The 71,226-nt window shown below is 51.3% G+C and overlaps 1 protein-coding gene across 1 annotated transcript; it reads left to right on the forward strand.

Annotated features, from left to right (window-relative positions):
* Nucleotides 1-16,235: 16,235 nt before the first annotated feature.
* On the forward strand, nt 16,236-54,126 carry VWA5B1 (von Willebrand factor A domain containing 5B1; the record flags this gene model as incomplete). The annotated part of the gene is made up of 21 exons (XM_079728447.1): nt 16,236-16,374; nt 18,223-18,375; nt 19,675-19,894; nt 23,402-23,547; nt 24,443-24,574; nt 25,208-25,332; nt 28,925-29,101; nt 33,187-33,297; nt 35,187-35,389; nt 35,856-35,970; nt 37,414-37,599; nt 39,507-39,690; nt 40,552-40,742; nt 42,348-42,549; nt 42,982-43,296; nt 44,865-45,002; nt 48,359-48,490; nt 50,693-50,767; nt 51,399-51,468; nt 51,988-52,105; nt 53,632-54,126. The coding sequence occupies 21 exons, from the start codon at nt 16,236-16,238 to the stop codon at nt 54,124-54,126; spliced, it is 3,627 nt and encodes a 1,208-aa protein (XP_079584573.1).
* Between the last annotated feature and the right edge of the window lie 17,100 nt (nt 54,127-71,226).

The raw sequence follows: 71,226 nt of genomic DNA on the forward strand, positions 1-71,226 counted from the left end.
CATGCGGGTGGGGGAACCTGGCACCCGCGCGCAGCGGTGGCGTCTGCGAACACGTCAAGCCGGGGCTGGAAGTCCCGTCATAACATCTCCCGCAGCAGCGCCAACAGTCCCAGCCGGGAGCACCCTCCGCAGCGCCCACCCAGCAGAGGCGCAGACCGGGGCTCGGCGGGGCCTGGGGGGAGGGGCCGAATCTCCCCCTTCCCCACCTCCGCTCCTAGAGCCGCAGGCACCTTCCTGTCTCTGTTCCTACCGCCCTGTCTTCCTTTCTTTTTTGAAGAAGAAGACTTAAGAGCAGGCAGAGCGCCCTTCCTCTCCTCCTCTGCTGGCATAGAAGCCTGTTCCCTGCGTTCGCCTGACCTGGGATCTGGGCAGAGGCTCAGAGGGCCCTGGATAAATCCGACCTTCCTGCTCAGGGGTGGAGGGCAGAGGGCACCAAGTCTCCCTCCGTTAGCTGGAATTGGGGGGGGGGGGGGTGCTTGGGGACAGGGGACCTGAGCGCCTGGGGGTGTGGTGACCATGGGATGTGTGCGCCAGAAGAGTACCGGCACTGTGTCCCTGGAGGGTGTGAAGAGTGGGGAGTGAGCCTCAGGAGTTGGTAAGGGGGGGCCATGGTGCATGGGTAAATGTGCTGACGTGTGTAGGGGTACATGGATGGGATGTCCTGTGTCTGCTGGTGTGCCAGGATCGAAGAGTGTGGGCCATGCGTGTGTGTGCGTGCACACACATGTACACATGCCGGCAGTTGTGGATGGAACTTGACCCAGAGGTTGGCGGCCAGGGTCCCCGAGGCCTGACATGTTGGCCGCATGCAGTACCTGTCACCCAGCCTTGGTTAGCATCCCTCCCCAGGGACAGCGCTCCTGCCGTTTCCAGTCCAGCTCCCCACCCCAGGTGATGATCCAGGGCCCCAGGTGAGGTGGGCACTGTGCCCTGATGCGTGGCCTGCAGACCCCACTGCTTTTCTGACGTGAGACGGGCCAAGGGTCCTGGGCTGGGAGGGGGCACTGGGGTGCTGAGCATCCTCTCCAGCCTTAGGTAACTTGGGGTCTGTAGCAGACCAGCCCCAAATCCGGGCTAGTTAAAGCTCTAAGGGACTCCAGTCATTGGCCACTCGTTTGCTACCTGGTGAATGGGCTGCTAGTAAAGTGGTCCTGGGCCCAGAGGGAAGAACAGCTTCTCCCTCACTGAGCTGGGCTCATTCGCTGGCTGCCTCTCTTTACCAAACATATGATGCTGATTGCGGTTCTGGGGGAGGCTGCTCCACGGGGAAAATGGACACTCCTGGGGGAATGGGGACAGCGGAAGAGGCACCCAGGTGCTCCAGGTCAGCTGTTCCTTCAGGACCCTCGCCTTGGGCCCCTGCTCAGATTCAAATTGTGCTCTCTACTGGGTGAGTGGGTCTCTCTTAGCATGCCCTGGCCCATTCCCTCCAACTACATAACCAGTGGCCAAGCAGACTTAGGTTTCTTGTGGTCTCATAGATGTTCCCAGTCCAGCCAGACTGGGAAGGGGGCTTGGGCCATGCCAAGCAGAGCATCACCATAAACAAGAAGTCAACAGGCTTCCCTTGAGGCATGGGGAACAGTCCAGTGGGATCAGTGGACAAACTATGGCTCCAGGTCACCAGGAGTGCACAACTCTTTTCATCCCATTAAGCTCCTTTAAGAGCATGTGCCCATGGGGCACTGCCTGGTGAAAATCCAGCTGGAACCCTTCCCTAACCTGTGCTCTCTGGGTCAGCAGAACGGCTGACCCATGAAACCCTCTGGAAGAGGGGGCTGGGGCTAGGGGTGTTCAGTGTGGAGCTGAGAAGGCTTCCTGGAGGAGGTGATGTTACAGTGGGGACCCGGAGGAAGCAGTGGAGGGATGTGGATACATGGATGGATAAAAGGAGCAGAGAAGCTTTCCTACTTGGCCAGAGGTGTGAGTACAGGCAGGGGTGGGAGGGGCAGGAGGTCTTGGCCAGCTGGTATCAAGTAAGTCAGTTGGCATGAACTAAACAACTTAAGGTGGAAAGAGGGAAAGGAATAAAAATCACTCATCACTGGGTGCCCACTTTATGCCAGGCTCTGTGCTGGGCATTGCAGTCTCAAGTGGGGAGAGCAAGATTAAGCAATTACCCAACATGATATAAAAGAGCTCCCATGCTCGGTGCTTTGTGACCGCCTGGAGGGGTGGGATGGGGAGGGTGGGAGGGAGGGAGATGCATGAGGGAAGGGATGTGGGAACGGATGTATATGTATATGTATGACTGATTCACTTTGTTATAAAGCAGAAACTAATAAAAAAAAAAAAGAAGGGAAGAGAGAAGAAACAAACAAAAAAAAGGAAGTGAAAGAGGGGCCACGAATACTAGATAATAAAGGAATATTACATATTAAAAAAAAAAAAAAAAAAGAGCTCCCATGACAAGAGCTCTTTGATCTGAGGTCTCTTCAAGCCAGCCACGAGGAGAAGGCCTAGGGGCCTTACAAGAACCCGAAGCCCAGAGGTGAGGGCCAGGTGGAGAGAGGCAGTGGGGAGTCATCCACTCCCACCCTAGAGCAGGGCAGGGGTCAGCAACTTTGGGAGGGACCAGAGAGCAGAGAAGACCTGAGATTGGACCTTGAGGAATTTTTGCCTCCAATGACCAGTCACGTGCCTCACTTTAGCCCTGGCCCTGAGGGATGAGCCTCCAAAAGAAACAGAGAAGAGGCAGCTGGAGGGAGGGGACCAGTACTAAGTGTCCTCCCTGCCTTGTGAAGTCCCCTTATCAGGTACCTTCCCTATGGTATTTTATTTCATCTCCACTTTACAGATGATGAAACTGAGTCCTGGAGAGCTCAAAGAGCTTAGTTTGAGGTCACATAGCAAATGACAGAGTCATTTCACCAGAAATGAAGAGAGAGATGTGGGCAGGTCCAGCAGACAGTTTCTGAGTATGTGCTACATCCTGGGTGCCCTGAGAGGAAGTGACATGAGAGGGGCCTCATGCCATCCTTTAGAAGAGATGTTAAGACCACCCCACAGATGGTGATGATCATAGCAGGATGGGACTGAGTGAGGCTGTGTCCTAGGGGGCTCAGAGGAGGGAGCCCCAGATAAAGGGATCAGGAAAGGCTTCAGGGAAGAGGTGGGACTTGACAGGACCAGGAGGATAAGTAGGTTTAGAAACACGTAGATGGCACAAGGGTGCTCTGGGCTGAGGGGAGAGCGTAGCCAGGGCATGGAATAGCGGAAGGGAGGGCAAGTATTCTGTTTTTTCAGGAACATAGGGTAAGAGCGGAGGAGTGATATGGGACCAGGTTTCAGAGGTGGATTGGGGGTGACCATCAGGGAGGCTGGATCTGACATGCGGTTGGCCTTCCGTTAAGGCTGTGGACAGTGTGGAGCAGAGAGCACAGTGATCAGGTCTGAACCTCAGGGGGACAAATGGACAAAGCTGAGGAGCTGAAATTTCACTGCTCGAATCCTCACCGGGATCTAGGGGGATCCCAGTCCCTAGTTTGAAAACCCTTTGCTGGATTCTTCTCCCTCTTCCTACAACCACACTAGGGATCTAACTGTTGGACCCAGGACACTGGTTAAGTGGTGCTTTCAGTGAGTGTCACCCTGGAGATAGTGAAAGACACAGGTCAGCATGGGCAGCAGGAGGGGATGCTCCCAGCACAGCCGCGAAGGGGGCCACGGGTGAGGGATGGGTCTACCTGCTTTGCTTGCACAGACCTCACGCTGGAATCTGAGTAATCACCATCTGAGACCCCACAAATGTGAGGCTGTAAGTTAAAAAAAAAGTCACCATATTAGAAGAACGTTAATGAACCGACCACTTAAAAATCGTCCCTATGTGAACAGCTCTCCTTACTCAGTGCCAGCGCCAATCCCTGCCCATCACTTAACATCCATGTCCATCAGGTCCTCTTTGGTAGTTGGATGGGGTCAGCAGTTGACCATACGACGCCAATGGACTGCATGGTGAAACTGCCATCCTGTGACAGTTGTGGATTTTAATGACACCAATCAAAGGGGACAATGGAGGACGCTTCTAATCCCACACAAAATCATAGACAAACGAGCACCCGGCAGAGGTAGGCCAGTTAGTAACACAAGGAGAGAAAACTGGCCACAATGAGTTCATGATAGGAAACTTTAATCATTATGCTGTGACAGTGAAATATGAAATGAAAAAACGTCATGTCATGCTAGCATATAATGTTCAAAAATATTACCAACCCCAACCCAATCAATACTTGCTTTGTTCTTTGTTCATTGAAAATTTGAGCGTCTGGTTGTACTTACAATCTTACTTTCATAATGTTAGTTTTTATCTTCATATTTTTAGTTTCATTTCTTACAATAAAATCCCAGTTGAAAACTTTTTTCCCCTCACCATTTCCTATGAACTTTTCTACCCTTTTTTTTTTTTTTTTTTGCAATACGCGGGCCTCTCACTGCTGTGGCCTCTCCCGTTGCGGAGCACAGGCTCCGGACGTGCAGGCTCAGCGGCCACGGCCCGGGGGCCCAGCCACTCCACGGCATGTGGGATCCTCCCGGACCGGGGCACGAACCCGTGTCCCCTGCATTGGCAGGCGGACTCTCAACCACTGCACCACCAGGGAAGCCCTCTACCCTGTCTTAAGTGGATTCACTTGGCCCCTTTCTGGTCCAGTTGTTGTGGAAATATGGAGACCTTATGTGGTCAGTGTTTAATATTTGTAAAGTTTATGAATGAATGAATGAACGAGTGAGTGAATGCCATGCACTTAGCTTTTCAAGTCTCTTTTGCTTCTGCATTGCCCGCCTTACCTTAGGTCATTCCTTCATTTACTCAACATTTAATGAGCTCCTGTTGATGGCCAGGCACTAGGCATACAACTGTCTACAAAATATACAAAAATCTCTGCCTTCATGGAGCTTATATTCTAGTGGACTCACTGGCAAATCTCCCCTTCCCCCACCTCTTACTCCCTTCCCAATAGTGCGGCTACTGTCCCTGGGACCATATTTGCTCAGAGACCCATGTATGGATCGACTCGATAAGTTAGATGAGGTGATGCTATGGTAACAAGCAGCAGTGTTTTCATTCTTGGGTGTGCCGCACATCCTGGGGTCATGCACGTTGTCACAGAACTCAGTCACTTTTCGGTCCAGGATAACAGAGGCTCCTCGTGGACACATGTCTCCATGATCACCGTGGCAGGGAACAAGACATGGCCACTTACACACTGGCTTTTACAGCTTCCACATGGAAGTGACCCACTTCACTTCCACTCAGTTCATTGGCGGAAGCAAGACACACAGCCACGCCTTCAGAAGGGCAGGGAAGTTCAGCCTTCCATCTGCCCAGAGGAGGAGAACCAGAAAGGTCTGCCCAACAGCACGAAGATCACACTCTGGCTTCTCCAAGAGAGGGGCGGCGTAGCCTTTAGGAGGATGTTAGCGGGAAATTGGGGGAAGAGGAAAGGTTATCTTGGGTTGGACCCCTTTGAGCATCTTAGCTCCCAGTCCTGGCCGCTAGCTCTGATCAGCAGATATGATTACCTTGTGGCCAGCAGAGCTTGCTTCTGCCGCTCTCAAGCCCCAGTTTAGCAAAGCAGTAGGTTGGTTTTCACAGGGTCTTAGCTTGTGCTGCTGTAACAAAAATACCATAGACTGAGTGGCTTAAACAATTTACTTCTCATAGTTCTGGAGGCTGGTTGTCCGAGATCAGGATGCCAGCAGGTCAGGTTCTTGGGGAAGGATTTCTTCCTGCTTTACAGACAGCTGGGCACTTTCTTGCTGGGTGCTAACAGGGTGGGGAAAGAGAGTTCTGGTTTATTCCTCTTGTATAATCCCATCATGGGGGATCCACCCTCATGACCTCATCTAAATCTAATGATGGAAGGCCTCACCTCCAAACACCATCACACTGGGGATTAGGGCCTCAAAATATGAACTTAAAGGGGACACATTCAGTCCATAGTATAGAGGAAGCTCTGCTACAGGAGTTCCAATTCTGTTCTGTTACTTTCCCTCTGAGCTTCAGTTGCCTGATCTGTAAAATGGGGATAATAATCTTTATTTTGTTCCTACTTAGAGAGCTCCAATTAATTCATGGATGTGAACGTGCTTTGATTATAAATCGCTTCATACGAAGCATGAATTCTCTTTATTATTACTTTTAAGGCTTGGTGGTGGATTTGAGAGGGTGAGCTGGTCAGCGGTCAGAACCCCCTCACTACTTTTAATTCTATCATTTCAATTCTTTGAAACTTGAAGCGTTTTCGAAGATATCCCCTTTCTACAAGATTCCTCACAAGCCTGTTGGGAGGTCCAGCCTTGACCAGCTTTGTCCCTCGTCCCATCTTCACCAACACAGGACAAAGCTGCCCACTCACCTTCAATAGTCAGCCCCGTTTCATTCACACAGCTTTAGCTTGGCCCCTAGCTGAGTCAGACACACTGTCCAGACTCGAGAAGCCCTTACTCCAGGCCAGGCACTGTGCTTGGCACTTCACACACATGGCTTCGTTTTGTCATAATGACACTAGGAGGTAGGCCTCTAATGTGTCCATTTTACAAATCAGAAAACTGAGGCTCAGAGAAGTGAAGTCACTTGTCCATGTTACTCAGAGATGCAAGTCAGAGGCTGGCTTCAAACCTAACTCTGCTGGGACTCCAGAGCCTGAGCTCTTGACCCTCAGGCTGGGGGACTCCTGCTTACTTGCCTCTGGTTGGTTTCATCTCTGTTGCTGACAATCCCACTTTGTACCTTGGATGGGCTTTTCTCTTGTTTCTGTGGATTTGGCTAAGGCAGCACCATAAATGCAGAGACACCAGAACAAGACTGCCACGGTTCAAGTCCCAGACCTATCACTTACTAGCTTTGTGACTTTGGGCAAGTTTCTTTTTTTTTTTTTTTTTTTTTTATGAAGATGTTGGGGGTAGGAGTTTATTAATTAATTTATTTATTTTTGCTGTCTTGCGTCTTCGTTTCTGTGCGAGGGCTTTATCCAGTTGCGGCGAGTGGGGGGCCACTCTTCATCGCGGTGCGCGGGCCTCACTATGGCGGCCTCTCTTGTTGCGGAGCACAGGCTCCAGATGCGCAGGCTCAGTAGTTGTGGCTCACGGGCCTAGTTGCTCCGCGGCATGTGAGATCCTCCCCGACCAGGGCTCGAACCCGTGTTCCCTGCATTAGCAGGCAGATTCTCAACCACTGCGCCACCAGGGAAGCCCCTGGGCAAGTTTCTTAACCTCTCTTAGGTTCACCCAGATCATCTGTTAAAAAAAAAAAAAAAACTTATAGGTTTAGGAGGAATCAGTGTGATAATCGACATAAATTACTTAGCACAGTGTCTGACTCAGTGACAGCTTGTTACAAGTGTCAGGAACCTCTAAATTCTCTCTCCTTAAATCTGGTTGGCAGTGGGGAACTCTCTGTCTCAGACCCATCTTCTTCAGCTGTCTCCCTGCTCCCTGTTAACTGTCAGCTGGCTCTTTACCACCAACAAAAAAAGAGACACTGCAGACCTCTTCCGAGGTTCTCCTGCAGTAAGTTGCCCCTTGAGATCCATTTGGAGGCCTCTGTGTGCATCCACTATGGTCCATTTGCCTCTTGGTTCAGAGATTTCCAGTGGGAGTCGCCTCAAATGTGCTGACTCTGCAGGAGAAGAGCCATGGGGCGGATCCATCGTCTGTGCTCAAAGCACGGGGAAGGATGTGCCCCATCCCCACTCCCATCCCCACCTCCACTCCTGGAAGGAACACCAGAAGAGCAGGAGCCAGTGGGATGTGGAACCTGGGAGTTTTGCCCCAATCCATGCAGAGGGAACACAGACCCTGCGTAAGAGCAAGCAAGTCCCCAGCGACACTGACTGGGCCTTGGCACATGGACCTGGCTGGCAGGCAGCAGGGGGACTCCGTTAACAACCCAGGTTTTGGAACCAGACTGCTTGGGTTCAAATCCTGACTGTACTATGACTTGCTGTGTGACCTTGAGATTTACTTAACCTCTCTGAGCTTTGGTTTCCTCTACTGTAAAGTGAAGATGATCTGCTTCATAGGGTCTTTATGGGGATTAAATGAGGTAATCCTCCCAGGCGCTCCAGAAACACTGGAGTGCTACCTCTGGGCATGGACTCAACTGTCAGACATGTGGCCTCCTTCAAATGGGGAACCAGTGACCAGCTTCAGTCGCCTTAGAACAGCCGCGAGTACTTGATCCCTTCCGGAATGGACTGTGGACTGTCAATTTGGGAAAGGGGTACAGGATTAAATCTCTAGCCCCACGTCTTCATGCTGTTAGATGAAGACCCCAAGACCCAGGTGGAGTTGGGAGGTGACTTCTTATTTCACTGTGCAAAAAAATATGGAGGGGGTGATAAAGCCTTATGGTTAAGACATCAATCTCTGAAGCTAGAGTCCAAATCCCAGCTCTACCCACCTCTCAGGCCTCAGTTTCCTCATCTGAAAAATGGGGATGCTAATCATGCCTACTTCACAGGGTTGTCCCGAGGGGTTACCTGAGCGAATAATGAAAAGCATTTAGAATAACACCTGGTAGGTGTTCATTGTTCAATATATGTTAGTTGTTATTCTTTTTAAAGAACTGTTTCAGCCACCGCTCTGTGTGCTGGGGAATATAACAAGGAACCAGATGGCTTTGGTCCCTACCCCCGGGGCATCCACCCTCAGGGTGTTGGACAAAGACACTAAGCCAGCAACCACCAGTCTTTCTGTCCCACCGGCTGTGCTGTGTGCCAGGCCTGAGAGGTGGGTACAGGCTGTATGTGTGACAGCAGGGTCCAGTCTGGGGCCCACGTGGAGTGGGTGGCAGAGCTGGCACTCAGGCCTGGGGGCCTTGACCTCCTGTCCAGTGGCCTCAGCCTACATAGCGTCTCTGTGCCATCTGAGGGGACAGCGTGTGTGTGGGTGCAGCCTTGAAGCTCAGCATAAACCAGCCTGGGACCTCAGAGGGAGGCTAAGGCAATGAGGCAATTCTTCAGCCAATACCTAGGCTGGGCGCCCTGGGAAAGGGGGTCCCTGGGGTGGCTGGATGGCAGATCTGGGGGCTATGGGTGGCCATGGCCACCAAGGGGAAAGGCCAAAAAACACAGGTGCCCAGACGTAGTCTAAGCTGGTGGGAAAGTAAGACTAGGAGGAAATCCCAAAGAGAAAAGGACATACATTGGGACAAGCACTGTATATGTAATATCTCACTTGTAATCCTCACAATAACCCTGGGGAATAAACTATCATTTTACATGCCCATTATACAGAGGGTGAAACTGAGTTTCAAAGACGTTACCAATGAGAAAGTGTTGGATCCAGAGGAGGAAAGGCAGGTTCCGGGAGCAGGAATTAGCTTCCCTGTCTGTCATTTCACCACTTAGAGATGTTTGGGGAGGGCACACCACAAGGATGCCTAGGTACAGTTCCCTACGGCAGGGAGCAGCTCCAGAAGGGAAAGGTTTACAGGGTGGGTTCTAAAATAGCCTTCCCTCCACACCATCATCCCATGAGCTCCTCAGCAGACAGGGAACAATGGCCTGGAGATACATGGATGAGGCCGAAGCCACATGGAGAATCCATTTAGTGCCTTTTGATGGGGCCGCAAGGATGCTGGCAGGTGAGCCAGGGGTGCTCATCTTGCACATGTGCCCCTGGAAGGATGGGTATAAACTGAATTTACGGAAATGACCTGGGGATGAAAGGAGATGGGGAACTTCAGCTCCAAGGGCAGAATCAGAGGAGTTACTGAGACGGGCACTTGGGCAGAGACCCAAGCACCTTCCCAGCTGGGTGGTCTGCACAGGGGTCAACCCAACCCCGGGAGTGACCCTCACAGGGACGGCCAATGGAGGAGGGCAGAGGGGAGAAGACCCCAGCCCTATCAGGACTCGCCCGCTTCCCGCCCAGTTTCCTAGGAGGCAGGTGCTGTTACCGTCCCATTTTACAGATGTGGAAGCTAAGGCACAAAGAAGTTAATAACTTGCTCAAGGTTACATAGTATGTACGTGGCAGAGCACAGCCGAGTAATTGGCCCAAGGCTACCAGGAAGTGGTTGTCCAGAGAATCTATCCTCAGGCAGTACTCTAGATCCTGGGACCTAGCTGCTACCCACAAGCAAGTTTCTCCCTTACTAAATCCCTTTCTGAAAAGCAAATATCCCCTGGCAGGGGAGGCATGAGGTCCTTGACCCCAGGACTTCAGTGCAGGAGTTCTATACTGCTGCCAGGAAGACTGAAGCCAGGCAGGACCCAGCACCCTTTTCCTTGCTCTTTCTCTGCACATCCTACCCTCATTGCATCTAAATCAAGTCACACTGCACCTGCTGCAGGCACCTGTCACCCAGCCTCTGTGCTCAGCCTGGAACACTGCACCCCAGGCTGTTCCAGAACAAACTGGGGCCTGAGCCACAGGCTTCCCCAGAGGCATCTCTGGAGCCTGGAGGATGGACGGGGGCTGGCAGGGTTCATGGTGCAATCGGGATCACAGCCCCACCTTGAGAGGCATCAGAGCAGGGGAAGCCCAGGGTCCCTGAGGCTCACAGCCCTAGTTCACCAGTGTCCTGGTCCTCCTTCCCCCTCCCCCTCCCTCCCTCCCTTCTTTCCCTTTGTCCTGTGCTCAGCACGGACCAGGAAGCAGCTGGGGAAGGGAAAGTGCAGGCTTTGGAGGAAGGCTGCTTCCTATCCCAGCCAGCCTGACCTCTCACCAGTTATGTGACCCTGGCTTCCAGATGTCCCCCTCAGTTTCCCTACCTGTAACGTGAGGGAGTGTGAGCATTAGCAATGACTGCAAAACACTAGACCCTGGTAGGTGCCTCCATTTCGAATCCTTCCTCTGAACTGAGCCCTGGCAGGGAGCTGGGGCACAGGCAAAGGAGGAGGGGCACCCCCTGTCCTTACCTCACTCACAGCCCTGCAGAGGAGACAAGCCATCCCAGATGGGCAGTTACGGAGCTTTGTGATGTGTGATGTGGCAGACAAGAGGTTGTGGAGGTCCCGAGGAGGGCGTGTCTGACGGGCTGGGGTATCAGGGAAGGCTCTGTGGAGGAGGTGACAGTGGAACTGGGTCTTAAGCAGTGAATAGGACTTTGAAAGGCAGAGAAGGCCACAATCATTACAGGAAAAGGCTCCAGTGTGGGAAAGGCATAGTGAGGTCAATGTGTTTGGAGCAAAGTGAACATGTACGACATGGCAGGAGGTGACACGGAACGGTGATAGGGAACCGATGGGGAAGAACCTTGAATGCCATGCTAGGAGTTTAACCTGCCCTGTTGGACAAAAACAATGGGAACCATTAAGCTCAGGGGAAGGGGAGGCTGCTGTGTGTGTGTGTGTCTGTGTGTGTGTCTGTGCATGCATGTGCCTACACATGGGGTGACAGAGGGGACGGGAAGGGAAACAGCCTGGTGGTTGAAGGACCAGGTATGAGTGGGTAGAGGTGGCCCAGGAGAGAGCAAAGTAGCAGCCCCAACGGGGATGGAGAGCAGAGGAGGATTTTGGGAGAGCGTTCGGGCAGAAATGTCAAGGCCTGGGGAGAAGCTTAATGCAGGAAGCAATGTAGCCTCATGGTTAAGGACATGGGCTCTGTGGTCCTCCTGCTTGAGTTAACTCCCAGCCCCATCACTTACTGTCTGGCTGGCCTTGGATAAGTTACCTCACCTCTCTGAGCTTTGGCGTTTTCATCTGTAGTACATGGATAGTAAGAGTACCTACCTCTGAGGGGTGCTACCCAATTTTATATGTAAAGACTTGGAATGATGTTTAATCTATTTGACAAGTATTTATTGAGCATCTACTATACCCCAGTATTATTCTATGGGTGGCAGATATAGCCGAGAAACAAACTAAAAATTCTTGCCTTCACTGGGGATTATACTCTATCTAGAGAGTTGGAGAGACACATTAAACAAGATACATAAGCAGAATATACAGTCTATCAGATGGTGGTAACTGCTAAGGAAAAAACAGGAAAAGAGAGCTAGGAAGTGTTGAGAGGTTGCAATTTTTTTTTTTTTTTTTTTTTTTTCGGTACGTGGGCCTCTCACTGCTGTGGCCTCTCCCATTGCGGAGCACATGGGCCCAGCCGCTCCGCAGCATGTGGGATCTTCCTGGACCGGGGCACAAACCCGTGTCCCCTGCATCAGCAGGTGGACTCCCAACCACTGAGCCACCAGGGAAGCCCCAGGAGGCTGCAATTTTAAGAGCGACCTAAGTGCCTGAGTGACTCAGGTTTTGGAGATGGAGCAATCATGAATGGCATCTCAAGTTCAAGGAATGAGTGGAAATTGGACGCTGAGCTGGAGGGTAGCAGAGGTTACTGAGATGCGGGGGTTTGGGGATCACAGCTCACTGAGTTGGGTGCACCCTTCCCATGGATGCTGAAGTCACCCCAGGTGATGGCAGGGCTTGGGGAGCAGGGAAGCCAGGAGTCAGGTGCCAAGTGTTTGCTAAAAGGAGGGTGTGGTCGGGACCTTGAAGATGGCAAGCAACAAAGCGGGGGGTGGGGTGTAGCTAAAAGACATCAGCCTCCCAACCTGAGGGGTGCAAGGAATAGCAGCCCCTCCTGGAAGAGGGGGAAACAAGTCCTCAGGCAAGGACACAGAGAGCCTCTCAGGCAGCCTTCTGGCTGCCGAGTGGTGGTTGCAGAAGGCATAGTGGGAGGTTAGAAGAGAAGGAAGAGGGCCAGGGGCTGGCTCAGGGGCGCAGAACCACAGAGCATCCCCTGTGGATGGATGGTCTGTTCTAAGATGGGTGGGACCTCCGTGCTGGCAGGGAGGGTGCATCTGGGCTGCTGACTGATAAATACCGGGATGAAAACCTAAATGATGGATTTAACTCTGACATCTTCCCTGGGGAGGTGCCCTCAGCTAGAAAAATGGGAAACCCAGAAATGGCCAGCTTTGCACTGTGATTATATGTATTGATCCATTCATTCATTCCACAATATTTATTCACCACCTGCTAATAATGCAAGCACTCCTCAAGGCACTTGGGATATATCTTGAGAAAAACAGGTCCCAAATCCTTGCCCTTGTGGAGGGGAGACAGGTGATAAGCAATAAACATAATAAAAGCTTTATACAGAGTATGTTAGTAATATGTGCCCGGGGAAAAATAAAAAAGCAGGATGAGTGAGTGGAAGTGAAGCTGGGGGAACTGGTTGCAAGTTGAAATACAGTATTAAGGATAGGCTGCCCCGAGAAGGTGCCATTTGAGCAAGGACTTGAAGGAGTGAGGGTGAGAGCCACGTGGATAGTGAGGGGAAAAGAGTTCCAGGAAGTGGGAGCAGCCAGTGCAAAAGCTCTATGGCATACGAGCCAGAGCAGAGTCACCAATGGGGAGATCAGAAAGGAAAGGGCACGGGGCCCAGATCAGGGGGTCTTGAGGGACGAGGGGAGCTGGCGAGGGTTTGAACTCTAGAACCACGTGACTGGATCCACGTCTTCAAAGGATCACTCTGGCTGCTCCATTGGGAATAAATTGTAGGGGGACAAGAGGGTGGCAGCAGTGGAGGTGACAGGAAGGGGTCAGGTTTTGAATCTGTTGGCTTTTGCAGCTTCATTTAATATCTGTCACCTCCATTAGTTTATATGTCACTTCTGCCTTGTTCGCCTGTCTCCCAGTGCCTAGGTGACCGGTAAAGGTTAGTGTCCCTGGGAGGCTGCCGGCATTCATTCATTCATTTCACGTTACAAATATTTATTGAGCTCCTACTATGTGCCAGGCACTGTGCTGGGTACTTTGTACACATTATTCCACTTAATCTTCACAGTGCTGATGAGATGGGGGCTATTGGCCCCTCCACTCACCTGGTTTTATAAAGGAGGGGACGAATACCCAGGGATTACAGTGGCTCACTCACTTCTTAGAAATCCTCTTTCCTGCCCGCCCCCTCACTCTCCCCTTGGCTGCCCTAAGGTCTAGCGGCCCCTTCCATCCCTTCTCCCAGCGCATTCACTCCCCTTTCTCTTGTCTCTCACCTCACCAGCCCAGATTCTGCATCCCAAAAGTCAAGGACCTGGGAAAAGACAGGTGGTCTGGCCGATCAGGAAGGAGGTGAGGCGGGTAAACGCCTAGTGAAATATTGACCCTGACACGCTAAGATCATCCCTTGTCACCACCTCAGCCCCGCTCACACCACACTGTTCCTGAGGCCAAGCCTGGCTTCTCACACTGTCTTGGGGATGATGCTGGTGGCTTCCTCCCTGTTAAGATTCTCCTAGGAGTTTCCTGTGGCCTGATGCCCACTGGAGGCCCAGATTGGGATGGTTGGAGGGAGGATGCTCAGCAGTACTTGCTCTGGTCCCCGTCTCTCGCAGGGATGCCCCTGGGCTCCTCCAGGAGAAAGTCCCACACACGCACCCTGGGTACCAGTATGTCCTCGGGGCGCCCCAAACTCATGTGCAAAACCAAACGCATCTGAGGCCTCGATGTCCTCACCTGCAAAACAATACACTTTATAAGGTTGTGAGAATTAAATGAGATCATATGTGTGCCTGGCACAGTTTCAGTTTTCAACAAATTCCACCTGCTGTTACCATTATCTTCCCCCACTCCCCAACTCCTCTGCCTCTGGATTGTAAGTTCCTTAAGGACAGAGTTGTATCTTATCTTTGTATGCCTAGCGGCTCATTCAGGGCCTGGATCGCACTAAGTGCTTATCAATGCTGGATGAATTGGTGGAGACTGCATGAATTAGGCCTTGCAGAATTTCAAGTTTACTCTTCCCAAGAGGGCTGACATTGTTAAAGAGTCAGTGCTTGGCTTCCCTTGTGGCGCAGTGGTTGAAAGTCCACCTGCCGATGCAGGGGACACGGGTTCGTGCCCCGGTCCGGGAAGATCCCACATGCCGCGGAGCAGCTGGGCCCGTGAGCCATGGCCGCTGAGCCTGCGCGTCCGGAGCCTGTGCTCCGCAACGGGAGAGGCCACAACAGTGAGAGGCCCGTGAACCACCCCCACCAAAAAAAAAAAAAAAGTAATCTCACGGGAACAAGATGCATCCCTACAAACCAATGAAAATGCTCAGAGGGAGAGAAGCTCGGCTCTGTAAGAGGCAGAGAAAGGATGCTGGGCATGCGTGGACCGGCTTCCTGGCAAAGGGGGGTCCTGAGTTGACAGTGAAGGACAATAGGAGGTCACTAGTTTACAGTGGGTCATGGGGTGAGGCTTCCAGGTAGAGTATGGCAAATACAAAGGTGGAGAGAGCACAGGACACATCTGAGGGATGACATGGAAGCTGGGAGACACACAAAGTGTGGTTGGGAACATGATGACCGATCAGCTAGAGGGGCAGGCGGGGCCAGATCACACAGGGCCCTAGGCCAAAATTTTAAAAGGGTTTTGGTCTCTATTCTAGGAGAAATAGGAAACCATTGGTGGGTGAGAGAGGGTGGCGGGGGTGATGGAAATCTGTCCAACTTGTGTATTGGTCTGTTCATTCTGGCCACTGGGTAGAGAATGGATTCCGGGGTTGAGCGGGGAGGAATATCTTCAAGAGGCCAGTTAGGAGCTGCGGTCCAGGTGGAGATGGTGATGGCTGGGACAGGGATGCTGGTGACAGAGGAGGAAAGGCATGGAAGGATGCCAGGGTCTTCCCAGAGATAAATCATGATCTTTGGCAATAGCTTAGGTGAGGGGGTGGGAAAAAGAGGTGCCGAGAATGGCCCCCAGACTTTTGGTCTGCACTCCTGGAGGGATGGTGGCTCTTTTCACTTTAGTATCTTTGGAGGGGTGGGTGTTTCTCACTTCCCTTACACCCCAAGTGTTGACTGTAGTGGGTAGATTCACTGAAGTCAGCGAAGGAGGGGCTTGCTGAGCTATTCCAATCATCTCATTCTGCAGAGAAAGCATCTAAGGCTCAGAGATCACAGGACTGACAAAGGGATGGGATCAGAGCCCCTGGACTCCCATCCGGAGCTAGGAGAGCACTGGCCATGGAGGAGCTCAGGGTGGACACGAGCCTGCCTGGGCTCTAACCCTGCCTGTGCTCCCACCCACTGAGTGAATCCGGGCAGGACACGTGTCTCTAGGCCTCAGTCTCTCTACTGTGAAATGGAAAGAAATGGAATGACCACTCCTTCTCTTCTGAGGGGTGGTCAAGAGTCACCGTGGGTCACTGAGTGAGAAGTAGTTGGGGGAAGTGAAGAGAACAATTCTTTGACTTCCTGTGGGGGCTGAAGTGGGAGAACTGAGTTGGGGAGGGAGGGGGGTCTCTCCCCACCTCCTGCCTTCCTGTCTCTTGCAGGCCCTGAAGGCTGAGTAGCCACAAAGATGCCTGGTCTGCTGAACCAGATCACAGGGGCAGCCCTGCCCCTCACCTCATCCGACATCACCTCCTTTGTCAGTGGTTACGCCCTGGGTCTCACCGCCTCCCTCACCTATGGCAACCTGGAAGCCCAGCCCTTCCAGGGTAAGGATCCCTGTTGGCGCTTCCCTGGGACCACCTGCTCCTCCAAGCAGAATCCCCATCCTGACATGTATTAGCTGATTGACACCGGACAAGTCATGTCACCTCTCTGAGTCTCAGTTTCCTCATCTGCGAAATAGAAATACCACTCTGCCCTGCAGGTCTTAAAGCTGGTAGCAAGTCATGTCAGGATTCGAACCCAGGTTGGGGCTCGGCCCCAGCCCACTGTCCCAGCCTTATTTATGTTCACAAGACATGCCCACCTGTGTCAGATAGTCAGTCCTCCACTTTCCCCAGTGAGCCTCACAGTAGGAGAGGCGTCCAGACTCAGTGGAAGCCAGGAGCTCCCAACTCCCAGTCGTAGGTGTGGCTCTCGTCCCCGTGGCCTTGGGGAAGCCACTGTCCTTCTCGACATCAGGGTGCTCCTGCACCTGTTTGGACGCCAGGGTTTGCAGGAGGAACAGATGAGGTAGTACATGAGGAAGGACAGCGTGGAAGGGAAAACAGTCTGCAAATATGAGTCATCAGCGCAAGGCAGTCAGGAGTGTGGACCGGCGTTCCCCTGCAAGAGACGCTTGTAAATTACACTCCTTTCCTTGCACGTAAGGAAGGGAGTTATGGGAAGGCTGGCCAGGAGGGTTCTGCGTAAAGGCTCATTATGGTTATAGCATCCCTTCTCATCCACAGTGATGGGGGCCTCCTAACCCCCAAACTTCATGTCTTGGGGCACCACCCTCCAGCCTGACCTGAGCTTCTGAAACTCTTTCAATTCCCAACAGAAACCTGCAAGGGAAAGTCTCCTTCCTGCGGAAATCTCCTGGGCAGAGCAAACTACACTTTTCCTCTGCTTAAGGAAACCTATAGAGGGTGGCTTAAAGTGAGGCCCACGAGGAACCCAGGGACTAAATTACTGAACAGCTCTGGGACAGTCCTTTGGCTTTCCATGTGCAGAAAGAACAGTCCCCCCATTTTATAGATGCGGAAACCGAGGGATGGGGAGCTGGGATTTGTGGAAAGTTCACTATGGGCCCAGCACTGTGCTGCACTCATGTTAGTGGGCAGATAAAATGAGATACGACCTTGATCCTCTGAGTGTGGTACCCCAGCCATCGGCATCACCCAGAGCTGGTTAGAAATGCAGAATCTCAGGCCCTGTCCCAGAACCACTAAATCAGAATCTGCATTTTAACCAGACCCCCAGGTGATTCATGTGCTCTTCAAGTTCGAGAAGCACTGAGATATAAAGACGTAGGGCACGCACTATGGGGGATATAGTTTAATAAGTGGTGGCTGTTTTTTCCATTTTCATAACGACCCTGAGTTTGACCCTATTATTCCCATTTTACAGATGGGACTGTGAGGCGTAGAGATGCTAAATGTTTTTATCCATGGTCACAAGACTGGGGAAGGGGGCAGGGCCCGGACAAGAACCATAGCCCTATTCCTCCAAAGCCCCAGCTCCTGGGTGCCATGCATGGGACCACCACACAGAGGTGTCTTATTAGTTCCACACAGCAGGTCACAAAAAAATCCAGATTTCCACTCTCTCTTGAAAAATCAGAAGCCCTGGTCACACCGGCCTCACAGGCCAGCAGAGTAAGAGTTGGCTGGGACAGGGGAGCAGCCGTCCCTTTCCAGCTGCCCTGCAGCTGACACAGAGCCTGCTGCTGTGCATCTCCTGCCCAGCCCCCAGAACCAGGAGGCCCCGGCCCAAGTTCTCTCTGGAGTCCTCCAAGTGGCAGTGAGTACCATCCACTCGAATGGCAGACCAAAGGCTCCAGTTCCTTCTCCGGGGTGGGGCATGCAGCGTGGGTCTGGGGCACCCCGCAATGCTGGGCCCTGCTCTGGCAGGTCTCTTTGTATACCCACTGGATGAGTACACCACGGTGATCGGCTTTGAGGCAGTCATTGCCGACCGAGTCGTGACAGTACAGATCAAGGACAAAGCCAAGATGGAGGGTGGCCACTTAGATGCCACTGGCCTCCGAGCTGCAACTGTCACAGGTAAGAAGGCCAGAAAGGCTGTGGCAGGGCCTGGGCATGGCTGGAGTCTCAGGCAGACTGAAAGGGCAGCAATGGGATAGGGTAGAGAGAGCACTACACTAAGAGTCAGGAATCCTGTGTGACCTCAGGCCAATAATTAACCTCTCTGAACCTGACCTTACTATCTGGAAAATAGAGGTAATTGTTTCTGTTCTCACCTAGGAAGAGTGGTAAGGCTCAAAGGAGGCAACAGAAGGATTGTTAAGATATCTCTAAGAAACAGAAGAGCATGTCATTTAAGCTCAGAGATTGTAGAATGAGTCACACCAGGATTTAACTGCCTATCCTGTTGCTTGCAAGCTTAGATAAGAAATTAAGCCTCATTTGTAAACTGTAACTAATAATCCTATGCATCCAAATCTCAACAAACAGCATGCAGAACACTAATCACAGTCCCTGGTACAGAGTAAGTACTCACAGCATGGCTACTGATGCCTGCTATTGAGGATACTGAGTCTCAGAGAGGGTGAGTGACTGGCCCAAGGTCACACAGCATGTTAGTGGCAGAGCCAAGGCTTGAGTCCAGACCAAGGATCATATGATATGAGATTCTTACCATTGGATTTATGATGGAGGTGAAGTTTGTTCACCTGATCATTGAGATGTTCAAGAATATTTTAATGAACACTCACGCTGTGAGATGCAAAGTTTCCCCCAAGATTTTAGGACTTCTCCCAGCCTGGAAGAATAGCTAGGACATGCCCGGTAGGGACCACGATAGGAAGTTGACAGTGGTTATGCCAAAAGCGGTCCAGATAATGTCAGAGGAGGGAAAGAGCGGTCCAGGTGGGACCAGGGAGGTTTTTGTGGAGGGGTTGGATGGATGGGTAGGATGGGCTAAGAAGGAATGAGGGATGGGCCTTTCAGATGAAAGGAGAGAGCATGGATCCTGGGGGAGGGGGGAATGCTCCAACGTGATTCTCGGGGGGACATAGAGTCTGCGGATAGAGATGTGACCCTCTGTTGGGGATTTGTGGGTCCCAGTCTCCCAATCCCCACAGGATACAGTGGAAAGTACACAGGCCTGGCATCAGACCCACGTAGGTTCAGATCCTGGTTCAATAAATTAGTTATTTGTTGAGTAACTTGAGCAAGCTGCACCCACACGCTGAGCCTCAGTTTTCCCATCAGCAGAACAAACTGCTCTAACCTAACACACAGCAAGCTTAGAGGGGATGGGAGAGAATGTATGTACAGTCCCTGACGCCAGGCCTGGCACTTAGGAAACATTCTGCATCGTCCCTCCTTCCTGCACACCAGGAAAGGTGGCTCTGGATGAGGATTTGGAGCGGATCCTCTTTGTGGTCAACCTGGGGACCATCGCCCCAATGGAGAACGTCACCATCTTTGTCAGCACCTCCTCGGAGCTCCCGACGCTGCCCAGCGGGGCTGTGAGGGTCCTGCTACCTGCTGTCTGCGTCCCAACCGTGCCTCAGTTCTGCACCGAGATCACTGGCCCCTCCAACCAACAGACCCACGGGTGAGGAGCCCCCGCCCAAACAAGGCCAGAGTCCCGGGTGCAGCAGGGAGTTGGGCAGGTGGGAAGGATAGGAGGTGAGGCTGAGCTCTGTAGCTGCCCCCGTCTCAGTAACTGTCCCTCCCCTGCTCACATTCCGAGCACTTAAGAATCTCCCTGAAATGCTCTGTGTTGGTACTGGTCAGAGGTGTTAGGATTTGGACAGCTTGGTATCAGAATTTCCAGGCTTTTTTCTTTAATGCACTCAACAGGTATTTTCAGAGCACCTAGGTGCTAGACACTGGGGAGGGGGTGTTAGGGACCCGGAGGACACGAAACCCACATGGTCCCTTGCCTTTTTGGAACTTGGTGGGAGAGATCATTATCCAACAGATAACACAACAAATGTGAACTGTTTATGAACTTGCATGCATAATTAATTATGTGAAAAGTGCAGTAAAGGAGACGTTCATTGGCTAAGAGTATAAAAGAGGGACCCAACGGTGGGGGGGGTGTCTGGGGGCCTGGTCAGGCTTCTCTGAGGAGTGGTATTTCAGCTGAGGGCTGAGCCAGGTGGGGGATGGATATAGGCACAGAGAGAAGCGTTCCTATAGGTGGGAACAGCAGGGGCAAAGGCCCTGAGGCAGCAAGGACAGGGCCACCGAGGGGGATTGAAGGACAGGTGACATGAGATGAGGCTGCAGAGATACAGGACACCCGGCGGCCCTGGCAGACTTTGGATTTCTCCCCGAAGCAACAAGAAATCATTAAAAAGGGTTTTCAGCAGGGCCGGGAGGGTACACTCCAGGACAGTTTCTCTGTACTCCCCTGGTGGGGGAGGAGGGAAGAGGGGGTGGGTCACAGCCTGAGGCACCTGCAGCTGAGATCGGGGCTCCTCCCATTTTCCCACCTATAAGCCCAGGGGGACTAGCGTTTCCTCTGCAGGGAGAGAGGATGCCAGTTTTAAAGTAGCCTGATGCATACAGGAGATGTCTTTTAAAGTCGTGTATCTTTTTTTTTTTTTTTTGCGGTACGCGGGCCTCTCACTGTTGTGGCCTCTCCCGTTGCGGAGCGCAGGCTCCGGATGCGCAGGCCCAGCGGCCACGGCTCACGGGCCCAGCCGCTCCGCGACACGTGGGATCCTCCCGGACCGGGGCACGAACCCGTGTCCCCTGCATCGGCAGGTGGACTCTCAACCACTGCGCCACCAGGGAAGCCACTGAAGTCGTGTATCTTATCATTCAATTCATGTCATTAAAAAAAAAAAATCTGTTCCACAGTATATTAGCACCACTGTGGTAGAAAAATAACACTTGAATTAATTACCAGTTAAACTACTTAACTCCCCCTCCCCAGCTTTGGGCCTGAATCTTTGAGCCAAGTTGAAATCTGGGAAGATGTACCATATGTATCTAGGAGTTTCATACATACCCTGGTTGGGCTATGGGGACAGCTGGGAGCACGTGCCCACTGGGACACAGAGGACAGTGACAGCAAACCCCTGGACACCACCAGTTAAAGTGCTGACCTCAAGGTGACCTGACGGGGAGGGGTTATTTTAGCCTCCCACGTGGGGCCAGCCCAGAGGGCACTCCTCAACCACACCACAAATAGTAATTAAACACCTACCATGGGGCAGGTACTGTTTTGGGTGCTGGGAATACAGCAGTAAACTAGACAGACAAGGTCCCTGCCCACGTGGGGCTAGCATTCTAAGGGACAATAAAGTAATAAGCCCACAAACATGTCATATGTTGGGTGATGAGCTCTATGGAGATAGATGCTACAAAGGCTAGAGGGGGACAGGATGGGGTGGGTGCTAGTTCGCTAGAATAGACAGGTCTTAGGCAACATTTGAGGCCTGATCTGAATGAAGGGGGCTGGCTGTGGAAGTATACTGGAAGAAGAACATTTGGGGCACGGGGGGCAGAGCGGGCAGTAAGTGCAAAGGCCCTGAGGCAGCAACAGCCTTGGTATGTTGGAAGAGCAGCTGGAAGGCTAGTAAGACTCTAGCAAAGTGGGAGAGTCAGACTGTGTAGGGTCTCGAAATCTAGAGTGAGGACAGTTGTTGTTACAACAGAGAAGCTGGTGGCACCAGCCAGTCTCAGGCCAGGGAACCCCAGCTCGTGTGTCATCTATGAAAATGCTGCCATAGGCGCCAAGCCAGGTGCATGGGAGAGGCAGGACCTAGCCGACCTGGGGACATTCAAGACCTCGGTGGATCAGGGGACAAGAGGCCAAGGAGTCCCCAGTGCCCCTGAGGTGGCCCTGATAAGCTAATTCCTGCCTGTTCCAGTAGGCAGAGTTAACAGAGATGCTCTTGGGAGATGCCTGCATCAAATTCTGATGAACCTCAAAGTTGCTTAGATAGAGTGACATGGGAAAAAATAAGAAAAATAGATAATACCAAGTGTTCGTGAGGATGAGAGAAGGAAACTCTCGTTCATTGCTTGTGGAAGTGGAAACTGGCCCAGCCACCCTGGAAAGCAATCTCGGGCAATACTCGGTGTGTGCCCTTTGACCTAGGGATCCCAGAGAAATCCTTTTATACATCCAAAAATAACACATGGATGAGGATATTCATGGTGCTGGCGTCTGTGAACACAGGGAGGCGAAGGCAGGAACAACTAAGTACAATATAACAGATGGCCCCAAGCCATAGCACATCAGCAGCAAAGACTTCGCTTTGCAGACAGCCACCTGGACAGAGCTTAAAGACACAGTGTTGGGTGAAGAAAAGGGGAGCAATTGAATGAGGTTCCTAATACAATGCTTTCTTTTCAACCAAAAGTCATGGTGTGTTTTACAAAAATATGTGCATATTCAGAACCTGTATCAAAGACCTCAGAAGGCATGACCACAGAGGGGAGGGAAATAGAGCAGGATCAGAGACAGGGCAAGGGATGACAAAGATAGGGGGCCAGAGACTTGAGCGTTCAGCAGGTGACACTTTGCTAAGTGCTTGCTCAAGACAGCTGTGTCATTATTATCCCCATTCAATGATGAGAAAACCAAGACTCAGAGAAGTGGCTTTATGCAAAGGTTCCCAGCTTGCAGAGACAGAGCAGGTATTCCAGAAGTGATGTGACATAGTGTAAAATGTTTCACGGCCGAGCCAGAGAGACCTGGGTGGGGATGCACACTCTGCCGAGTCCCAGGGGTGGCAACTTAGGCTAGTGACCTCATCTTGCTGAGCCTCAGTTTCCCCACGTTGGGGGGGGGCGGGAGATGAGGGCTCTGAGGCCCTCCTCTGGGGGCGTGGTGAGAACAGTGTGAGCCCGCATGCCTGGTGCCTGGCCCATCCATCATAGGTAGTGGTACCTTAGGTCTGAATCCAGGCTCTCCCTGCAGGCAGGCTGAGTGGGGCTGTCAGCATCTGGGGTGGAAGGAAGCCCCTCAGCCCCTTTTTGGGTGGGGCTGCAGGGGTGCCAGGGCTGCCTGGGACTTGCCGTTTTCTCCATGTCTTCTCTTGCTGGCCCCCTGCCTCAGCCCTGACTGGCCTCCTCCTCCTCCTCTCGGCCCCCTTCCCAGCAAAGACAAGCACTGCTTCGGCCCCCGGGCCCTGGACTCCTGGAGCAAATTGAGCCTGGAGACTCTCCTGGACACCAATGTGTCCAACCCCATGGAATACGAGTTCAACTTCCAGCTGGAGATCCGTGGGCCCTGCCTGCTCGCAGGTGAGAGGGAGCTGCCTAGACCCAGATGGGGCTGGAAAGAAGATTCGAGGCCACGGCGGGGTGGGGAAAGGAAGGGGAGGGAGGGACAGCTGGCCAGCCCAGATGGAAGACAGCCTGAAGCTCATGCCCACCCCCCCTTTTCCTGCTCCCCAGCATGCGGCCCAAGATGAGTCTTTCCCAAGGACAGGTTTCAAGGCTGTCCCCACCCTCACCTCAATTTCCCCGGGGAAATGCCCACAAGGGCACGGCCATCCGAAGTCCGTGGTCCTCGGTCTTCTTCTGGAGCCACAGCCACAGAGCTGCTTCCTGCTCTTCCCCTTGCATGGCAGAATCAGCTGGGGAACTTTCCAAATCCCACCACCTAGACCCCACCCCAGAGCTTCTGATGACATTGGTCTGAGGTGAGTCCTGGGCATTGGAACATTTAAAAGTTCCCAGGCGATTCTAACAAGCAGCCAGAGGCAGGTACCATTGTTCTGATGGTTCCCCTCCCCCACCCAGTCAAGGTTGTAAAGAGACACTAGGATGTGGTTTCTTGTCAGCAAGGGTTCTCCCAGAACAACAGGACATCCCAACACAAGAGGCATTTATGGAGTGCCCGCCGATGGAGCATGGAGCTCTTTCTGTCTTTCTGTGCCCTGTGAGGAAGCCATTCCTTTGACCCCCACTGGATCCTGAGGTCAGGGCAGGAAAGGCCATTAGACCCCATCTAGCTAAGCCCCCCTTTTGCAGACGGGGAAATTGAGAAGGCCTGTCCATGGTTTCACACAGCAGGTCAGGAGCCCCTGAGGGGGCTGGAGTGCCAGTCATCTCTGGCCTGAGTCTCAGGGTCCCCCACCAAGCCCCTCTCCCTCCGGGGACTCCTGAGCCTATCCCACTTTTCTGTGCCACTCAGGGGTGGAGAGTCCCACCCACGAGATCCGAGCCGACGCCGCCCCGTCTGCATGCTCCGCCAAGAGTATCATTATCACCCTGGCCAACAGGCACACCTTCGACCGGCCAGTGGAGATCCTCATCCACCCCAGCGGTACTGTGCACCAGGCAGGGACCCCAGGATGCCTGTGGGAGGGAGGAGGTGCTGATCCCATGGGGCATAGACACGTGGCCCCCCACCCAGTGGCCAGTGAGAGGGTAGGGGCGCGTGACAGAGGAGAGGAGACCAACTACTTGCCTCCTGGGAAACTTAGCGCTAACTGGCAGAATTGAGTGTCTCCTGCCCCATTCTAGCTCCTGAGACCCCAGGGTCTCATCCACCCAGTGGTGCACTTTGCCCCCAGGCCAGCTGAGCAGAGATCTTTGAAACCCTAAGCTCCATGAGACCCTGGCAGCTCTGAACTGTCAGGGAGCAACTCTTTTGTCTCTTTAAGAATTCATCGAATGTTTAGATGCAAAAAGATCAGAGCCCAGAATCACTCCCATTTTACAGATGGGTAAACTGAGGCCCAGGGAGGGGCAGTGAATCACCCACAGCCACTAGGCTCTCCTGCCTCCCAGCTAAGGAGTCTTCTCAGGGTCCCACACTGCCTCAAGCAGCCAGGGATCCCATCCCCCCTCTTCCAACTGGGAGTCCTCCGCACTGTGAAGATCTTCCACTCCACCGAGGCCCCCAGCATCACCCTCACCCTCGGGCAAGTGCCAAGAGTTGATCTCATCTCTGCAGAGCCCTACATGCCACATGTCCTGATGGAGAAAGGGGACATGACCCTGGGAGAGTTTGACCAGCACTTGAAGGGAAGAACAGATTTCATTAAAGGGATGAAGAAGGACAGCAGTGCAGAGCGAAAGGTGAGGGTGACTGAAGCAACATCAGTGGTGGCAGAACCGGGGTGGCACTGGGGACTTGGTCTTGGCTGGACCAATGAGGAGCCTGAACCTGAGGTTGGGGGTGGGTGTGGCTTGCCCGAGGTCACACAGCAAGCTGGTGGCAGAGGGAAAGTGGATGTCCAGATGCGGCAGTCACCCTGGCACTGCCCTCCTGCCTCCTGCCAGGTCACCTGCTCCTAGTGTCACCAAGGTGCCTAAGCCAGGCAAAATTCTAGGCTGGTGGCAGAAACAACCTTGGTCTCCTCCAGGCTAATCCACCCCCAAGAGGCATCAAGGACCCTACAGCTGGGTGGCCTCCTGGCTCCATCTCTACTCCTGGGCCTCCCTTTTCCCACCTGCTGAATGGGTCTCTTGCTCTTCCTGCCTCTGGGATCCTTGCTTGCTATTAGGTAAAGAATAAAGGCAGAGCAGGGAAAGCCCGAGAAAGATCCTTTCCCTCTGCCCGCCCCTGTCCCAAGAAGTGAAAGGATAAGGGCACCATCAGCAAGGGGCTGGGGGTGGGGAAGGGGGGTAAGAGGATACTGAGCCACAGCCACAAGCCACCCCCGCAGTCTCCCTCCTGCTCGTGACCCAACACATGGAGCCGGGTCCTGAGTGCCAAGGTGGGCTTAAGAATCGCGGGATACTTCTTTTTATTGTCTCCCCTTTTGAAATGAGAAAACTGAGGTTTAGCACCCAAAATAACTGGTGAGCTGGGAAAAGGGAGTTGGCTTTGGTGACAAAGAGGCTAAGGACTTTGCCTTGCTCATGTGGGGCAATTGTGCTGGATGTAAGGGCACCCCGTTCCTGCTGGCCTGACTGGCAGAGGAACAGACAAGAACGCGGAGATAACTTACAGCTGATGACATAACTTACAGCTGATGACATCATTCCCTTTGGTAGAGATCCCACTGGAAGCCCCTGCTTGGTGGGGGGTAGGGGGGATGGTGAAGGGAAGATGTAGGTGGCTCAATGCCCATCCCCACGTTAGAGACCCCACTGGAAACACCGTCCTCCCAGAGGTGCCCCCTCACCCAGATGAGTCAGTTGGGAGAAGAGGCTGGAGACAGGCTCTCAGAGTGGTAGTGGGAATGCCGGGGGTGCCACTCAGCTCTGAGAACTGCAGCACGTGGACAAGGGGTGTCGGCAATGAGCCTCCCAGGCCTGCCGGCCAAGCCTTAAATCAATTAGCTCTGGGACCACTGAGGCAAATGAGAATTAATTTGCCACCTTGGGTTAGTTATGCAAATACCTTGTATTCTCATGAGCTCCAGGGATGACAGCCATCAACCCACAGCTGCTAAGAAGTGATGAGTTTATTGTAACTGGATAATGGGAGCTCGAGACATCAGAGGATCCTGAGCGCGGACCCCCACTCCATGCCTCGGAGAGGCAAAAATCAGGCTCCTGTCACTACTAGATGTGGCTGTTGCTGCCTTGGGCTCTGTTGTCAAAAGGGCCAGGCTGGGCAGTGGCTTTTGGCAAAGGAGCTCCCGGTGGGAGGGAGGAGGGCATCCAGAGGCATCAATCAGGAAGCGTGAGTGGGACGAGCTGTCAAAAACTGCGATTTAGCAAAGAGGGGGCAAATGACACAGGGGGAGACATTATGTATGAGAGATGGAGATGCAGAGAGAAGCAGAGACAAATAGAGACAGAGAGACAAAAAAACTGATGCACATAGGTCAGCAGCAGAGAAAAAGACCCACGCAGATTCATCCTCTCATTTATTAATTCAACAAACACTAAGTGCCCAATAGCTTCTAGGCACTAGGAAGAAAGCACTGGGAATGACACATCCTTTCCTCGCGGCGCTTAGATTCTAGCGCAGGGAAACAGACAAGAAGCAAACGCACGAGCAAGATCAGTTTAGGTGAGGGCTGGGGACTGTGAAACACAAAACAGGACGATATGATAATGAGTGATGAGTACCGGCTGCTGTTTAGCCAGGTGTTTAGAGAAAATCTGTCTGAAGGTGAGACCCGGTGGGTTGTGAAGCATTGGAAGAACATGCAAAGAACTGGAAGCAGAATAATGGTGATGTGTTTGGAAAACAGAAAGATGCCCAGAATGTCTGAAATGCAGGGCAAACATGAGGTGGCCAGGTAGGCAGGGGTCAGTCCTTAGGGGGGCTTCATGAGCCCTGGTACAAGGTGTGAGGTGAAACTATTGCTTAAGCAAGAGAGTAACAAGAAAGATCACACTGCCTGCTCTCTATAGAAGGGACCACGGGGACATAAAAGTAGAGGAATGAAGCCAGGAAGAAGCTATTGCAAAGATCCAGGCAAGAGATGGTACTGTCCTGCGCTTGGGTGATTGCAGTGGAGACAGAGAGAAGAGGACATGTTCAGAATGTATTTTAGCTGCAGAACAGGCAGCCCTCTGCTGAAGGAGTGGATGCGTGGGGTGAGGAAAAGAGGGGAATCAAGGACAACTCTTAGGTCTTTGGTTTGAACACGTGAGCGGGTGATGACGTCATCTACTGAATTGAGGAAGGGACCCAAATAGAGAGAAATTGAGAAATAGACAAAGAGAGATATGTACACGCAGAGACAGTCCGATACAGAGACAGAGAAAGTAGGGGTGGAGAGTGAGGGCGGCAGAGTGAGGAGAGAGGAAATGAGATTCGGTGCAAAGTGACCGGAGAGTCAAGGACAGTCCAGTAGTGGTGTGACAAGGCCAACTAAGGGAACACATGAAAAGATGCAGAACTCTGGTGCTGTCCTTCCTTTAATGTTCACTGAGCCCATCTCTGCACCAAGCTCTGTGTTAAGCCCTGGAGGTGCAAGAGACTCAAGCATGACCTGCCTTCAAGTAGCCCCCAAGCTAGAGGGGAGACAGAGAGATGAGCAAAACCTCACAGTGTGAGAAATGCCTGGGTCCCCGTGACAAATAGCAACAGCAGCAGCAAGAGCGTAGCTGGTTGCTGTGCAGACAATTGCTCTGCTGGGAAGCCGTCTCACAGGCATTGCATTTAGTCCATACAACTCAGTGAGGTATGTACTCTTGTCCTCATTTCACGGATGAGGAAACTAAGTAATTAAATCCACCAGGAAGATGGGGACAGGTTTTCCAAAGAAGTAAAATTTGAAGCATGAGTAGGAAGTTATCAGTGGGAGAGAATCAGTAAAGCAGAGAATCCAAGTTCACAGCCAAAACGAGCCAGAGTGTGGCTTGTCCCCTGGGTGTGAAAGGGAAAGAAACCACTATTCAACTGAGGACCTGCCTGTGTGCCAGGACCTTCCCATTTGCATGCCAGCTCAGTTCATCCTCAGAACCACCCTGAGAAATGGACATTATTTGCCCCGTTTTACAAAGAGGAGTCAGACCCAGAGGAGGGTCTTGCCCAAGATCACACAGCTGGCTGGTGACAGAGCTGGAATTCAAACCTAGGCCTTTCTGTTGCTGCAACCTGTGAATGTCTAGCAGAAGAGCCAGGTAGGGTCAACCTGGAAGTCTTTCACACAGAGTGGGATCCTGACAAGACTCGGAGAGTAATGGGGGGCCAGCACAACGCCCAGGAGTAGCTCTGGACCCCTTGAACGCCCAGGTAAGAGAGCTTCCCTTTCTCCTCCAGACAGAAATCATCCGGAAACGCCTCCACAAGGACATTCCCCACCATTCGGTTATCATGCTCAACTTCTGTCCTGACCTCCAGTCGGTCCAGCCGAACCTAAGAAAGACCCAGGGCGAGTTTATCTTCCTCATCGACAGGAGTGGCAGCATGAATGGGACCAACATCCACCGAGTCAAGGTACCTCTAAGAGGACCCCTACCCCCAGGATCTAGGGTCCCAGGGTACCCAGCTTCTCAGCACTTTCTGTCCCAAGCACCCCTCGTTCCACACCTGAATCCGTTCCTTAAATGACTATCCATGGCTAAGAGAAAGCACAAACAACTTTTTTGTATGTCAGTTTAAACAGAAACCCCACCCAAACTCAACTTGCTCCCAAAATAAACCCCTGAAGTGATCTGAGCAGAGGTTAACTGCTGTCCATTTACAAGGGATGAAGTGATCAGTAGCTTCCCTTGGCATTCTACACGCCTCTGTTGTGTCCCTGTTCTGGCTAAAGCACCTCACTAGGTACTAAGTGGAGAGGGATACAGAGAAAAAAGGAAGGGAACTAACATTTGCTGAGGGCCTACTATGGGTCAGATACTGTGCAGCCACTGAATGCACAGCTTGGTGTTTAATCCAGATAATAATCCTAGGAGGTCGGTCAAATTGTCACCATTTTCCAAACAGGAAAACCCATCCTGAGAGTTTCAGTAATGTACCCAAGATCATGGTCTAAACTTAAACCCATATCTGTCTGTCTGACCGTTTCTACCATGTGACACTGGAGATTCATTGGACATGGCCCCTGCCATCAAGGGATGTGTAGAATCCAGTAGAAATGACTTGGTTCATCCTTTTTTTTTTTCAAATGCCTAATATGTGCAAAGCCCTGTGCTTGGCCTCCTGGAAAGACAGTAGTTTGTAAACATAGTTCCTGCCCTCAAGGAGCTCACAGTCAAGTGAGGGGCATAGCCCTGTTAACCAAGCCTGCCTGGGAGCATGGTCTTGATGCTTTGGAGGGTTCTGAAGGAGTTCAGGGGAAAGAGTGATAAAACCCTGCCCCCACATCCAGAAGCATTCCATCTCCATGAGGAGATTATTCACCACAGTTATGGCATTATCCAACACTTCCTTGTATTTTTAGCTGTGCAGATGTCTGTCTCCTCCTCTGGAATTATCCACTCATTAAGGAAAAGGACCAGATCTTTCTCATCTGTCTCTCCCCATGGGGTCTAGCTCTGTGTTTATGCATAAAAAGCCCTTGGTTGCTGTTTATTGAACTGAGTAAAGGATCATAGTTCAAGAGAACAAGGGATGAGAAAACAAGGAGAGGGCTCTGCTGTCACCTGAAATTTTGTCCCTCTCCCGACCTTGTCCCTCTTATTTCCGGAGCAACAGAATAAGCCAGGAGGAATGGGCTTAAGTGGGGTCAGTGATGGCAGCTATCTCCTAAGCCTTGCTATGACTGGGTTTGGTCTTGAAGTATGACAGAGCAGTCATATATGAGATCCAAGTTCTTGTTTGAGCCTCTTGACATTGGGATGCAGGACTGGTTGGTGGTACCTTTTCCCCATCCCTGCCCACCATCAAAGGCAGGCATTGAAGTGAGGAGCTGTCCACAGTGCTGGAGTGCTGAAGCATGCTCCAGGACTGTGTGGCCATGTGTATTCCATGCCACAGCTGTACCAATCTGTAAGACATCTCTTCAGTTACTCTAACGTATCATAGGATCACAGACCTAAAACATCTCTCAGAGAGCATTTAATCCATTTTCCCTGCCATTTTCCAGGTAAGGAAACTCAGTCCCCAGGATGCTAAATGTTCTTCCCAACATCACAGAGCTGGTGCAGGAACCTGAACCTTCTGTATCTTAATTCAGGGCTCATTTTCCTTACATTGCCAATAGGGAATTATACAGACTCTTCCACTGAGAAAACCTCTCTTCTCTGATTGTCATTCCTGCTACATGGCTCTGAGAAAAACAATGCCTGGGTTCCAGGGTCCATTCTACCACTGACTCACTATGTGGCTTTGGACAAGTTGATTCTCAACTCTGGCTTCATTTATTCTTTCTGTAAGAAAAGAAAGAAGGATTCATTCAGGGAGGGCAAACATATGTCACACATCCCTCTGTGCCCCTCCTCCAAGCCCAGACAGACATCAATAATTGACCATGACATTTTTTTTCAGTGCTGAGCCTGGATTCAGTCTCCACCTCCTTCTCATCTTGGTGTTCCAGGCAGTTACCACCAGTTAAATGGAGCTGGTTTATGAGTAGAAATCCAGCTCCTGAACTAGAGACCTATTGTCAGAATTCTCTGACAATAACTTAGTTCACGTCTCAGTCCCTTTCCCCTTGGAGTCGCTCTTGCTTTCTTTTCCAGTTCAGCTCAGTGAGCTCAAGGTCATCCTTTCACAAATGGCTTTGCATTGGCACAATCCATTCTGCTAAACACGTCCCTTTTAGAAAAAGTCGCAGAAATTACTCCGACCACACATCCCTTTCCCCACTGACAATGAGGCCATTGAGGGGTTACCTGAGTCATTAGGTGGCTCATTAGGTTGAAGTTTTAGGAAAAACTAGGCGTAGGGAGGTAGGAGAGAATAGAAATCCAAACAGCCATGCCAAAGGGGAAAGTTCAGCCAATTTAATTTCCTGCAGCTGGTCTCATTCTTCAGCTGCCACTTGCTGCCAAAAACATGGCTTTAAAATTCTAATAGGTGTGAGCAGAGACAATCCGTATGGATCAGCAGAGTCTCCTCCTAGCAGCAATACACATCAGTAACTAATGAAAAAATAAACAGATATTGACTTCTTTTGCAGAAAAACAAATATATTGACACAAGCAACAAAAGGGGACAGACAGAACATTAATGTCAATATTTACAGAGGGGCATGGAAGAGGGGCTGCAGGGCTGCAGGGGCTGCAGGGCTGCGGAGCCTGGAAGGCCACATGGTGTAAAAGTTGCCAGGATCTACTTGCTGCTGTTTCCTTCAAGATTGTGGAGTATAACAGTTTTTTTCTCTGAAGCCATGCTGAGATCCCTGGGGTGCCATCAATAAACTCTATAGGGATGAGGGAAAGCCACTCATTCCTGAGTCCTGTGCCAAGGCAGAGCCAACATAAATAAAGATCTCGGAGCTGTGCTTTGAAAGCCTCAGTCCTATTCTCAGGTTTTATGATCCAGTGCAATTCCTTAGCCCTCTCAGCTTCAGTTTCCCTATCTGTAAAACAGAGGCATTGATACTAATATGTATCTCATGGGGTTGGTAATAATAACCATTTACTGAATGTTTACTGTGTGCCACACTGAGGTTCCGAGGAGTGATATAACTAGCCCAAGGTCAAGTTAGTAATAGCAAAGGTGAGGTTGAAACCCAGATATGTTTAACTTCAAAGTGTATCTGCTTGGGCTTCCCTGGTGGCACAGTGGTTGAGAGTCCGCCTGCTGATGCAGGGGACATGGGTTCGTGCTCCGGTCCGGGAGGATCCCACATGCCGCGGAGTGGCTGGGCCCGTGAGCCATGGCCGCTGCGCCTGCGTGTCTGGAGCCTGTGCTCCGCAACGGGAGAGGCCACAACAGTGAGAGGCCTGCATACCACAAAAAAAAAAAAAAAAAAAGTGTATCTCCTTAACCACTATGCTATAATACATGTTATAGAGGTTAAATGTGGTAATGAATACAAAGTGCTTAGCATATAGTAATTGCTTGACATTTATCATTGCATTGTATCATCAATATCATCAATATCATCATTTTCCCTCTTGTCATCTCCTCCACCTTCTCTCTTTGTCATTATTTTTTAGAATATACCTTGATCAAAGTCTCCTGGTGCTGCACAGTTAAATAGGTTAAGACTCTTTAATGCTCACAGACCTTGAAGCAGAAGGCTGCTTCCTCACCAGTGGGACCTGGACCAGGCCACGTGCCTCCCTTAGACGTCCATTTTGTTTTGGTGGAAGTGGGTGGGCGCTCCCCGCTCTCCTCACCGCTCAGGGTCAGTAGGAGGTGAAACAAAACTGGAAAACTGTAATAGGATGGCTTTGAGAAATCTGACTTGCTACACAGATGAGGAGTTTTATGATGATGGCTTTGGCTCAGCCTCTGGTCAACATCAGCGAATTTCTTTATCTGGGGGAGAAAGTGATGTTGGGTGCAGACAGAGGGTGAAAGGTCCACTTGGAGGCTGCTTCCGTGCTGCTATGAGAACAATGCTGTGTGGTGGCCAAGGTAAGAACTTCTTCCTGAATCCTAAAAATTCCTTTCTTACCTGTCAGGATGCCATGCTGGTGGCTCTTAAGAGCCTCATGCCAGCCTGCCTCTTCAACGTCATTGGGTTTGGATCCACGTTTAAGACCCTCTTCCCTTCCAGTCAGACCTACAGTGAGGTAAGGAGGGGGCATGGCTGGGACCAGAAGGGGTCAGATGGTGAGAAACAGAGGCAAGGAAGGAAAAGGAAAGAGGAGGTAACCCCGAGGCCTGCCCACATAGAACCTGTTCACACATATAGAACCTAGATGATGCCAGCATCAGAGAACCAAAGGGAGGCTATCTCCGTGTAGGCAGTCTTCTGGCCTCCCCCCTCCTTAAAATAAAGATCACGTGGGGCAAAGTATGGATGTACACTGGGAGCGGGTAGAGGGAAGGGATAGGGAAAGGATATATCTTAGGCCTCCCACTCACTGAAGCCCCCATCTCATTCGAATGATAGACTCATGCAAGGTTGAGCTAAAGGAGTGAATAGCAAGGGATAGAGGAGTGAATAGTTGGGCGAGTGGACTAAGAATGGCGCTCACATGGCTCAAGGTAACAGTTTGTAACAAGAGGACCCTTGGCCCCAATAGGATGTTCAAAATGGGAGCATCCCAGGGAGTTCCCTGGTGGCCTAGTGGTTAGGATTCCGGGCTTTCACTGTTGTGGCCCAGGTTCAATCCCTGGTTGGGGAACTGAGATCCCACAAGCCATGAAGCACAGCCAAAATAAAGGCGGGAGGGTGGCGGACATCTTACCCAGGTCTAGGAACAGGAAGGAAGGAAGGGAGGGAGGGAGGGATGGAGGGAGGGAGAGAGAGACAGTGGGTGGGAAGGGAGGAAAGAAGGGCATAGGAGCCACTTTTCAATTAAAAATAACTTATTTGTCGGTTTTTTAAATACAGAAATAATATATATTGATTGTCCCACAATTTTTAAATCTAGATAATCAAAATGAAAAATTTGAAAATCTCCCATGATCAGTCAGAAAAAAAGAAAAACCACTGTTAAGAGCTTAGTAGAAATCCCTTCTTGCTCTAAGCATTTACATACATTTTCAGTAAAGGTAGGATTAGACCTCCCATACTTTCTGTAACCTATTTTTCTAACAAAACAGCCTATCATGAGCATATGTCCATGCTAGAAAGTATTAATCTGCAACATAATTTTCAATAGCTGCCTACTATTTCACTACACAGATAGGCTGCGACTTATTTAACTAAACCGCTACACGTGGGCATTTAAGTTGTCTCCATTTTTTTCTATTTAGTTACCTTTGCAGCAAATACTTTGCATACATCCTTAATGATTTGCTTGGAATAAATGCCTAGTCTTGCTGGTTCCAAAGGTACATATACATTTTTTTAAGACTTTTGTTATATTCCATTACTCTAAGTGTGGATGTTGAAAGAGCATCTTCCTGAGTCAGGAGCAGGAAAACATCTGATATCCAGTGAGAATCTGTCCTTGCTACAGTGACATCCATCCAGTGGCAGGAATCCTTGGCCAGTTGGGTCTCACAGTGTTGGTCCAGGAGGGAGGAAATCTGAAACCCAGATTGGGGAAATGGTTTCCTCAGAGTATCATAGGGATTTAGTGCCACAGTCAGGCCAGGACTCAAGTTTTAAGATTTCTAGTCTAGTGGTCTTCCACCATACCTCCTGCCTCACTCACCAGAAAAGGAAACCTCATTTGTGCTGGGCAGTTAGGGCTTGATGCGCTACCTTTTCCAGGGGTGTTTTTATTTTTAAAGAGGAACAAAGAAAGGACAACAGTAGGTTAATACATCATGAATGGTGGCATTTGGGGCATTGGTAGGTGGTGTTATTGGGCAGAGTCACACTGAAAAGTGGCCACCTATTCTTCCTGGGCGTGGGGCAGAGATGAAACTGGGAACATGAGTCCGCTCCAGTGAGGCTGAACTAAGATCCAGGGAAACAAAGGATTCATCGTCCAAGGGACTTAGAGTCTCCACACCATATAATGACCCTGGGGACGATCTCCCTGTCCATGACCCTTCTCTGCAGGAGAGTTTGGCCAAGGCCTGTGACAACATCCAGAGAATGCAGGCTGACATGGGTGGCACCAACATTCTCTCCCCACTCAAGTGGATCATCCGGCAGCCAGTGCTCCGAGGCCACCCGAGGCTCCTCTTCCTCATCACAGATGGTGCCGTCAACAATACCGGGAAGGTGCTGGAGCTGGTGCGAAATCATGCCTTCTCCACCAGGTGGGCACAGGCTGAAGGTTTAGGGCTCAGTTACTCTGGGCTGCCCTGGGCTGGGGATGTCAGAACTGGGGCAACGTGGAAGATGCCAGGAGGAGAAGAGGGGACCCACAATTCCTACAGAGCTTTGCTTCCAGGATGGGTGGCCAACTTCAAAGTTTGCCTTTTCCCCACAGTGGTTCAGGAGGGATAAGATGTCCACACCTGTGCATCCAGGTCTCAGAGAGCAGTCTAGGCAGAGGAAGTCCTACCTGCTTTGACTCTGTGCTGGGGTGGGAGGTGACGGGCTGTCCATGTGTGAATATGAGTGCCCACTGATGACCCTCTTTCTTCTCCCTCACCCTCTACCTGAAGCTGGGGCCAGCTCTGAGATAGCTCTGTTGGATCATGATCCACCCCTTTCCCCATCAGGGGACAAAAATGGCAGAGAGGATAGGAAGTAGCAGCCTCTCTTGTCCCCCTCTTCCAGGTGCTATAGCTTTGGAATTGGACCCAACGTCTGCCACAGACTGGTGAAAGGGTTGGCAACTGTGTCCAAGGGCAGTGCTGAGTTCCTGGTGGAGGGGGAGCGGCTGCAACCCAAGGTAGGCAGAAGGGCCTCCATCTCTTCTGGTGCTGGGACCTCAGAGGCCCACACTGGTCACACAGCAACTCAGTGGTGGAGCTGGGATTTCACCCCAAGTCTGAGTGCTCCACTAGGTTACACTGCACCCCAGTGAAAATCAGAGTTGGAGGCAGAGTGGACCTTTCCTGGAGCTAGTACAGGACACTAGATGCCCTGGTCTCCAGCCACTGGCTCATATGTTCCATCCACTGGCTGGGCAGGATTGGGGTTCCCAAAGGAGTCATTGCCTCTATGGATAGGAGTTGCACTTGGGGTCATTTCTGGCCATGTTCCTGATGATGACAAATGATGGCTCAGAAGAATCTAAAGGACCCAGAAATCAAGGCAATTATAGTCTTCTCTCCATGTCTTGCATAATTGGCACAAATAATCCAACACTTAGAAAATCCCTGTGTCGGTCCAGATTTTTCAGGAACAAGAAACAGAGCGGAAGTTAAGAGTGCAAAGTTTTCTTGAGGGATAAAATCTGTAGAAGGGAAAAGAGGAGGAAACAGGAGGGAAAACTTTCAATCCACGTGCAGATGCAACACTTGTGAAAGGGAAGGAGGGAAGCAGGATTGGTCAGGTAGAGCCTCAGACTGCAGTGCAGGTCTGACAGGGTCTCAACCAACCCACCAGGGATCTCTGGAGCAAGAAATGCCCATTAGGTTGTCTCTGTTGGGTGGAAAGACCAGGCACGAATATCCCTGCCATGCACATTTGTTGCCTGGGGGCTTCCAGGGAGAGGTGTGAACTTGGTTTGAAAGCTGAGGCATTGCACATGGAGACTGTCATCTAACTGCATTCCTTGCAGCAAAAGAACACAGTCTTTCTCGAAGGGAAATTTGAGAGTGCACCTCTATGGTTGCCACAATCCTCAAATCATTTTTCTCCAGCTTTGCAGTACATTTGAGGAAATCATCCTAGGGGATGTTAAACCACTGTCTAAGTGCTAAACCAGCTGTCATTTATTGAATGCCTATCATGGGGCAGATACTTCCAATGCAGTATCTTCCCAACTACACTGAAAGTTGAGAACTACTAACTCCCTTTAACAGAAGGGGACACAGTGGCCCAGGAAGGTAAATTGACTTGCTCAAGATCACTATTCAGTCCATGTTTTGAGACAAACTTTCTGTGTGCCCCAGGCTCATCACAGCCCTACTCTGAGTCTTGGGTTTTTCTCATTTATAAAATGCTAAGCTTAGAGAAGGTGAAAGCAAAGATCTGCTCCAACTCTGATATTCTAGGAGTCTAAGAAACTCAGAGGCATGTTTGCTGCTGAGCAAGCCGCCCAAAGTCTACTGTCACTTCTTCCTGCTACCTCTTCTCATGCTCACACCCACATAGTCTTCATGCTCCTCATCTGTGCATATCCCCGTTCACACATCCCCCCAACCTGTGTTCTGACCCTGTCCAACAGATGGTCAAATCCCTGAAGAAGGCCATGGCCCCAGTCCTGAGTGATGTGACTGTGGAGTGGGTCTTCCCTGAGACTACCGAGGTCCTGATCTCACCTGTCAGCACCAGCTCCCTCTTCCCTGGAGAACGGCTGGTGGGGTATGGCATTGTATGTGATGCCTCCTTATTCATCTCCAATCCCAGAACAGTAAGTACTTTAGAAATTCCAGGGGTCAGTGGGGGTCCGGAACCCTTCCCACAAAGCCATCCTTGGCTGGAAAGACAATTTATCTGTGGCAGCTAGGAGCCAATTTGATCTGAGTTTACTCTTGCGGGGTATAGTTGTCAGGCCATGGGCATTCAGTCATGGTGACACTGCTTGGGTAAATGCTGCTATCTCAATATGTGGTTCTCAAGATGCCCTGCAAGAGGAGAACTTGGGGAACGTGTTTAAAATGCAGAGCCCTAGCTCCAACCCAGATCCCCTGAATAAAAATCTCTGAAGATAAGGCCGAGGAACCTGCATTTTGCATAATCTACTCCAAGTGATTTTGGTGAATAGTTCAATTCAGAACAATGGCACTCAGATTTCTTTCCCTCAACACACTAGAGAGATCATATCTCCTTAGATGAATTTGTGTTTTATTTATTTACATGGATAATTCCCTTGTATGTGGTGGCAGAAGTGAAATAAAAGCGAGGAACTTCTCAAAGGGAGGTGGAATCCATGCTAAAATGTAGATTGCCTGAGATGCTATTTTCTCATCTAGCTTCCCTCGTTAGTAAGTCTCTCCACTCCCCTTTAAAGGATTTGTCATCCTGTTTTGTTTTAAGCAGGAGTCACAAACTCAATGCCTAGAGGGATTGGGCAGGTATAAAATGAGCGAAATGGGCTTGTTGTAAAACTTAAAGGGACAAATGTCATGAGAGATAGCAGATATTCCCCCATATAGAGGAAATAAGGGGTGGTGAGGAATACAGCAAACTGGAGAGCACACACTCTGTCTAAATGCTCAGCCCCTACTCGGCCCTAACAAACAGTTATCATGCAAGATTGTGGACCCTATGTTAAATGAGTTTCCAATCTTTCAAGAGAAGTTAGAATTTTATTTGAAATTTCCAGATTTTAAAATGTTATGGAATCTCTTAAGGACCATGGTCAGTAATGGTAAGAGTGTTTTGGAGAGTAGAGTGTTCAACTGCAGGGAGAACATGCTAAACAAAATGCTAGTCAAGACTTTGCACAGTCCAGGCCTTTCTTGGGGGCCTGAGAGGTAGCAGATCATCCACAGACCTTACTACTAGCAGGGACTGTCAAATCTATTCTCCTTTCCTTACCCATGAGACTGGCAATGCTTTCTCCTACTACTAGAAGAGTTGTTGGGTAAGGGTATAATCGTGACTTACCCTCCTGGAAGGTGATCTAGAAATAACTAATAAAATTAGAAATATATACCTTTTCAACCCAGAAAAGCCTCCTAAGAATCAAACACATAGAAATAAAAGTGATGTAATAGATTCATGGTCAAGGATTTATTGTAGCATTTTTTACGGTGGCAAAAAATAAATGGCCACAAAGCAAATGCTTAATAAAAAAGGGTGGTAGAATATCATACAGCCAAATGTTTAAAAGAATAGTTGATGTGAAAGATTTCCAAAATGTTTTAAGTGCAAAGTTCAAGCTACAGATAAATGTAAGTAATACGGTCCAGCTTTTGTAACACAAGATGACCCCAAAAAGCCCTTATATTTTTATATATGTTTATATCATGGAGAATGAAATGAAAGGAACAGATGGTTCATGCTGTTATTTTTGGTTATGTATTTGGAGACAGCAGTAGCATTTAGAATTACACTTCTTTTTAACATTTAATAAAGAATATAATTAAAAATATAAACAACATAAATGATATGAAAAACCACCTCCATTCACCATCCCTTAAATTTAGGCAGAAGTCTGCCTAAATTCCCCAAGCAAGCAAAAAATTGTCTTATTATTTTGGTTCTTCAAAGGTAGAACCTCCACCATCTCCTCTCACACCCCTTGCTGCCCTTTGGATGTCCCTCCTGACATCAAGCCTCACTCTAAGCCCTCTTTTCTCTCCTTCCCTCCAGGACAAGAGAAGACGATACAGCATGCTACACTCTCAGGAGTCCGGCAGCTCTGTCTTCTACCACTCACAGGATGAGGGGCCTAGCCCAGACAGTGGAGACTGTGCCAAGAGCTTGGGGACACCCTTCAACCTGAGGCAGGTCAAAGATGCCCAGCCATCCAGCGGAGATTCCGCCACCAGTCCTGGTCAGTCAGTTGCTCTTTGTGCTTCACTCCCTTCTCCAGGGAGGCCATGATTGCTACATTTTTACTGAACACTTATTATGTGCCAAGCACTTTTTACAATCTCATTGAACGGTTAGCAGCTGTGGAGGTGGGTACTATAATACCAACTTTACAGATGAGGAAACTGAAACTTGGAGAATTTTAGCAACGTGACTAAGCTCATGGAACGTGAAAGAGGTAGAGTACAGATAAAGCGTTTGGACCCGTCTTCCTCCAAAACCTCTTTATGGTTTTAGTTTCCATTCAGAGAGTAATTACTGATGACCTACTAAGGCTAGGTACTGAGAGCAGTGTGGGAAGCAAAGATGACTCAAACATGGCACTTGTCCCTCAGTTCTCCATCTAGTGAGAGAGACACAACTGGCCTTAACTCTCTTAGAAAGCAGAATGACATGGACCACAAGAGAGTTTAACAAACTGTAAGGATCCCAGGGAAAGGAACATCTGGTAGAGGATATTAACAAAGACATAATGAGGGCACTGGTTCTTAGAAGTGGGAAGGGAGAGGAGATGCCAGGCAGCAGAAACTGCCTGAGCAACGATGTGGAGGTGTCATACCTAGAAAATGCATACACGACTGGTATATTTGGAGCACATAATACCTTGAAAAATGAGCAGAAAGGAGAGTAGCTGGGTGGATAGATTAGAGCCAGGTTAGGCAAAGCTTTGAATGCCAGGTGAGGTGAGGCATCTGCACATATTTCAGTAGGTAAGCAGTGGAAAACTCAAGAAGTTTCCAAGCAAGAAAGGGGTATGCAAGCCCCTCTCTCTTTCCCCACTGTCCTCCACCCTGATGGCTTCCCTGTCACCACTCTTGCCCAGGTCTAGACTTCTCCCAGCGACGGCGGGCATACAGCACCAACCAGATCACCAACCACAAGCGCTCTCCAAGGGCCCTCACGGCCAGCGACCCCACAACAGCTGCCAGGAGATACCCACTGAGGAAAACCAAGCTGCAGGACCTCACCAAGCAGACCAGCCTGGATGCTCCACGGTGGCAGATTGATTTACAGGTACCCAAGTAGGGGATATTGGAGTTGGGGGTGGCCGTAGATGGGGAAGAGCTCTGTCTCCTGCTTCAGCCATAAGGATGGAGCTTGACCACAATTTACAGTGAAGTGAGTCACTTCTTCCTTTTTCTGGACCTTCACTTGCCTGACCTCCAATGACAACTTCCTAATAATGATACCCATTGGTCAATGACATCACCCATTCTCTGCTCATAGAACTTCCCAGTTGGCAAGGAGCACCCCCATCTACACTCTCATTTGATTTTACAGCACCCCTTGGAAAGGAGGGAATGTGGGGGCCGGCCACCCCCACTCTGTACAGATGTGGAAATTGAGGGTCAGAGAGGTAAAGTGACTTACCTAGGGTCACACAGCCAGTCAGGGGATCGCAGCGAAGGATGTACCATAACATATTTACCAACCCCTAGCGATGGACATTTAGACAGTTTCCAGATTTTCACGTTTACAAACAGTACTGTAATAAATATACAATATGGGCACACGGATATTTGCATCCTTGTGTATTACCACAGAATTAAATTCCTAAAAGTGGAATCGCTGAGTCAAAGGAGATTGTGCATCTTGTTGAGAGATAGCACATGGCTAAATCATTCTTGTACAAGTGTGCTTCAGTGCACAGTCCCACCAACAGTCCATGAGAAACTGTCTTCTTGTTGACAACTATGGTTGTCATCAAACATTTAAATATTTGCTAATCCAGAAGATTAAAAAAATCATAACATTTCAATTTAGAGCAATGCTCATGAGACTGAGCATTTTTTCATGGGCTTATAGAATCCTCTCCCTATGAACTGCCTGCAGATGCCCTTAACCCCTTGTTCTATTGAATTTATCTCCCTTCTCCTCCACCCCAGTGATTTATAAGAGCATTTTCTTGAAAATGATCTTTGTCATGCGTGTTGCAAATATATTTCCCAGTTTATTCCTTGCCTTTTGAAGTGTTTTGTACTAGCACTAAACAGATTAAATCCATAAAACAGAACAGAAAGTCCAGAAATAAAACCAAATATACATGACAGCTTTGTCAGGATAGAGGTAGAGAACTGATAAACCGTAGGGACTCAATGAATGAACTGTATTCAGTAAATTGTGATGATGTTTGTACTCTTCACAAAATCAAAGAAAAGGCTGTTTTCTATTTCCTTACATCAAAATAAATTTTTTGTGAATCAAGGATTTAAACAAACAAAAATAGAATCACAAAAATTCTAGAACTTTTTTTGGTAGGAAAGACTTTTTAAGCATGACAAATGAGAAGACATAAGGGAAAAGGCTGATAATCATAACCAGACACACACACAGAGTTTTAAACTTTATGGCCAAAAACAAAAAAGGTGGGTTTAGAATATTATCCATGGTATGTGATTTTCCACGGTTTTCCTGGTTTGGACTTTATCCATGGTTTGGGATTACTTGTGTTGATGTTTCTCATGGGTAATGGGGAGCAGGTCGTGTGTCCTTGGGTACTACAGGGGCAGTCCCCCGGGAGGAGCTGGGGTAGCCAGGGGAAGAGTTGTGACTGGGAGTGGAGGGAAGAGGGCCAGCCACCAGGAGCTCAGCCTCCTCCTCTTCCTCTTGCATCCTTAGCCCTTGCTGAACAGTGGCCCGGACCTGAGCCAGGGCCCCAGACTCCAGGGTCCAGGGGCCCGCAGGCCCCCTCTGCTGCCCCAAGGCTGCCAGCCCTTCCTGCCCTCCGGCCAGGAGACCCAGGCTTGGAGCCCCATGAAAGAGCTGGATCTTGGGTCTGGCCTGAAGCCTGCCTCAGACAGCTGCAGCCCTGGGGACCTGGGTAAGTGCCCACAGGGTCCAAGACCTGACTGGGGAGAGGGAGGAATCCTAGGCTGTAGCCCAGCCTGGGAGGGGGCATCTGCTGTGGCCCATCCCTCCCAGAGAACCTCACCAATCCCTCTCTCCCAATCAACCTGGCCCTTGGGCTGCCTGTGAGGCTCCCAGGTGTCCTACCTGTGGAGTGACCCGCCACCCTATCTGGCCCCCTCAGGTACTGGCTTCCTGAGAGGTGGCTCTGCCCTACTCTTGGGGACAAGCCAGTGCCACCCCTGCTCTCCTAAGGAAAGAGTTGTGTGTTCCCTGGGGGTGGGAGGGGGGAGGGGGACTGTCCTTGCTTAGGGGTGTCTGCATCCTGGGGAGGGATGATGTCGCCTGGGAATGGACCCCCTGTCCTGCAGCTCAGATCACAGCCCGCTTGTCCCTCCGCCCCCAGAGCTGTCCCATCACCCCTCCGCCTTCGAGACCGAGACGTCCTCGGACTGGGAGCCCCTAGCCGAGTCCGAGGAGCAGGCCAGTCCCCGCAGGCCCGTCAGCCCAGGACCCGTGCTGGGCAAGGCCGTGGTCAAGGGCCTGCGCGACAGCCAGCCTTTGCAGTGGGAGGTGAGCTTTGAGCTGGGGCCTCCCGGCCCCAAGAGGGGCAGCGCGTGCGAGCCCGACCTGTGGAGCGAGACCTTCCACCACCTGGCGGCCCGCGCCATCATCCGCGACTTCGAGCAGCTGGCGGAGCACGAGGGAGAGATCGAGCAAGGTGAGGGCCTAGGGCCCGCCCCCTCCTAGAAGCCCCGCCCCATGCCCCTCCCCTGCCTCTCCCCCAGGGACTGCCCTCCTCCCCTGGCTCCACCCCCTTCCTTCCCCCCACTGCCCTGCCACCGCCCAATGCTCCGCCTCCCCTCCCCATTGCTGCCCCCAGGTGCCTCCCTTGACCCCCACAGTCCCCTCACACACACACACACACACACACACACACACACACACACACACACACACACACACACAGCAGCCCAGGGCTCCACCCCCTGCTTGATCTGCCTCCTCCCAGCCCCACTCTCCTCCACACCTCCCACACCCACCCGGTGACCAGTCCTCTCCTCCCTCCTTTTTCTCTGCTACACGTCCCTCACTCCTCCTCACTTCCCAGGGCATCTCCCTGCAGCGCCCCTGTAGGGCTCCCAAGACAGAACCGTGGGGATTGCCCTATTCCACCTGCCTTGCTCCTCTGGGACCACACCTATCTTCCCACAGAACCCCTAGATCTAATCGGTCCACCCAGTAACCAATCAAGGCCATTTATTGAGTACGGATCAGCTGGGGGCCAGGCTCAAGGCTGAGCAGTGCAGTGACCACCACCATCCCCGTCCTTACTTATGAGTTCTTGACACGGATTAGCAGGGAAGCCAGCCGACATTAATCAAATACACACAATTAATTGAGTGCATTTGTCCTAATGCTATTAAGAAGAAACACAGGGATCCAAGAAATTGTATAACAGGGATGGTGGGGAGGCTAATTTAGTTCAGGAATTGGGGCAAACTTTCAAGACAGTGATTCCTGGGATCTTGATGGAACACACCTGGAGAACAGATAAATAGAGATATAAATAGAGAATATTTCTATTATTTGTTATAGTTTATGCTTTATTTATATAACAATGCTACATGGTTTATATTTTATATTATTTGTATTTTTGTAAATATTATTATTTTTTTCTTCCCATGAGCGCTTTACCTTACAGTTTACAGGACATTTGTCCATCCTTCACGCCAAGGAGACTGCTCACCTGCTCAGTAGGAAGAGCCTGGGCTTTGGGGACCATCCTGAGTCCTGATCTCAGGTCCATTCCTAACTTGCTGTGTGACCCTATGCTCACCACTCTCCCTCTCTGGTTTGTCTCTGCAAGGTTGTCCCAATGGGCCAGACCAGTGGTCCCCACACAGCCAGGACCTGTGAAATCCTGCAGCAAGATTCTCATCACAGAGCTGAAAAATGAAAATAGAAGATACTGACAACACAGAGATTTGGGGTTTTTTTTTTAATAACACTATATTTAAGGAAAACAACTGTCATTTTTTTATTAGATGTCTTATCTCTTTTACATTAAAATATCCTTATTTTATGAAGTGATGGTGGAGGTTTTAATAATCTTGAGGGTTTCTTTTAAAGGACCTTAATGGCAAGTTGGTAGCTCCTTAATTCTAAGGGCTTATTTAATTCCAAAGATGGGACCATGGATCTAGCCCTCCTTTTAGCTTCCAGAGCTTCCATGTCAGGGAGGACTTTTCCACTCCACACAGTGACCCACCCCTTCTCCCTCTGCAGGGTCCAGCCGCCGCTACCAAGTGAACGCTGTGCACACCAGCAAGGCCTGTAACGTCATCAGCAAGTACACAGCCTTCGTGCCTGTGGACAGAAGCAAGAGCCGTTACCTGCCCACTGTCGTGGGATACCCCAACTCTGGTAAGGCAGGTGCACGGCCAGGGCTCTTCTGAGGGCCAAGCAACTCCCAAGTGAGCCAGAGGAGGGGGACTGGGATACAAATCTGCCTAGACTGGTGGGGAGGGGTTCAGGGAAGGGCCTTGAAGCTAAAAGGCCCCCCAGCAGATGCTTTGGCCTCCAGCGAGTAGGGGGCACATGAACCCCCATCCCACTGCTCTGCAGAGGGCTGTGAAACCATCCCACTCCCCTTTTCCCACTAAATGAATATGACTTGATTGTATTTTTCCAATTGGTATGTGCTCACTGTAGAAAATTCTAAAATATAGAAAGATGTGGATGGACCTCGAGATTATCATATGAAGTGAAATAAGCCAGAGAAAGACAACTATCATAGGATATGACTTATATGTAGAATCTAAAAAAAAAAGATACAAATGAACTTATTTACAAAACAGAAATAGACCCACAGACATAGAAAACAAACTTATGGTTACCAAAGGGGAAATGGGGAGAGAGAGAAACTAGGAGTTTGGGATCAACATATACACACATATATAAAACAGGTAACCAAGAAGGACCTACTGTACAGCACAGGAACTCTACTCAACATCTTGTAATAACCTATTAGGGAAAAGAATCGGAAAAAGAATATATTCGTGGGTGTGGGTATATACATATATATATATATATAAATCTGAATCACTTTGCTGCATACCTGAAACTAACACACTATTGTAACTCAACTATACTTCAATAAAAAGATAAATAAAAATTAAAATTAAAAATTAAATATAGAAAGACATAAAATAAACAAAAGTGACTGGGACTGACAGCCATCCAGAAATGAGTACTAATTAATCCCTTGGTGTGACCATCCTGCCAGACTTCTTTCTACAGGTGTCTACATGTAGAGAAATCAAAAGACAGATATTTTGCATAAATTGGATCATACCAATATGTGCTATATCTTACAAACTCTGGGTGTGGGAAATATCTTTCCGTCTTTTCATTTTAATAGCAGCAGGTACCCCACTGCAGGGAGTGATCATCATCATAACAGCCAATTAGACAGTGTTCCAAAGCCCTTTATATACATTAAATCTTTTAATCCTCAAAACAGCTCTGCAAAGAAGATACTGTTTCCCCCATTTTACAGGTGGGGAAGCAGAGGCAGCGGGGGTAAGTAACTTGCCCACGGTCACACAGCCGTGAAGGGCAGAGTCAGGCTTTGACTCCCAGTAGCCTGGTGTCAGAGTCTGTGCTCCCCCCTACTCCTCTCCACTGCCTCTTTTTTTTTTAATGTTTAATTTATTTATTTATTTATTTATTTATTTATTTATTATTTTTGGCTGCATCAGGTCTTAGTTGCAGCACGCGGGCTCTTCGTTGTGGCGTGCAGGCTTCTCTCTAGTTGTGGTGCGCAGGCTCCAGAGCACGTGAGCTCTGTAGTTTGCGGCAGGCGGGCTCTCTAGCCGAGGCGCGTGGGCTCAGTAGTTGTGACCCGCGGCATGTGGGATCTTAGTTCCCCAACCAGGGATCGAACCCACATCCCCTGCATTGGAAGGAAGATTCTTTACCACTGGACCGCCAGGGAAGTCCCTCCACCGCCTCTTAAGGTTTATCAGAATGTAGCCCCCTATTATTAGACCTTTCGTTTATTCCCTTTTTTTTTTTTTTTTTGCGGTACGCGGGCCTCTCACTGTTGTGACCTCTCCCGTTGCGGAGCACAGGCTCCGGATGCGCAGGCTCAGCGGCCATGGCTCACGGGCCCAGCCACTCCGCGGCATGTGGGATCTTCCTGGACCGGGGCACGAACCCGTGTCCCCTGAACGGCAGGTGGACTCTCAACCACTGCGCCACCAGGGAAGCCCTGTTTATTCCACTTTTGATTATTGTAAATTGTGCTGCAAAGAACATCTCTGTGCACCTGTCTGGTAATCTCCTCAGGGCTGACATTCAGAACTAAGATTGCGTATCAAAGAGTTGGCCCATTTTAAATTATTGTGATGTATGTTATCAAACTGATCCTGCCCCCAAAGAAAACCTCGTGAGGGAGGTTTTCTACCCTCACCACCACTGAAAATTGTTTATCTTTCTAAACCTACTAAACTGAGAGGGGAGAAAAGTATCTTCGGGGAATTTCTTTAGCTTCTTTGTTGAAAACTTTTCTATGTTTATGGACTATATGTACTTTTTCTTTCCTGAATTATCGATACATTTTCTGTTCTTTGCAGCAGCTTTTTCTTTTTTCTTTTCAAAGCAGACCTCCTGAAAGAATTGTGTTTGGAAACAAAATATGCCTTTTCTGATTCCTCTGCCCTCCCCCGACCCTGCTTTTTAAAAATCTGGTACCAAAATATTCAACGACCCACTCCCTCCCTCCCTCTCTGCCTCAGTTCCTCTGATTTCAGGTTCTGGCCAGCAGCCCAGGCTGTCACTCCACTGGGTCTTCTCACCCACTGGGCACTGTCACCCTGATGTCACCCCCTCCCACTCATCTCTGACCATTTTTTTTAGCTTCTGTGGCCACAGTCTGGGAGTTTTAAGGACCAGGCACATATCTTAACCCAAGTCCCACGGCCCCCTAAGATCTGGATCAGCACTTCCCAAAATGTGTTCCAGGAAACTAGAACCCTGGTTCCGTGTCTTGTTAATGGCCATTCAGCACAAAAATAGGAAATACCAGACTAGGAAAAAACATTTCTGAATGGCTGGATTAAATAAAACTTAAAAGCTTTCTTTACTGCAGGACTTCTCAGAGCCTTTAGGGTCAAGAGGCTCAGAGAATGGACTACAGTATGAAGCTTCTTCAAGACTTATTTTCCAATGGAACTCTTCATTTTTTAAGGAACAACTTCCAAACTAGTGTTCTCCGAGAAAAGAGTTTCCCAAAACACACTGTTGGGTGCTGTAGCTTCAGCTTCATACCCTGATGGTGATGCTCTGGGACTCAGGGCCCTGCCCTGTGGGAGAGGAAACTGGGACCTCAGTTTCTGAGACAGCAAACTGAGAGAGAAGGGAAATGGGGTGTTTCTGAGAAAACCAGCCTTTTAACTACCGAGAAAACATTGGTGCTTTCTGAACATTATCTCAGCAATAGAATTTACCTGGCAAGGTAAGCATTATTCTCCCCATTTTCCAGGTAAAGAAACTGAGGCTCAGAGTGGTCAGTACCCCATCCAGCTAGTCAGAGGTGGGGCTGGGGTTCAAACCCAGGTCATTCTGGCTCAGAGCTCATGGTCTTACCTTCTGCAGTGCCTCCCTGCCTTTAGATAATTGACAGAGTGAAGCCAGAATCATTCCTGCCAGCCTTGGGGAAGAGGCAAAAGACTGGCACAGTTGTACCCATCTGACCCCTTCTCCTTGTCCTCATGAAGGTGCTGTGTTGCAGATGGTCAGCTCTCGGGTGCTGACCCGACAGTCGAGGGGCACTTCTGCTGGTTTCGGGCGGTCCCAGACGATGCCTGGGGAAGACTTGGCTGCAGGAGATGGCAAATTTCAGAACCTAAGTAAGAGCCGCCTCCGGTGTACTCTGAAGCCTGGGCCCCTAGCCACTGCACCCTCATGTCCGAGGCCCCGAAGGACTCCCTCTGAGTCTTCACTCTGGGTCTTATGGGGCGAGAGCAAGGCCAGGTTTCCTGGATTCTCTGAGGCCTGAGATGGGCAGCGGGGCTCAGCATGGCCCAGGCATGCATCATTTACACAGCTTTGCTGAGAGAGCCACCGGGTGCCAGAGAGCAGCCTGGCCTCCCTGCCCACGTGCCCACACCATCCCCCACCTCTCTCTTTTCAAGGTCCACCAACCCCAGTATCTGTTTCCCGCCTCCAACCTCTGAGTCCTCCCAGGCACTGAATGCCAGGAAACCTAATAAAGGAAAAAGCAAAGAGGCGGTTCCATCCCACCTTCTGCTTCTTCCAGGATTCCCAAAAGCATCCTTTCCACCTTCACCTGATTTCATTGTGCCTGCAGCTTGGGTCCTTGAAGATCCATGATTTGACCATTTGGTGACCTTGCACCAATTCACAGGATTGCCTTCATCCTCTGTATCTTGGATGTCTGTGTGTCTTTTTGTCCTACTAAAGACAGCCTAACTGCTGCACTAGTCCTAACTCCTTCCTACGTGCCCTCATGTGTACAATGAGCATCTCCTGCCTTCTTCTGTGCATGGGAAGGACATCAGAGGTCCCACCTGGCCACTAGCCCCGACCCCCAGATCATAACAATGTTTTACCTGAGGGATTAGAAAGTGCTCACAGACTTTGATGGGTTAAAAAAGGAACAGTTTGTAAGGAGGTGAAAATCCCGAGGAGGATCTCTTCAGAATTAAGGAGTTCTGCCAGTTCCTTGGTCCCTCAGAGCCTCCAAAACCAAGGGGAACCTGCTCTACCCCTGAGCCAAGCTGGGTTACCAGTCTAGAGGAAACTTCTGGTCTACCCTTTCCTTTCTCTGTAGCTCAGCTACTGGTGGCCCATGGCTTCCATCAAAATCACAAATCCCTTCTTTTGAATTGTCCTCTGATTCACACACAGTGTGTAGGATGTCTAAACTCTTAGTCTATCCCAGCCCTTTCCCTCCCCAGGGATGACAATGGCTAACACTCACTGAGGGTCTTCTATGTGCTGGGCGCTGCTTTAATTATCCACGACTCCTCACACCCATCTGAGAGTGTTTCTTTTATTCTTTTATTTTATTTTTTATTCTTTTATTTTATTTATTTTATTTTTCTTTTATTTTCCACATTAAGAGATGAGGAAACCGAGGCTCAGAGAGATTAATTGAGTTACACAAGGTCACACCGCAGATGCACGAGAGAACTGAGGTTTGAACAAGCCGTGTCTGGCTCCAGAGTCCATGAGGTTAATTAACCACCATGCTCTCTGCCTGCTGGTTGCCTCATTCATTCAGTCACTGGTTCACTCTTGTGCTGCCCCCCCAAGCACCCAGTGATAATCAGAGTTTCTTGCCCTCACAGAGCTACTAATGGTCTCGTAAGGGAGACAGAGGCTTTGCAGAACAAATCTGTGCATGAAGCTTTTTCCATAATTTGGATCATTCCTATATAGTATACATGCCCGTCACTCTCCAGCCATTGAAATATTATAATAGTCATAAGAATAATCATCCTGATTATATATTTTGAACAAATGATGTGCACGTATTATCCCCATTGTACAGATGGGGAAACTGAGGCTCAGAGCCCTCTGACATGTCAATGCCATGTTCTGATGCCTCCTGGAGAGCTGGCATGAACCCACCTTTCCGCCCACCTCCAAACACCATGCTCAGGCCTCTGACCTGCTCCTGCTTCCCTGCTGGGTCTGTAGCTTGAGGCTTTATTGAGCACTTATCATGGACCAGGCACTAAGCACTATCTGTGTATTATCTCATTTAATCTTTACAACAACACAGATCAATACTATTATCCCCATTTGCAATTGAAACGTATAAAGCAAGTAACTTTCCCTGGGGTCACACAGCTAATCATTGGGAGGGTTGGGATTTGAACCCAGGCATGTCCGACCCTTACAGTGGAGCACAGGTGGTATCTTTGGGAGATGAAGGCCCATCCAGGCAGGGATGGGAACCCTGACCTTGCTCTCCCAGCCCATCCTCAGGTACTGTGAATTCAGACCAGCCCTCTCCTTGGGAGGACGGGAGGTAAGGGGGAGGGCTGGGGAAGCTCAGGCCTCACTGGCTTCCTCTATTGTAGATGTGGAGGAAAGCCCTGCTGCACCCTGCAGTGAGAACACATCCCCAGGCCACGGGAAGTATGCTACTCCTGAAGGTGAGTGGGCAGTCTGCCAGCTCTCCCTTTAATTAAAATAGTGATAGATCTTTGGGCCAAGAGAGTGTCTTAACCCAACAAAGTCCTTGTTGGTGCTTTTATTCCTCAAAACAGTTCCATGTACGATAAATAGGAGTATCCACACTTTAAAGGAAGAAAACTGAGGCCCAGAGAGGTGAAGTGACTTGCCCAAGGTCACACAGCACATTGGTCACAGAGCTAGGCCAGGAGTCAGGCATCCCAATTCCCAGCTGAGGGACCATTCTACCACCTCCCTCTGCCGAGAATCTTCAAGCAATGTGCCCATTGAGGAAACTCAATGTCCCTACTTGGGGCTGAAGGGAGTTGATGTGAAGTTGTCACTGTCCCCACAGGTAACCTTCCAGAAGATGCCAGGGGCCACCAGCCAAGGGAACTTGGAGGCCTGCTTCTTTACACACGGACCCACATATTTCTCCCCTCCCCAAACCAACTGGGTCAAAAACAGCCCTGCAGCCCAATCATTAGCTCAGATCCCTAGGGGTGTAGGCAAGCCCCTGGCCCTCTCTGGGCCTCTGTTTCCCCATCTGGGTAGTGAAGAGCTGGACAGGGTCATCTGTCAAGCCCTAACTGTCATTCTCTGGCTCTCCAGGTCCTCTGCGCAGTCTGGCCACCAACACCCTTTCTTCCCTGAAGGTCTCAGAGACTCTCTTTGGATCCAGGTACATGGGATTTCCACTGGGGATTCACTCTACGGCCACCCGTTTCCCCAGGACTGTCCCTAGCTTGGAAGGCCAAAGGCAGGCCCAGGCTGACATTTACACAAAAATGAACAATCTGAAGGATGCCAAGAAGGACCCCTGCCCAGAGATAGCACTGTCTTCAGGTATCACCCTGCTGAAACCACCTCCGCCCCAAGTTCACGTCCCACGGGTTCACGGTGTCTTTGCAAATGCAAGTCCCCCTGAGAGGGCTAGCATGAGACTCTCTGACCACTGGGCTGAATAAGAACATGCTATCAAAAGAGGGTCCTAAAAAGAACACTACCTCGCCCATCGCCCCGGCAGCTGCTAACTGACTGAGTGCCTCCAGGGAAATGCACTGTCACATGAGGAGGTCTCTGGCAGATCCCTCTCCAGCCCTGGCTTTCAGAAGCTGTTGAGTGGGCTCTTGGGGGGTGGGATGACCAGGGACACCACTGGTACAGCGGTGGTCACTCTTCCTCGGCTCCACCCACACAGGCTGAATCTCAACAAATCCAGGCTGCTGACGCGAGCGGCCAAGGGCTTCCTGGGCAAGCCACTGACCAAGGCTCCAGAGTCAGCCCCAGGGAGCCAGAGCTTGGACTACGTCCCGCTGGTGAGTGCCCCAGGCCCCAGACCTCAGGCCCACACTCAGCAGAGGGGCTGCCCCCTGCTCCCCCTCCACCAAGGGAAGAAGACCTAGACCTTCCCGCCCACGTAGCAACCGGGCAGAGGGAGTTTGCCTGAGCCCTCCATCTGGGGTTTAGGAGTGTTGCTAAAAGCCAGCGCCAGCGCCGTGAACATTCTTTGCAACCTGCCCCCTTCGCTTTAAACATTCACGGGAATCTTGCCCTCTACTCCACCACCTCTGTGTGTCTGTCTTTCAATACATAAAAATAAGCCTTGAAATGACTCACAGGCAAGTAAAATGAACACCCCAGGGGCATGCAACGTGTTTAGCAAGTGGCTCTGCAGATGCCCCAGCATGCGGGGCAGGGAGAGAAACCCAGGTCGGGAGTGGGTGTCTCTGAATCGAGGAGAAAGGGAGCCTGGTCCTGCCACATCGGGGGCTCAGCAAGGTTGGGGAGCAAGAGGTGCTGAAAGGAGGGACAGGGTTTGAGCTTCACTGCCCCGCTGCAGCCCCTGCACACCCAAGTGCTTAGTGTCACCTGGAGTTTCCAAATGTCCCGGGCAATAGAGCAGGAGGCATGTATTCACTCAGCAAGGATTTGTTGAGCCAGGCACAGCGCTAGCCCCTGGGAGACAACCTTGAACTAGGTGAACATGGTCCCTGCGCTCACGGCACTGCCAAGGAAGCCGGGCAATTCTGATCGTTAGGTGCTGTGATGGGAGCAGTTGGGTTTGGTGGGGGAGATGGGGAGGGAGGGAGAAACCTACTCCAGGCTTGAGGTCAGGGAGGAATGACGCATGACTTCTGGAAGAATGTAATGGTTAAGCCCATTGTTTACATGCTGAAGTTACATGGTTAAGCCGACAGTTTACACATGAGAGAGCAAGCTTGGGGGCTGGAGAATGGGTGGAGGGGAAAGAGTCAAGGACGAACCAGCGCTTTGGAAAACATAGCTTGGATTTATCCTAGGAGAAAATTGAAACTACTGAGCTGGTGGCCTCCAAAAAGTGACAAGGCCTCTGCCTTACAAAGACCCCTCAGGATGCAGGAAAGATGGAGTGAAGGTGGGGGGACAGGGGAGGGAAGTAGAGGCAGGGACAGCATGAAGTGGCAGATGGGGGGCTGCAGAGCTGTTCAGAAAGTGGGACCCGTTGGGACTTGGTAACCGATTGACACGGAGGGAGGGAGAGGGTGGTTAGCTGCCCAGAGTCGGTTGGATGGCAGTGGATGGTCCCAGTGGCCGAGCTGGGCCCACCTGCCCAGGACAAGAGGCAGGTCTGGAGTGAGGATGCTGAGCTGGGCTTGGAAAGTCATCAGCTTGAAGTACCAGTGGGATAAAGCATGGCGGTGCTCGGCTGGGCTGGGTATCCCGCAAATCCCCCGGGGAAGGTGGGGCGAGCTGGCTGGGGGAGGTGTGAACCAGCGGGCAGTGTGCACCCAGACTTGGGCGTGGCCTGGGGCTCCATGGGCTAAAAAGTTTGAGGCCCACTGAGGGGCTCCCCCACACACAGGTGTCTCTGCAGCTGGCCTCTGGAGCCTTCCTGCTCAACCAAGCCTTCTGCGAGGCCACCCACATCCCCATGGAGAAGCTCAAGTGGACCTCACCCTTCACCTGCCACCGCGTGTCCCTCACTGCCCGCCAGCCCCTGAGTCCCCAGACGTGCACCAGCCCCTCACCTCGGCACCCCTCCTGTGACAGCTTCTCCCCGGAGCCTCTGGCCGAGGGCAAGCCGGGCTGGGAGCCCAGGGCTGCGGTAGAGCGCACAGGGCAGCTGTGGGCCACAGTGGTGGCGCTGGCGTGGCTGGAGCACAGCTCCGCCTCCTACTTCGTTGAGTGGGAGCTGGTGGCTGCCAAGGCCAACTCGTGGCTGGAGCAGCAGGAGGTGCCCGAGGGCCGCACGCAGGGCGCGCTCAAGGCTGCCGCCCGCCAGCTGTTTGTGCTCCTGCGACACTGGAATGAGAGCCTGGAGTTCAATATGCTCTGCTATAACCCAGCTTATGTGTAGCGGGGGAGAAGGGGCTGGGGGAGGGGACCACATGGGCCGGTAGGGGGACTCTTGAAACTGTAGCCAATATACTGGTTGCTAGAAAGAGCCCTGGATTGGCAATCAGGAGGCCTGAGTTCAATGCCAACTTTGCTACCACCTAACTGTGCAACTTTAAGCCAGCCCCTCCCTCCCTCCCTTCTGGGCCTCAGTTTCGCCACCTGTAAAATAAGTGGGTGAGGTGAGGGAGTTGGACTAGAACCCCAGAATGTTCCAAGGTTCCTTTCCAGAGAGCCGTGGAATTTACTGCCACTGGGGGGTGGGGAGAGAGAGCATACAGTTTAAGCCTGAGTTCTCTCTGGAGGAGGATCACATGGGCAATGCCCCCCTCAAATAAAGGGTGGATGAGCGGCCCCAAAGCCTGAAAGTAACCAGATCCGCAAGCCTGCATCCAGGCAGAGGGAGACCACCTCTGCCAGCTGCGTTGTGGGATGAGTGTTTGTCTCCATGGTGACAGTCCAGGACCCTAAATCCCACTTACAAACTGCCTGGAGAACCATCCTTCCCAGCACTTTAAAAGAGTCACCCGGGGAACTTTTATTTTGGCTTGGAAGCCCTTCATATATTTTAGTGTTGGTTTGCAGACTATTTGTGACTTCCTACCTAAAAAGAGGAGATGGGCAGGACAAGGGGAGGCACCCTGCAAGCCAAGGTGTTAGCATTAAGCCGCAGTCTGTGCAAAACCAGTCCCCAAAGAAGAGCCATGGTCACAGAAGTCAGTGGAGAAACCAGAGGACACCTGAAGTAATGTCACACACTTTCAGGGATTGTGTAATGCAAGCTCTATCCCCTTGTGTTGAGGGGCTAGAGAGCCACCCTTTGTCAGCTGCATTTTGGGATAGTGGCCACAGCACACTGTGAGACAGAGGGGCTTTTTTTGCAACAGAGAACCTTGCTTGGCTGCAGTGCATCTAGGGATGGCAGCTTCCACTGGGAGCCATGATTTATTCAATGAAATGAAAGACTCTTGAAGCTTCAAAGCAGAGAGACCCTGGGGACGTCCCTCTCTCAGGCCCACCATGTGGGGACAGGTGTGTCCCAGCCTCAGATTCCCTCGTGGCTGGGGCCCCATCACCTCTGTCCTGCAGACTCCCTTGGAGGTGGGTCTGGACCTCACCAAGGAAGCCCATCAGCTTGGGACTCCACACTGAATCCATGCCCTTGCCCAGCCCCCTCTCCAGGGCCTTAACCTTTCCTAACCAAGGAAAGGATTCCCTTCTGGCCCCAGGGCCCTGGCGAGAAGCACCCTCCCCCCAGATGTCCCCCTTCAGGGATATGTGGAGGACCCCATGGATCAAACACCTTCATGAAGCCTCATGAAGACTCAAGAAATGCCCAGTCTTCAGCAGCGGGTGAGAGAGAGGGGTGTTTCAGCAGAACACCCATCACGTATGGAGAAAAGGCAGCCCCACCAGGATGCGGTACCCTACCCCGCACGCCACCCGCCCCCAATGCACAGCCCTGCCCAACCCTCCTGCTGTGCTGTAAAATCTCCCACGAGGGGATTTCACCTCCCCAGCCCTTCTGAGGCTCTCCTCAAAAAGCCGGTAACCCATCCCGCATGGAGCGGAAGGGGCTGGAGACTTCAGATCAAGTCTCATCTGCTGCTTGGCTGACTGTTCTGCTTCAGACCCCACCCCCACCCCCGCCCTGGGGAGGAACCCAGCCAGGCAGTCGCCTACACGGAGGGATGATGGCTCGAGGCTCTGGCTCCAGACCTTGTCATCTCCCTGCATGCGTCCTCCCCCACAAAATAACACTTGTGCAGCTATGCAGCCAGCAGCCCCAGCTTCAGGGGAAGGAGGAAGGGGCGTGGCATCCCCTTCTAGGCCCCCCAGGAATGGAAATATTGTCAAGCTGAGAGCTGAAATGCCTGGCACTAGTTTGGGCAAGTGGCTATCCCTCTCTGGGTGCCCTGGAGCCAGGGGTGGCGGGCGGGTTCCCCCTGCTTTGATATTCCCAGATTCTCTGCCTCTGAGGTGTTTCCCTCTTAGTGACCATGGACTTGCTTGATTGTCTGTGTGACCTTGAACAAGTCCCATGTGCTTTCTGGGCCTCTTTCCCCCTTAAGGTGACCAGGTGGGACTGAGCTGGCCAGCCTCTTGCTTAACCTGCTTCTGGGCCTCCAAGCTCAGTGACCGGAGCTCAGGTGGTCCAGTACCTTCCCAGTGTAAAACCAGTGCTGCAAGACCCCTGGAAGGAGGAACTGAGAAGCCCAGCAGAGCGATGGGCACACCACCCCCTTCTCCAGGGAACTGTCTCAGACCCTTCCCCAGTAGCAGTCGCTGGAGCCCTGGATGACTCTGATGCACAAGCAAGTTGCTGACTTGTGCACTCCCTGATTCCCCTGCTCAGCACCCAAAGGTGCAGAAGAACAAATGCTCCTTGATTTCAGATAACCCAAGGGCTTTGGGGGACATCTGGGTAAGAGACATTGTTTAAAAACTCCAGTGGTATTGAGAGGACATGGGTCTCGGGAATCTGTCCCCAGGATTGCCAAGCAGAGGACCAAAGGGACTTGCTTTAAGGAAGAGAGAAGAACCTTAAGTAATTAGCACCTACACTGAAGCTAAAGTGGTTCCAAGGGTTCTTGAGTAGGTGAACCGATGCCCCAGCAATCGGGATTGATTTGGATTAATCTGGATTCTTTGTTAACCTAGCCCTTGCTTTCTAGGTCATGCAGAAGGACGTTTATGCCCTGCCTGACTGAAGAATCAGGAGGGTACAAATGCTTAATGGCGTTGTCCAAAAAAGCCCAGCCTTTAGTGGAAAGAACGTGGAGCTAAAAGCTGGGGAATTTAAATGTTGGTCTAAACTCCACCACTACTTTGCTGTGTGACTTCTGGCAAGTTGCTTGCTTTCTCTGGGCCCCATTTCATATTTTGTAGGATGAGGTGACACTAGATCAGCATTTTCAGCACTATTTCTTGGTTGATATGTGAATTAGCAATTCATGAGAAACTGTCTGGCGGGCAAATATGTTGGGAAAACACTAGCAAAACAGATTTCTTGAAGTCAGGACAACTCAGTCCCATGAATATGTAAATATGCATTGTCAGTCTCCATCGGGTGATTCAGGTCTCTCTCCCTGGGTTATTCAGTAGGGAAAATGCTGGTCTAGATCCCCCCTGGGTTCTTCAGGCACTGACATTCAAAAATCCTTTATTGAGAGCCTACTGTATGCCAGGCACACTGGGGCGGCGTAGTGAACATATTAGGTGGTGTTCCTGTGCTTTTTGGAGCTTGGTGAGAAGCATTTCAAGGATGTCTGCTCCATGAACCGTTTCCTCACTTCCGGGCCACCCAGGTGGGTGTGTCTTGACTGGCCACACCCCCACCCTGTGGTCCTGCCCTCTGTGGGTGTGGCCTCAGGCACCATTGGCACTGAAGACCGCCCTAAGCTTTCTGACACTCATTGGTGTGTGAATAAAACTGACCATTTCAGCCAGGGCGGAGGTAGCTGTGGGCCTCCTTGTCCAGGGAAGCGGGGCGGGGGCGGGGGGAGTCCCTGCCTCAAGGGTCCAACCTGCGGCTACACCCAGAGGCAAAGCCCTCGCTCTCAGACCCCTCGGCTGAGGAGACTAACTCCAGATACCAGGAAAACTGGACCCCACACGTAGGCAGACTTACACTGGATGTGGAAATAAGCAGCATGTGTTTCCAGCCATCACTGTTGTTTTCTCAACCTGACCCTTGCCTGTGGACCAAACCAATGGCATCTACTGACCTCTACTGCTAGGGCTGATGAATGGAGTAGCTGGCCAAGACCAGCTACTGGTGGCTTGCTGCTGGTGGGTTTTCACCTGCTCCTCAGACATTTGAGAAAGCAAGGGTTCCTCTTCTTCCCTTCCAGCTGTTCACGTGGAACAGCTGTCAGAAAAGACCTCTCAAGTTTCCTTTAAATCCTGACTTGTCCCTGTTGGTCCCTACCCTTATTTGAAGGAGTCTCCTGAGATCTGTGTGCAGCCTACCCCAAGGGACTTGTCACCTCCTTCACCTGCCTGGCTGGAACCTGTGTGACACTGCAGCACCTGCCGTGGCAGGGTCCAAAGGCTGCCTCTCACTACTTTCATATTGGAGTATAGGTGGTGCCCAGACACAAATGCATTCTGCATCCTTAATGCCCTGGGAAGGGAAAGAGAAGGGCTCTGCTACCCCCAGGAAATAGGTTGTGTGTTCACTGCCATGGCATTTGGAAGATCTTTTATTCCCCACCAATCTAGCAAGGACTAGAGAAAACAATGAAAGTGGGCACATTCCTCAGCTGTAGCACGCTCTGCAGTGCCAGTGTAAAAATAAACAGGGCAGGGGCGCGTGCAGCATTTTGCAGCTGGATAATCTGATCCGCAGAGATCTGTCCCAAGGTCAGGAGCTTGGCGGCATCTCCTGGCCAGGCCCCTAGTCCCCACTGTGGAGCTCCCTGACCCATGTGTTCACCCGGCCCCCAGCCTCTCAACAGCACTGCCTCCCAGGTAGCCTGACAAAGTGGGATTTCTCCTGTTCATGCTGCAAATCTCTTTGGCTCAGAGCCAGCGGCCTTGAGCTTACAGCCGCTTTCCAAGGCAAAGCGCCTCGTCTCACTGTGGCCGAATGTGGGCACACCCGCGGCATAGTTTCACTATTTGCCCAGATGGCTTTGGCTCAAGTGGCATGGCCGGTGCTTGTCCCCCTCAGAGCCTCAAGTGCCTACAACGGGCTACCCACCCCCTTGCCTGCTCACCTGTAATGTCCCCATGGTGCCTGTGACACTTCTTGTTCTTGGAATACACATCACCTTTCTGCCTGGTAGCCAGTTATGTAGACATTGTGGAATCCTGGACACCAGCGTCTAGTGTTCACCAATAATTAGCAAAGCATACCCTGGGGCTGTATGTGTGTGCCTGTTCTCAAAGGAATGGCTTCTTTGTAAATGGTGGCTACTGTTCTCTTAAAGGCTTTTAGCTCATAAAAACTGTTGAACCTGATGATAGGACGAAATTATACTTGTGTCTGCTCTTTTGTTCTCGAAGCCAGTGCTTGGCTTTCAAAATAGTGGTTCAGTGATCCTTTTGCCTCACTTAGTGCGATTACATCTGTCTTACGTTTGTCTCTCTCAGGTAACCAACTGTCCCCCAGTTTGCCTGGAACTTGGTGGGGGATGGGGTCCCAGGAGGTGGGACTTTGAGGTGTTTTTTTTTTTTTTTTTTTCCCAGTACACGGGCCTCTCACTGTTGTGGCCTCTCCCATTGCGGAGCACAGGCTCCGGACGCGCAGGCTCAGCAGCCATGGCTCACGGGCCCAGCCGCTCTGCAGCATGTGGGATCTTCCCGGACCAGGGCACGAACCCGTGTCCCCTGCATCGGCAGGCGGACTCTCAACCACTGCGCCACCAGGGAAGCCCCGACTTTGAGTTTTAAAACTGGGACAATCCCAGGAAAATTGGGACAAGTTGGTCACAGTAGTTCCCCCAGAAGCAGAGCCTGAGATAAGGATTCAGTGCAAATAATGTATTTGTGTGATTCTACGAAACATCCTAGGCAAGTGAGGAATTGAAATAGCTGCAGGAAGGACACCCAGAAAGGGAATGTTACTAACCTGGTTACTACTATGGGTGTGGACCCTCATCCCCCTGGGGAACTCTAGGAACAAGAGTAGATGCACATCTCAAAGCTCACAGGGAAGGAATGGAGTGTATGTGCATCAGCTCCATTCAGCCACTGGTGAGGGTCCCTCCCTCCCAAGGGCATTACTTGTGGCTGGCCACAGGTGCACCAGCCACGCTGACTTCTGCAGCTAGAGAAAGCCACTGGCAAAGGACAGGTGCCAGCAGGTGTTCAGCCCCTGTGCGCTGAGCTGAATGGAGCTGAGGGGATACAGCCAGGCACTGACAGCACCTGCTGCAATATCTCTGCAGAGCTGTTTTCCCCATTTCAGATTTTTCTCAGAAGCCATTAGTGGTTCCACAAAATATATTTCTTTGAAAATTGTCACCAGCCACCATTTCGTCTTGGAATCTACACAGACTGACCCCAAAACCAAACACAAGGTTCATCTGGAAATCCTCTAGCAGCCTGCCTTGTTTCCTCAAAATCATTCATCCCTTTGCAGCGGTCGGGGAAAACAGTGACTAAAACAGGAATTCCCAACAGGCCAAAAGCATCACCACAACGTGCTAACAGCCCCTAATAGAAAAAAATGCCAGGAGCCAACAAGCTGAGATTAAATGGTCAACAGAAATACTGTTCGCGGGCAGCCTTCATTGGTGATTTTCAGCCAGGCAATGGCCTTCACTAAGACAGACAAGCCCTTTCTCTGATCCCCACCACAGCTCCAAGCTGCTGAGGGACCCAAGGTCCCTTTAACACCTCACTGACTTACATGAGCTGGGCACTACCTCCACCTTTCTAGGAAACTTCCAACTTGCTGCTTTGTCCCCTTCTCGCATTGTGCATCCTGCAAAAGCTGGGGTTGGGGGCGGGTGTGTGCATGCGCATCCTGCTGGGATGGCAGTAAGGGTCTCCTAGTCTCTCACACCATGAAAAACACGCACAGGAAAGCAGGGACTCGGGTTCTCCCCAGGAACTCTGTAGAAGGAGAGAATGAAGTGAACCCAGTGGGTCTCTGGACCTCCTGGGTCCTCTGTCCTATGGCTGCCTGTCCACTCCAAGGCACTGCTGGCCCCCTGAGCTCCCTTAGACTCAATTCATCTTTATCCTGGTCTGAAAAAGGGAGAAAATACTAAGTTGAGTCCCAGCCTAGCTCTGCCAAGCTCTCTTCTTCTGCCTTCCAGCACAGTGGCCCTCAGTCCCATCTGAGCATCACCTAGAGTCTCTCAACCATCAATCCCTCTTGGAAGCATCCAGACCACCCACCCAAATTCCAGGACACACATCCTCTAGGATATAATGAGACATTGGTAATCTGCTAGAAGGGGGTCCTCCCATGCGCTGGGGTGGAGGAGAGGTCCTGGTTACCCAGGGTGATGGCCACCCCCAGCTCCTGAGCCCTTGATAAGATCTGGGGGGCAAGTTAACTATCATGGCTCCCTCAGTCACCACAAGCAGAACTAACCTTCCCCTACACTACTCTTAAGCTCCAAATCCTCCAGGTTGCAGATATGGACCCTCCCAGACACTGACCCAGGGCCTGTCTATCCTTCATTCCTGACTTCAGAATCTCTTTTCCTTGGCAGGAAACCAGGGGGCTGCCTGCACAAATGCCTGGGCGCTCAGAGCCTGTTCTGATGCCGTCCAGCAGAGGGCGCTGTGGGCATGCACTGCCTTCCAGATCCAGGGCCTGGGGAGACAACATTTGGGAAAACAAGAGCAGCAGGGATGAAGGGAGGCTTTAGAAGCTATTCCCGTCCCCTGTCAACAGTCTTTTTTCTCTCCTAAAAATGGGTGATTCGTGATGGCTAGGAAGCCCACTGAAAGGCTGTGCCAGTCACGTATTCACCCGTGTGTCCAGATACCAGGCTAGCTCACCTGGGACTGGAAAGGAGAGATACCTACTTGGTCCCTCCCTTCTCTGCCCACGCCTCCTCCCCCCACCATATAGAAACCACCCCCCTTCCTTCCCCCAACTCCGTGCAAACCCACTTCTTTCAGGAAGTCTTTCCAGGCCTCCCAGGAGCAGCTTCTTATGGGATATTTTATTAGTGTATGTATGTGTGTATGTCTCCCCCATCAGACTGGAAACTCCCAGTCACAATTGGCAATCTCTCCCCGCAGGGCAGGGGCTGTGTACCCACACCAGACTGGAGGCTCTCCAAGGGCACATACCTTATCTCCTCCAGCAGACCAGGGTTTTTCTCAAATAGGGCTCTGTCTCCTCCAACAGACTGTACACTCTCAGCGGCAAGTCTTGTGTGGCTCCTGTAGCACCTGTTTTAGGACTCTGTTCACAGACGGTGATCGGATGAGGACAGCTCTCTTCCCCACTCCCCCAAGGGGGGATCTGAGTTGCCCCCAAGTCCCATGAGCTTTGCACACTGGGTAAGAGAAAGATGGGATTTAATCAGGCAAAAGATCACCACTTTGGGAAAGAAGAACAGAAAGTGGGTGGATGAGACTTGTAAGGGACTGAAGCCACCAGCCCCCCTTGTCGGCACCACACCTCCGCCCTGTTCCTGCGTCTCCTCTCTCCCATCTGCACGGTCACCCAGGATCGGGTCCTCCGCACTGCACATCACAGCCAAGGTTCATTCCTTCAAGAAACATGAATTGTGTTGCCTACTAAACGCTGGCCCTATTCTAGACTGGGGATACAGCGATGAACAGAACAAAGTCTCAGCCTCTATCAGTTTGCTCGGGCTGCCATAACAGAGGACCACAGACCAGGAGCTTAAAGAACAGAAATGTATTGTCTCACAGTTCTGGAGGCTAGAAGCCCAGCATCAAGGTGTCGGCAGCATTGACTCCTTCTGAGGGCTGAGCGAAGGATCTGTTCCAGTCCTCTCTCCCAGCTTCTGGTGGTTCCTTGGCTTGGGGCAGCATAATCCCCATCCTCACATGGCATCCTCCCTGTGTATGTGCCTGTCTCCAAATTTCCCCTTTTAATAAGGACACCAATCATATTGGATCAGGGCCCACCACAATGACCTCATTTTAACTTGATTACCTCTGTAAAGAGCCTGTCTCCAAATATGGTCACATCATGAGGTACTAGGGGTTAGGAATTCAACATACAAAGACTGTTTGGCAGGGGGAGATTCAATTAAATCCATAACACTGCACTCATGGGGCTGATGCCCTAGTGGAAAGAGAAACAAGAAACACAAAAGCAAACAAATATATATTGGGGTAAAAGGTAAAGCAAAAAAATGAAGCAGTTATAGGGGAAGTGGATAAAAGAGTAGGGAGGGGCTTCCCTGGTGGCGCAGTGGTTGAGAGTACGACTGCCGATTCAGGGGACACGGGTTCGTGCCCCGGTCCAGGAAGATCCCACATGCCACGGAGCGGCTGGGCCCGTGAGCCATGGCCGCTGAGTCTGTGCGTCCGGAGCCTGTGCTCTGCAACGGGAGAGGCCACAACAGTGAGAGGCCTGCGTACCGCAAAAAAAAAAAAAAAAAAAAAAAAGAGTAGGGAGGATGCTATGTATCCGAGAGCAGCTAGAGAAGACTTCCTGAGAAAGTGGCAGAGACTGGATTCTGAGTGCTCCCCAAGCAAGCCGTTCATGTCTGCCATGTTTTCTCCGCCTATGATAGGTGTTTACCAGGAGGAAAGTCCTTCAGAGTTCAGTGTGGAGCTCACCTCCTCCAGGAAGCCTTCCCTGACCTGCACCCCCACCCCAGGGCAGACTCGACCTCTCCCACAGCCCTTTATACTCCAGGTAACAGCTATCATGAGCACTTCTCAGGGGTATTTCAAGGCTGTGTGGTCAGGTGTCTCCCCTCTCAGACTATAAGCAATCTGAGAGCAGAGACTGGGCTTCAATCACCTCTAGGCCTCCTGTGGTGCCTGGAACATTGTAGAAGCTCAGTAAACACGTGCTGAAGTGCAAGGTTAGAGGGTGACCCAGTCACTCTCTCTTTGGTGAAAATAATCAGAAGTTCTAATTTGGGGAGTCCTAAATGTCAGACACGATTCTAAGGCCTTCCCATTGATTCATCTCGTTTGCTCCTCACAACTCGAAGAAGTATCTTTTCGATGTTATAGATGAGGAAACCGAAGTTCAGAGACATGAAGTAATCAGCTCAAGGTCAGCCAGCCAGAAATTGGTGGGGCAGAATCCAAACCCAGGTCGGCCCAACTCTAGGGCCAGGCCTCTTTACTTCAAGACATTCATTCGTTCATTCACTCCACCTGTGAATTCACCCCATGTCTACTGTGTGCCGGGTACTGCAAGGCTAGGCTAACCAGGCCAAGTAGGGGAGGGGAGTGTTTGTTACGGAGCGTTACATATCTCCCACATTAGACAAAGAACTGCCCTGCCATGCTCAGGTCCGGGGACTGCAGGCTCACTGCCCCTGTGCCCACCAAGTCCGCTCCGCCCCACACCATCCCCAGAAGGCAAATATAGCCCCCCTCTTCCTGTGCCTCCCCAGAAAGGCAGTCAGGGGCCAGGAGGCTTCAGACACAGGAGGAGAATGGGTGACAAATCCTCCTGCCTTTCTCTCGTCTTCAGACACTGCTTACCGGGGCCCAGAGACCGTTGCCTTTTCTCCACTGTTTTTGCCCCATAACCCGCTCCTACTCCTGCCCCAAGGAGGGGAAGCAGCAGATGGGCCCTGGTCTGGGACCCAGGTCCCAGCTGCTCCTTCTGTGGGCAGTCCTGACATGTCAGAGCTGGAAAGGATGCTAGGAACCTCCAAATGTCCGCAGCACCCCCGCTTTACAGATGGAGACACTGAGGCCCAGGAGGGACAGGACCTGCACCAAGGTCACTCAGGTCCCCTAAAACCTGCCCTTGTTGGGTCTAAAGATCCCACACTACAGCTACTCTAAGGCAATGTCATTAGAAGGTCCCTGGGAAAATACGTGTGTGTAGGTAAGGACTAGAGACACGTGACTTCAGGGAGTAATACCTACAAGCTAGATACTTAGGCTGGGGAAGTCGGGTCCTAGGGCAGCAGAGAGCACTGGGTGAGGGCGAGCACGGGCTGGGAAGAAGGCTGGCACACACAGAAACCAAAGCTTGCCGCTTTCCCAATCCTGTAGTAAAAGCCACACCCCCGATGCTGAAATAAGATGGGGGAGGGGCCATCCACACCTCCCAGCAATCATTCAGTGAGGGCAGAGGTCATTTCAGGTGCACAGACTGTGTGCCCCTAGGTAAGTCCCTTCCTCTCTCTGGGCCTCAGTCTCCCCATTTGTTAAATGAACGTGGTGGACTGGATAAGTCTCAAGGTTCCCTCCACCTCTGAAGCTGGTGAGTTTAACATCCTGATTCCAGACTCCAGAACATTCCAGGATGAAAGGGTGGTGCCCCTATCCCACTCTCAGCCCCTATGAGGTTGTGTCAGCTCTCCTGGAGATGAGGACTCTTCCCCCATGGGGCATAAGACTCCCAGCGTTCAGGCGGCAGCATCTAGCATGGCCACATCTGGTCCAGGGATGGAGAAATGAGCTCCGGGCATCTGGGGAACGTGCAGAGCACAGAGCAAGCCCGGAGCCTCAAGCAACCACCAACCAGGCAGATCGACCGGGTTCAGTTCCGGAAGGCTCTGTGGCCACCTCAACAGCCCTTGGGGCCAGAAGCTTGATGAAATTATAGCCACCAGCAATCAGAGGTTTGGCCCTGGGTAGAGTTTCTGGGCTGGCCACTCCCTCTAGCTTCAGCTTGTCACTAGCTATGGGAGTCACTTCACCTCTCAGAGACCCTGTTTGACCATCTGGAAAATCACCATACCTACCTCAGCGGTGTTCACAGGGAGAAATGCACTTGGCCCAGTGCAGCTCAGAAGAGGGACCCAAAAGGCCCCTGCACAGCTGCTTTAAATCAGTCTCTATGGGGGGGAGGGGCACAGCACCCTGGGTTTTATTAAACTGCAACTCCAATCCAGAGGACAATTTTTAGGGTGACACCAACAAGGCCTGGGAGTTGGCAGACACTGTACACACAGTACCAATAATAAAATTAAATGAATAAATGTCCCAAATTTAGCCCCCTGTCCCCCCCAGTGAAGACTGCTGCCTGGGATGGGGCTGTGCTAATACAGGGAGGGGGTGGTCCCGGACAAGAAGGGGGAGGGCCTCCACCTGGCAGAGGGCAGAAGCCAGCCTGGCAGCGCCCCTCTTCCAGCCGTCTCTGCAGAGTCCATCTTGCCTGTTTCTGCCCAGCTGTATTTTCTGTCCCTCTTCATCTGCTTCTCTCTCCCAATCTTGGGCCACCCCTTTTTTGTCCTCCTCTCTCCAGGGGCGCCTAGCCGGCGTCTCTCTCAGTCTGTTTTGCCCGCTCCGACCAGCACCCTCCCCGCCCCCGCACGCCCAGCCTCCAAACCCAGCGAAGCCACATCTGTCCTTAACCCAAAATCCTGCCAATTAAACCGCTCCCTCCCGCTTCGACTGCTGCTGCTGATGATGTCGGGAGAACCAGCCGAGGCGAGGCCACCGCCTATGTGGGTGGGGTGCGGGGAGGCTACGGCCCCCGCCCGGCCGACCCCCTCCCCCCCCCCATCATGGGTCTGTCTGCCTACAGCCAAGCGAGCTGCGCAAGGTCCGAGCGCAGCCTGTCCGAACCTCTGTCCCATCCAGCCTCGCACTCAGAGTTCCCCACCTGCTCCCAGACCCCCCAGCTGGGTCCCCTGCACCTCCACCCCACTCCAAGACTCCAAACTGCGCCGCGGGCACGCCTCTCATGCCCTGGCGCCGGGGTCCCCCTGCCGCCCTCTCCTCGTCCCCAGCTCTCCAACTGCGCGCTCCCTGAGCACCCTCTCCGCCTCACCCGCGCACTTCCCGCGCCCCCGCGCCCCCACCCCGCGCGGGCACCCGCACTCCCGGCACCCTCCGCGCTCTGGTCCTCGGTTTCCCCGCTCCTGCAGCGCTGACTCCGCGGGCACAGAGGCGTCGCCGTGGGAACCGGGAGGGGGCACATTAAGAGCAATTAGCCCGCGCACGGTTGGCAGCGATACCTTAATAAATAATAGTCTGAAAGGCATGTAAATAAATATTAGAGCGCATTACGCGGGCAGGAGGCGTGGCACGGGCCTCGAGCTGGTTCTGAGACGCCGGGAGATTGGCACGTGCCGGCGGTTGCCAGGGGTTCCCGCGCCCCAGGGGCCTCCACCCTCGGCCAGGGGCTGAGCAGGGAGGAGGGTAGGGAGAGGCCCAGCGAAGGAGCCCAGGGGAGAGACAGACGCTGAGAAAGACATCCAAAGCGACAGGGAAAGAGAAAGAGAGGGGGGAGGGGAGGAGGGAAAGGGAATAAATTGACGGAAAGGGGAGTGAGAACAGAAGTCGGGGAGCTCGAGAGGCAGAATCCAGTGCCCCAAGGATATAGAAGTGAGAGCTCCCTCTCTCCTACTTGAGTCTTTCCTTCCCTTGGATTCTTCTCCTACCTCTGATCGCTCCTTCTCAGCCCTTTGCTGGCTTCAACCCCTTAACCCCGGGGGGCCCTAGCCCTCAGACCCAGGGCCTCTTACCTGTCTTCATTTACTCACTAGAGGAGCGCATCCTATCTGGATGTGTTAACTGTCATCCGTGTGTGGCCTCCCACGTTCACACTCCAGCCAGACCTGTCTTCTCTGAATCACTGACTAACCTGCATCTCTTGGGTGCCCAGACCTTAACGTGCCTGGAACCTAACATCAGCCCTCCCTTCCGAAACCTGCTTTGCCCCCCAGTCTTCCCCAGTTGGATAAGTGGTAGCTCCCTCCTTCCAGTTGTTGAGACCAAAAACCTTGGAACCCTTCCGGCTGCCTCTCTCTCACACCTCATATCCAGCCCATCAGAGAATCCTGTCCTCTCTCCCTTGAAAATGGGTCTGGAATCTTTCCATGCCTCCCAGCTCCCTGGCCGCCAGATTGGCCCAAACTCCCATTATTTCTCACCCGATTGTTGTAACAGCTTCTCCTCATTGGGCTCCCCCAGGCCCACAGTCTCTCTATGGACAGAATAGAGATTTAAAAAACAAAACAAAACAAAACAAAAAACAAGTCGGATTAAGCCACTCCTCTGCTCAGATGTTTCATTCGGAGGAAAAGTCAACATCCTTAAAATGGCCCATGAGGCCCTGCGCCCCGACTTCTCCGCCCTCACTCCCTCTGCTCCAGCCATTCTGGCCTCTTCCCTGTGCCTTGAACACCCCAAGCCTGTTCCTACCTCAGGACCTTTGCACTAGCTGTTCCCTCTTCCTGGAACATTCTTGCCCCACATATCATCATAGTTTAACCATCACCTTCAAGTCTTCAAGTCTTTAGCCTTCAGGTCTTTGCTCAAGTGTCCCATTCCCCATGAGGCCAACCATGGCCATTCTATTGAAATTGTGACGTTCTCTCCCCCCAACAAAGAAAACCTCATCCTCATCACTCTGCTTGATTCCTCCATAGCACTCAACCCCTTCTAATATGCTATATAACTACCTATCTGTTCTTTGCGTCTCTCTCTTTCCTCAGTAGAAAGTAAGCTCCATGAAAGCATGGATTTTTTCCTTAGCCCCCTCCCTCACTGCTGTATCTCCAGTACCTTGAACAGTGCCAGGAACCTAAAAGAGACTCAAAAATATGTGAAAGAAGGGAGACTTCCCTGGTGACGCAGTGGTTAAGAATCCACCTGCCAATGCAGGGGATGCGGGTTTGAGCCTTGGTCCAGGAAGATCCCACATGCCGTGGAGCAACTAAGCCCCTGCACCACAACTACTGAAGCCCGCGTGCCTAGAGCCCGTGCTCCGCAACAAGAGAAGCCACCGCAGTGAGAAGCTACACACTGCAACGAAGAGTAGCCCCCGTTCGCTGCAACTAGAGAGAGCTTGTGCGCAGCAGCGAAGACCCAATGCAGCCAAAAATAAGTAAATAAATAAATTTATTTTTAAAAAAGATTTGAAAGAAGGGAAGAAGGGAGGGTAGTTTGTTGGAGGGGAGGGAAGGAAGGGGAATAAAAGAGGAGAGAAAGAGAGTCCCAGGAGGAGGGAGCAGCGTGGGTAAAGGGACGTGGCCTGGGCAGGCATACAGGGTGGGGAGTACTTGGAAGAAAGGCCCTGGGGCTGGGGTGTTTGAGCAACTTCCTCACCAGCCTGGTACCCAGGCTGAAGGAGCACTGGTGGGGGATACGGCAGCCCCATCTCTGCCGAGCCCCCCAACCCCATGGCAGAGAGCACCAGCTCCACCTCAGGCCCCAGCTGGGTGTTGGAACCCCAGGGCTGCGGGTGGTACTGTATGGGTAGGCCCCAGTAACAGCCACAGTGATTACTGGTTGTGTGCGATTAGGGATAATTATGCTTAGTAAGTCCAAAAGTAATTACCATGCAGGCAGCTTGCTGCTTTGGAAAACAGAGACCCCCCCGGTGAGCAGGGGCCAGGGACTTGAGAAGGGGGAGAAGGGGCTTCATGGAATGGCAGAGGCGCTGGTCCGTTTCTCCAGCAGATGCCTGAATCCTCCCAGGGGCACCCACACCAGGGGCTTGCTGCCCTCCAGTGATGAGGAGCTCGCTATCACACAGGCAGCTCCTTCTGTCACTGGACGTCTGCACATACCAGTTTGCATACAATTTTGTCTGTTCCTGGCTGTGCTGTGACCTCTTCACTTTCTCATTCAACATCTTAGCACGTGCAGAGACACAGAACTGAGGTATCATTGTAAAACCACTGAAGTACACATCGCTCCTGGCTGTCTTACTGACTCACAACGTCACCGAGGCAGCATCTCTCATTAGTACCACTGCGCGAGTGAAGAAACCCAGCCTCTTGGAGGCCAAGCCCCTAGCAGTGGTGAATAACAGAGTCAGAACTCATATTTCAGCCTGTCTGATGCCGAAAGCTCTGTTCCTAACACCTAAGCTTTACGGCTCCCCCCGGAGCCACACACAACCAACCCAATCCATCTTCCCAGAAACTAACCAACAGCACTTCAAGTCTTTTCTTTTTTGCTCGGGACAGAAGCCGTGGCTGCACTCCTTGCACTGTGCCCAGGAGGCCACATGACACAATGAAAGGAAACTTGGTTCCTTCCATAGGTTCTGCTGCCAACTAACTCTGTAGCCTGGGGCAAATCACCTGACCTGTAGGGGCCTCTGTTTTGCCATCCGCACAAAGTGTGGAGGGGGCCCCAATTCGTGACCTTTGGTTCTGCTCCCTAAGGCCAACCCTAAGGCCTGAGCAGCTCCAGGCCCACGCTAGCACAAGGCTTCCACAGCTGGGGCCTGGGAAGACTTAGCAACCTTCCCCAACCCCTGGGACCGTTTCCTTTCTTCCTCTGGCTGGAGCTGCCCTTTAGAGGCACCTCAAGAAGATGCCTTAGAAGGGACAATAACCAACACTCTGCTCTGGACACACAACCCTGCCCTTCCGTGACCCCAAACATCTACCTTCAACTTCATTTTTATTTTATTTTTATTTATTTATTTTTTTTAATTTTTTGGTATGCAGGCCTCTCACTGTTGTGGCCTCTCCCGTTGCGGAGCACAGGCTCCGGACGCACAGGCTCAGCGGCCATGGCTCACGGGCCCAGCTGCTCCGCGGCATGTGGGATCTTCCCGGACCGGGGCACGAACCCGTGTCCCCTGCATTGGCAGGCGGACTCTCAACCACTGCACCACCAGAGAAGGCCCTCAACTTCATTTTTAGATCTTGATCTCCAGAGGAAGGGGAGAGAAGTGGAAGTTTGCGGGACACCAAGAATATCATAATAAAATGCAAATAAATGCCCTCCTTAAGTTTGCAGCCATCATATAGGTAGAGATTCCTTTGTACCATTATAATAACTTATGGTGGCTTATAGGATGACACTTTGATGTCCATTTTCTCATGTGATCTCTACATCAACCCTATTGAAGCATGAATGGTGCTGTCCACTTGGCCAAAAAGGGCGTATGCGTTTTCTCCTGAATTCAGGAGAAAACGCATACGCCCTTTTTGGCCAACCAAGCAAGCGCGCAATTTCAAACATTAGGCAACTGAGGCCCAGGAAGTAGGAGCAACTTGTCCAAGATCGCACAGCTAGCAAAAGGCAGAACCAGTCTTTGAATCCAGATGTGACACCAAAGCCTGTGCGTGTGATCACTATTCTGTACCTCCTCACAGCCTCAAAGCCAGCTGCTCTGGAATCTGGAAATCAAATAAGAGAGGGATGCAGTCTGCATGGGCCCAACCCACCCGCTCCCACAGCATTAGAGCCCAAGGGGGTTGTCAGAAGCTAGTGAAGCTCTCTGGCCCAATCCTGCTGGCATCTGTCTTGGTAGAATCTCCAGTGCGACTATTTCTCCATTGGGGATTTTCCTCAGGGTCTCAGAGGGAAAGAGAAGTATCTGAAAGAGTAAATACCACAATAAAGGCATCTCACTATGGCTGGAGCACTTCATCGTGGGGACGGAGAGCACATGAACATAATTGAAACCACTCCAGCACCCTAAATCTCCAGGCCTGAAGGCAGAGGGAAAGAATGGAGTGGACTTCAGAGGACCACAAATATTGAAGCAGGAGGGAACATG

This window comes from Hyperoodon ampullatus (genome assembly GCF_949752795.1).
Source record: "Hyperoodon ampullatus genome assembly, chromosome: 2".
Taxonomy (NCBI): Eukaryota; Metazoa; Chordata; class Mammalia; order Artiodactyla; family Ziphiidae; genus Hyperoodon; species Hyperoodon ampullatus.